The sequence below is a fragment of the Balearica regulorum genome, chromosome 14, assembly GCF_011004875.1.
Source record: "Balearica regulorum gibbericeps isolate bBalReg1 chromosome 14, bBalReg1.pri, whole genome shotgun sequence".
NCBI lineage: Eukaryota > Metazoa > Chordata > Aves > Gruiformes > Gruidae > Balearica > Balearica regulorum.
In genome coordinates, this window is record NC_046197.1 from 1885530 (window position 1) to 1955914 (window position 70385).

A 70385-nucleotide genomic window follows, 5' to 3' on the forward strand; every position below is an offset into this window, starting at 1 on the left:
TACACCTTCCTGTGGGATTTAATGGTTCCCCACTATCTTTTCCATGTGGGAGGACGTAGGTCAGGTCCTCAGATCACCTGACAATGTACTTTTCTAACGAGCATCACATCATTAATCCTGGCTTTCCAGCTTGTGGTCAGGTCTGTGGTGCTCCTTCAAGCTCTCCTGGTATTTCCCTGCCTTCCTCCAAGTGTGGGTGCCAGACGCAGTGCTCCAGCCGTGACCTATTCACTAGTGCTCCCCTTTCAGACACCCACAGCAGGGCACACCAAGTTCTTTTTGGGGTAACTGCTCACTCTGATCCCTAATTCCTCTTCCATGGTCAAATCTGCATCACCGGATGAGGCAGATACTCCCGGGGGGGGGCTTCAGATGAGCTCTCTCGGTCGCTGGTTAAAAGCCAGTGTTCACATCTCCACCCTGTATAGGCATGCCTAGAGTCATTGCTTTCCAAGATCTAGCCTGCAGGCTTAACATGCAAGCTTCATTTCCAGATATATTCCTGGTGTTTATCTGTATTCAAATGCACCCTGACCATTTAACCAGGTGATTCAGCATGAAACCGTCCTAGTTCCTTTCTGTCTCATCACTCTCGGTGTCATTTTCAAGCTTTACCAGCAAAGATTTCATATCTTCATCTACATCATTGATAAAAGTGCTTAATAGCAGTGGACGAAGAACGGGTCCCCGGGGGGAGGTAGGTAGAAATAGTGCTACTTACTGATATCTACCCATTAGCAACTACCTTTGAGATCTGCCAGGGAAGCAGTTTTAATCCATCTAATATGTGCCCTGTTAATTCCTTATAATGCAAGTTTTAATCAAAATGTCAGGTGGAAGTAAGTCAAATGCCTCGGAGAGATCCGAGTGTACTATATCAACACAATTGCCTTTCTCAACCAGACCGGTAATCCTGTCAGAAAAAGACAACAGGTTTGTGTGACAAACCCCGCCATCCGTGCCACCACGCTGGCTGCAGCTCCTGATTTTGGGGACAACACATCATCATTTGTTTCTTGACCCAGGGGTCCATGTGTGGACCGAAAACACACCAGAGACCAGCAAAACCCCCTGAGCAATACCTTCACCCCCTTTTCCTAGCTCATACCCATGTTTCCTCCTCGTTTGCAGTGATATTTTGGGGAAAAGGATGAGTTTTTGAGGCTGGATGAGGAGGTCTGTGGTCCTCAGCCCCAGGGGTCCATCCCAGGAGGAGCATCCAGCGTGGCCATGGTGGAGCTGGAGATGTGAGGTGGGCTGAGCATTGTGGGAGGACGAGAGCTCAGGGGCTTCCCCGGCTTGCAGGATCTTTCATCCTCCGTCACCACAAAGCCGGGCCAGATCTGCATTTGCAGCAGCCCACAGAAGCTGCCTCTGTTGTCTTATTTTTGTTATTTTTGAGAGGATATTTTAGCGCTGAGCACATTCCCTCCTGTTGCCATGGCAGCCGTGACAGGGGTTATATACCGTGAGAAAAATACCAAAATTAATGAGTGAGTGAAAGTGCAGCCGAGAGAAAAACAAGGTTAAAAAAAGAGTTAATACAGTAATAAAAACAATCTCCGAATAATTCGGCAGCAAGTGTCCCACAGGCAAGAGTGGTAGCGACCATCCGAGCCATTCTGCCCCTCCATCGATCCCGGCGCGGGGGTCGGCTACCCACATCCCGTGGCCAGCGCATCCCTCGGCTGTGCCGGCCGGCGCGGTGTGGTCCGAGGGATGCACCTCTCCCGCTGCATCCCGCTTACGCTCCGGATCAGGCTGAAACCGCCCAGCCCCTTCCCCCGCAAACCTGCAGCCCTTCATTACGTGGTAGGCATGCGGAGGAGAAGTTCTTTAATGTGCTCATTTCCTTGCATTCGGGTTTTGAGGATCTTTTTGTTTTTAATTGTAGAAACAAGCGAATTGTCAGAACATCTGTGTTATTAGCATTTGCTGCCCAAATCCGCGCTGCTGCTTCTCCTGTGGAGCCCAGAGCTGCTGATGAGAGAGAGAACAGAAGAGCCTTTGAACTCCTTGCAGCAGACGGCAGCCAGGTTGCTGCGTGTGTCTGTTGGGGAGGGGGTATTTATTCTCTTGTAAGGTTCATTTGCTCTCTGTGTTTCCCTTTCTTCTTGCTTTCCCAGAGATTTAGCTGGATGCTCTTCTCTCACAGGCTTTGTTCTTCTGACAAGGCCCCACCGGCATCACGAAGCACCTGTCTCTGCGTGACGCTGGAGCATCCCGGCACCAGGTACCCGCTGCACGGGGCAAGCCAGCGCCTCCAGCAGCATCTCCAGGGCAGCAGCACTGCCAGTACTGGGGACAGGTGGGTGGGGAGGATCTGGAGGGTCTCATGAAATAACTCTGCATCCAAAACTACAGTTTGGTGGTTTCCCGTTGCTTAGACTGGCCTTGCTTTCTGGGAAATGGCGAAGACAAGGTAAGGACTGGTGACTCATAGTATAACACCCAAGGAAGGGGAGGACAGGGAATGGCAATTCAGCAGTTCAGGCTTTCCTTGCTGTCAGAGGGCAAGGAGCGCTCTGGGAGGAGCCCAGCTGCTTTTACAGGGAGTAGGCAGTTGAAAAAGGAGAGACAGACAAATTGCTCCTGGGGTGCCAGGCCATCGGTGGCCTGGACACGGCATCTCACCAGCTCCCCTGGCCATCAGGTGCTGCTGGCGCTGCAGAGGACTCTGCCAGGCAGCTCCTCCGGGCTGCAGAGAGATGGCTCCGGACGACGGGACAGATTTTCCCCCCACGCTCTTAGAGCCTGGACCTGACTCTCAGAAACATGCCCGAGCTGCAGATGCAGGCGCCGGTTCCCCCCAGATAGGTGACATGTAGTAAAGCGTGTGCGTGCACAGCTTCCCCGGCAGCTCCCTGCGCAGCAAGGAGCACAGTGCGTGCCTGTTGACCTGTGCCTCTTGTGAAATGGAAGCCTTTGGTCACCAGCGATCTCTCACCGCTCACAGACTGCCTTGGATCCACAGGATCACTTGCTGGGTTCTTCCCTTTGCTAACGGCTCTCCAGCCCTCCAAGGAGGGCTGCCAGTGACTGATCAATTAAATCTCACATTGTGTCCAGGGAGTTTAATTCCCTTTCTCTGTCCAGATCCCCAGTTCACACTGTATCAGCAGGGTAAACCCTGATGAACCCCGCAGCTCCTCTCCCTGCCCTTCCACGGTGGGCTTTGACCTTCCCTGGGTTCTCACTTCACATCTTCTGCTAAATAGGCTTCATGAGAATTGACACCCAGAAGAAAAAAAAAAAACAACACACAGACATGCAGAAGCCGACATCTCTGCAGGAGCACAGATGTCCCTGCTGCAGGAAAATCTTGGAGGAGAGCAGGGTTTTCCACCCAGAGGGGATGACTCTCCAGCCCTTTCTCCTCCCTTGCAGGATAAAGCCCTGCCAGGGGCTGAGCTTGCTTCTTGTGAGGGAAAAGCAGGATGATTTGGGCTGAGCTGGAGCCAGGGCTCCTCCAAGCAGGCCAGCGCAACCTCTAGATGGTGCAGTCATCGCAGCCGAGCTGAGCATGTGTGCAGCAAAGGGAGCTGCGCAACAGGTTGGCGTAGCTCAGCGGGAAGCATTGCTCCCATCCTCACGCTGCGGCGAAGCAGAAAGGACTTTCCAGCATCCTGGCGAGAAATCTGCACTGCAACCGGCCGAGTGCTGCTTGCTGAGGGGGTCTGCAGCCCCGCAGGGTGCTCGGTCCTTGCAGGGTGCCGACAGCCACCCCAGCATCTCCATCTGAGAGCGCTGAGGCCTTTGGCAGGGCCAGGCTGCAGATCCAGCCCGTTGGCAGGGAGCACTGGCTCTCCTCGCAGGATCACAGTGGGGGCATCGAAGGAAGGGACACCCCTGGAGCAGGCTGTCCTCAGGCCCCCTGGGACTTGCGCTCACCCATCTGAGGTGCCACGGGGGCCATCAGGTGAGTGAGGACCCAGCTGAGGAAGCACAGCTTGCGAAGGCATCGCAAGGGCAGCCAGGAGCTTGCAGGTGCTTTTGAGAGCTCACAGGTGCTCTCTGCTCCCCAGTCCCAACACCCTGCAATAAAATCATGATTCACCAAGGTGTGATGGGAGGGGATGGTTGTTTTTTCAGGTCCCACTACCTCACCTGGGCCGGGCTGCAGGAGCCATTGCTTGAAGCAGGCCAGGAGCTCTCCTCAGCTGGGGGGATCCTAGGAGGGGTGGGCACAGCCCCCCCCCGGTGGGCTCGCTCCCACGGAGGGGCCCTCCCCTTAGCACAGCAGGGTGCACTGCCGGCCGAGCCCCCTTTCCCGGGGGTGTGAAGCACCGGGTGTAAAAATAAATGAATGAATTAATAAATGAATGAACAAGAGCACTGGGAGAGGAAGCAAAAGGGGAGATCCGTCCCACACGTGAGCGAAGGGGTCCCCGGGGTCAGGGGGTTCCGGGGGGCTGCGGGACCCCCCCCTTCTCCACCGCCACGGTGCTTAGCGCGGTCCCCGCAGCCGAGAGCCGGGCGGTGCGACGGGCGGGTGGCTGTGCCCGGCAGCCGATGCCCCGCTCGTCCCGGCCCGGCTGGGCTGGGGATCTGATAAGGAGCCGGAGCTCCACCTCCCCGTGGTGGCGGCGAGAGGCGGAGGCAGCGGGGGGGGGGGGGGGAAGGGGCCGTGCCTGCGCTGCGCTTCCCTTGCACATCCTCACACACACCGAGGGACGGAGGCGGGCACGGACGGAGCTGCCCACCGGGGCTGCCGCCAGCCCTGCCGCCGCCGCTCCGCCGGAGGAGCCGCAGCCCCGGCCCGGGGGAGGGGGGCGGTTCCCACGGGATATTTTTTTTTTTTACCCCCCCCCTTTTATTTTATTTTTTAAATTTTTTTTTTAATTTGATTTTCTTCCGTGGATAACGATCGGGAGGAGCCGGGGGGGTGGGGGGGAGCCCGGTCCCGGCGGGGAGGAGGCGATGCAGACGCCGCTGGATCAGCGCTCAAGGGGCCGGCACGGAGCGCAACGCCGTCCGCATCCAAGTAAGAGCTGCGGCAGCTCCGGGAGCCCCCACCCGCGGCGAGCTGCGGAGCGGTGCCGGACCGGTGCGGGATGCCCCGGGCGGGAACCCGCAGCTGTGCGGGAGCGCGGGGCCGGGCGGCGGCGGGAGCGGCGCTGGAGAGCATCCCGCTGCGCTCCGCGCCTCTCCGCGCCGGGGTGCGCGGGCGGCGGCACCGGGGCGCGGGATTCCGCGGGCAGCGGCGGCGGGCGGCTCCCGGTTGCCGGTCCCGGCCGGCGCTGCCACTTGTTGTGCGGCGCGGAGCTTGGCCAGCCCCGGCCCGGGCAGGGTGGGTGGCGTGGGCTGGCTGTGGGTGCGTGGCTGTATCGGGGAGTGCGCGTGGTTTTTGTTGTTGTTTTTTGGGGGTTTTGGTTTTTTTTTTTCTTCCCATCGGGGGTGGCTCTGGGTGTGTGTCCCCCTTCCACCCCTGGGTGTGTGCGCCCTGGGTGTGAGCGCGGCTCGGGGTGCGCTGGTGCGTGGGAACGAGAGAAGTTGCGGGTGAGCTGGGAGCCGGGGCGGGCGCTGGGTGCTGGGAGCGGGGGCTGTGCGTGTGTGTGTGTGTGTGTGTGTGTGAGAGAGAGGAGCGGGCTGAAGGGGTCTGGCAGGTGCGCACGCCTGTATTCGTGGCGGGGTGACTCTGCGTGTGTGTGCATGTGCCACCGCGGTGTGGGTTACAGGAGTGGTGTGCGTGTCGAGGAGCGGGCTGCGTGTGTGTGCGGGGAGCGGGGTGTGTGTTGGTGTGCGTTACAGAGGGGTGTGCGTGTGAGCGTGTCAGCGGGGCGTGCGTGCCTGCACCTTAGAAAATCCCCGTTTCCCTGCCTGTACGCGAGGCTGAGCGTGAAGCCGGTGCCGGGAGAGCGGCTCCCGTGCGTTTTCCACGGGTGTCTGCGTGTGTACGTGTACGTGTGCAGTGTGTGTGTGTGCGAGGCTGGCGGGAGGCGCCCCGTTCATCCCCCGGGGCTCGCCGGGGAGCGGCGGAGCGGGGCTCTCCGTGCCCGGAGCCGGCGCTGCCGGGCCGCTGCCGCCTGCGGGAGCCTCAGCCCGGGCAGCCCCGCCGGGGACCGAGGAGCCTCGGCCGCAGCGACCGGGGAACGGAGCCCGGCCTCCATCCTCCCTCCCAGCCGGCGGGGACGGGTGGGGGCCGGGAGCCGCGGTTCTTCCCGGCACCCTGCGAGGTAGGGGGTCCCCTAGCCCCCCTCCCCAAGCCCCCCCTCCCAGCCCCTCCGGGCTGCGGTCCTGGAGGAGAGCTGCTCTCGCCGCTGCTGGTTCTCCGCGGCCCTGCTGGGGTGGTTCAGGCCCGCGACATTTTTGCCTTCCCCCAGTATCCCCCCTCCAGGCCGGGATGGCAAGCAGGATGGTGGCGGGGGTGGGGGGCAGGAGCCCGGAGGGGCTGTGGGGACCCCCGGGGTGGGAGGATGGTGGCTGCCGCCCCAGGGAGGCTCTGACAGGTCTCTACCTCCTCGCTGGCTGCTAGAGTTGGAAAGGATGTGGAGGAGTCAGGAGGAGGGAGGGCCCCAGGCTTCGCCCTCTTTTCGTCACTGTGCATCTCCTAAGAGATGATTTGGGGGTAAAGCTGTTCACAAGCAAGTGGGGTTCCTCCTCGTGGGGTGCTCCAGCTCGGGGTGCTTGGGCCCAGCTTGTATAAATGCCGAGCAGCTGCAGTGGCAGCCAGAGACGAAGGAAACTGTGGGACGTGCCACAAAATGCCCGGGATTCAGCCCATCCGTGCCTTCGACGCAGAACTGAACATCAGTGGCCGTTTTTTGGACAATATGGTCCTTGATCTCAGCCCTTTGCACGGAGTGGAGCCGGTGCAGCCGTGATTAGCATTTGCTGCTTGCTCGGATGTTGCTCCAGCTCCGAGCGTCAGAGCAGAACTTGGGGGGGTGGGGTGGGGGGGATTAGTACTTGTGTGCTTAGTGCAGGGTTTGGATAGACTTGTAAGCATGGCTCCGAGCCACGCAATCAGCCGTTGGGAGCAGTAAGAGGGTGGACTTTGGTGCCCGTTCTCGGAGCGGTGCTGCCTTCTGTGGAACAGGGCCAAGGGGCTGTGGGAATCACAGGGAGCACAGGCTTGTTCAAGCAGTTGCTGAAATTCTCAGTGCTTTATAACCTCTCTCTCATTAGGGCTTGTTTTTTTGGTCTTTTTTTGGGGGGGGGTGGGGTGGCTGAATTCGGTAGGATTTTGCATGCCACTGTCCTCCGAGAGCTTCCCAGTCATGCATTAAGCAGCGTGACTAACGCCTCTCTCATGTGGTTCAGTCTCTCTCACACTCTCCCCGTAGGGAGAATTGTGTGTGCGGAGGAATAGTTGTTTTGGGAGGGGTTTTTATTTTTAAGTGCTCTGTGCTCTGCCAGCAGGTCGGAAAAAGGTGCCTGGCACTGGAGAAGAAAGTGTGGGATGCTCCTTAGATCCCATGGGAAAATAGCCCGATGCCTTGGACTGGCCCCTGGGAAGCCTCTGTCTCCTGCACAGACGTGCTTTTCCCTGGTGGTGGAGGCTTCCGCCTCCTCCTCCTCCTCACGCCCAGCTCTGCGCTGTGTCATTCGCACCCCTAGGTGCCAAGCAGGATTCCTTACCCCGGCCAACCCAAGGCCCCCCCAGGCCTCTGGCAGTCCCTTGCGGGGCGATGGTCCCACTCGGGTTCCCAGCCCCTCTATTCCTCCAGCCTCCCTGCTTCAGATGTTTCCTTCTCTTGTGGGAATGGGGCTTGGGTTCAGGCTCCGTTCCCTTTTTCGGAGCAGAAAGCATGGGTGCTAGGCACCCTTGGGTGACTCCCTTCCTCCTCCATGCTGGCACAGGGCTCCTGGTGTTTCCAGCTCCTGGGGCCTCCCTCCCGGCTCAGCCAGGGCCATGTGAGGCATCGCCTCGTGTTGGGACTTTCACCTTTGCCTATGATCTTCTACCTCACATCAAGGCTTAGTCAGAACAGCGCTACGTCATCGTCAGTCGTGGCCCAGCCTAGTGCAAACAGGCTTGTGCAAACAGTCCGGCAGCGGGCGCGGGTGCAACTCCTGGCCGGGGCATCCTCTGGGAGCACCTTCCCAACAGCCGGGGCTGCCCATCTTCCCCTTCTCCCCATCCTTGCCACACAGCCATTTCCAACGGGAGCACAGGGCAAAGGGGTGATGAAGCTCAGCGTGGGTTCGGACACCCCGTGAAGGCAGGTCGACGCCTTGCAGGGGGTCTGGTTTGAGCGCACATGCATGCTGCAGGGAGACACACGCATGACCCAGCCAGGGTGTGCACACATACATGGTGCAAGCGCCCCCCACGTGGGGTGACATCACACAAATGCACACCCGGTGGTGACAGGGGCATGCGCATATGCTCCCCCCGTGCAGGCACACGCGTTGCTTGGTGCACGCACACGTGCGCTTGGTGCAAGAATGCAAGCTCGTGTCTGGTGCGCAGGCTCTCCTGGTGCAGGCAGGGATGTGCTCCTCGCAGTGCGTGCACGTGTGGCACACCTGTAGACCTTCCCAGTGCACATGTGTGGACATGTGCGCTTTTTCCCTCAGACACACACACCCAAATGCTCATACTGCACACACGGATACGTACACACTCAGTGCAGACACACGTGTGTGCGCGTACGTGCACTGCTGGGCTTTGCCTGTATCGATGCAGAGATGCCTTGTGGTTTTGCTCAGCTTCTCGCCTGCTCCATACTCAGCCTTGTGCAGGGATGGAAGAAGGTTTTTTTTTTGGTTCTTCCCTTCCTCCCGGGGACATACATCTCGGAGGTACCTGCACACAGCACCAGTCTGGACAGTTATACATGCTCTAGCAAGATGCAAATATCTCTTCTCTGCATGAAGGATGCTCGCAGGACAAGGAAGAAGAGTCAAGCTAGGCTTCAGGACCATAGTTTCATCTCCAGAAACAGAGACGTATTTTTACCTGTGGAGGGAGAGCTCCTCTCTTCCGCATCACCGATGAAGCACTTTGTGGGGAAGTGGAGGGATGGAGGGATTGAGAGCTGCTGGCTTGGGCAGTGCAGGATGCTCCACTTGTTGAGGATCTGTACGATGGCGGGGTAACCAGGAATTAGGCACTTGCTGTGTGGCACCGTGGAGGGGAGATGGTGGAGGAGCACTCACCCATCCCACAGGCTGGGTGCAGAGTAAGGACAGAGCAAGCGATGGGAGTGGCGAGAGAGGGTTGCTGCTGTGGGGCCATGGCAGATGCCCCACACCTGCCTAAAATCAACACGGCTGTTCATTTTAGGGCACCCAGCCACTGGGCTTTCTGGGCGTCGGTGAGCTGGGCTGCACCCCTTCATGCTCACGGCTCAGCAGAAGATGCGTGGGTGCGCTTGGACCCTGGAGGAAGGTGTATCCCCAGAACGGAAAGCGGGGTACAGGAAAGCTGGTGGCCAGTCACAGCGCTGGGCAGAAGCTTGGTGACAGGGCATGCGGCTTGGCGCAGAAGGGGACGGTCTCTATGGGGCTGGTGGTGCGCCTGGCACTGCCTCTGCAGTGTGTGCATACTGGGAGGAGGTTTCCAGTGGCTGGGTGCCTGCGGTGCAGCGTGTGCAGTGTGTGTCTCTGCAATGCAGGGGGGCAGTACTTCTGTCACTGCCTCTGCAGCGGGTGGGGTGGACATTGGCACTGGGTGGGCAGCGAGCGTGGGGCTGTCCCTGCGGGGCAGGGTGGGCACCCAGTGCGTGCCTGCAGTGTCCCAGTCTGGAGTGGGAGGGAATGGGAAAGGAATAGTGTGTCTGCAGTGAGTGAAGGGAACAGTATTTGCTAGTGCAGGGTGTGGGGTTGCCTAGTGACTGTGCAGCAGAGGGTAGATGCTGTGCCTACCATTGCAGTGTGCTGGGGCTGTGCAGTGCCGCCGCTCCGTGGGAAGGCACGGCGTCTGCCCCGTGGGGTATGTCTGCACTGCTGCGCAGGGTGGGCAGTGCCCCTGTGTCCCTCTGATACAGGGGTGGGCAGTGCCCCTCTTTCTGCAAGGGGTGCCGGTGGAAGGATGGCAGTGCATGCAGTGCAGGATGGAAGATGCACAGGGCTCCTGCGTCCCTGCAGTGCCGGATGGGTGGTGCCTTCGCATCTCGCAGTGCGAGGCTGGCAGTGCTGCTGTGTCGGCAGTGCAGGGAGGGCAGTGCTGCTCTGGCCCTGCTGTGGCACTGCCCCGTGTCCCTGCAGTGACGGACGGGTGGCATTCCTGCAGTGCCCTGAATCCCTGCGGTGATAGACGGGAGGTAGCTCTGTATCCTGGCAGTGCTCCGTGTCCCTGCAGTGCTGGGTGGGTGGCAGCCCTGCATCCCTGCAGAGCAGGCAGAGACCCTGACCTGCTCTCGGTGCTCCTGTTTCTGCTGGGCTGGCAGATGGGTGCAGTGCCTCTGTGTCCTCGCCGTGCGTGGCAGGCAGTGCCCCTGCAGTGCGTGGCACACAATGCTCCTGTGTTTCTGTGGTGAGGAGCTGCCTCTGAGCCTGGCCGGCTCCCATCGGGTTGCTGGCAGCAGGCTGCGTGCAGTCCACCCTGTTAGTGTGCCTCGTTGGGTCTAATTACAGTTTGCGTGGTGACGAAGAGGGTGGACAGTGGCAGGAGTGGCTTCCTGCAAGTGACAGGAAGCCAGGGCTGAGGTTTCAATGACTGGGTTGCTCACTCAAGCAGGGCCTTGCAGGGACTTTGCAAGCCGGGACCGGTCCTGCTGGACACTTTGCTTGCGGAGGCTGCCAGGAGACCACGGCTGGGGCCAGCTCTGCCAGGCGAGCCCCTGAAGCCTTTTGCCTTCGGGGGGCTTCTTTGCGACCATGTGCAGTCCTGCATTGCACAGGGAGTGCACCCAAAAGGATACACCACGCAAGTGGGCTGGGGTGGAGCGGTCCCGGGGGCCTGGGGATGCCTAACCTCCAGTGTCTGTGTCTCCTTCCAGCTCCCCTGCAGCGCAGGATGAAACCGCTGGCATCCTGCCTGGGCCTGTGGCTCCTCTTCCAGCTCCCTGCCCTGGTCTCTGGGACGCGTGTGGTCTACAAAGTGCCGGAGGAACAACCCCCCAACACCCTCATAGGGAGCCTGGCCTCCGACTACGGCTTCCCGGATGTGGGGCACCTCTACAAGCTGGAAGTGGGGGCCCCGTACCTACGTGTGGACGGCAAGACTGGGGACATCTACACCACAGAGACCTCCATCGACCGGGAGAGCTTGCGTGAGTGCCAGCACCTCCTGCCCGGAGAGCCCTGCTTCCTGGAGTTCGAAGTGTCCATCACTGACCTGATCTTGAACAGCAGCCCACGCCTGCTCGAGGGGCAGATAGAGGTGCTCGATATCAATGACAATACCCCCAACTTTGCCTCACCCGTTCTCACCCTGGCCATCCCCGAAAACACCAACATCGGGGCACTCTTCCCCATCCCTCTGGCCATGGATCGGGACTCGGGCCCCAACGGCGTTGCCTCCTACGAGCTGACAGCTGGTCCAGAGGCGCAGGAGCTCTTTGGGCTGCAGGTGGCAGAGGATCAGGACGAGAAGCAGCCGCAGCTGATTGTCATGGGGAACCTGGACCGGGAGCAGTGGGACTCCTATGACCTGACCATCAAGGTGCAGGATGGAGGCAACCCACCGCGGGCGAGCAGCGCCCTGCTTCGCATCACCATCCTTGACATGAATGACAATGCACCCAAGTTCGAGAAGGCCCTTTACGAGGCGGAGCTCTCCGAAAACAGCCCTGTGGGGCACTCTGTCCTCCAGGTGAGTGCGGGGGCTTTCTTCTCCTCCCCAACTCCCCTTCTGCTTGGCTGCAGCAGGGACAACCCAGGGAGCATTTATACGGTCGCTTGCTCCGACCCTTGTTCTTCATGGGAGGAGGGAGCCTAGAAGGGTTGCAAGCCGTAGGAGCCCACAGTGTCACCTGGGGCCAGCGGGCAGGCCGGTCCCTGGGATGTTGCATCTGGTAGAGCAAGGTTGGGAAAGGATGGGCGGGGAGGTGCGTCTGGGGGCTGCAGGACAGGAGCGAGGGGCAGCGGCAGGGCTGGTGGGTGTGTGGGAGCAAGGCGTCGGGTTATGGGGAGGGCTGGGACCCGAGGTCCACGGGGAGCCTGGCTTCATGCCAGACCGGTCTCAATGCTGCCCACAGACAAGACATAGACCCTTTCATAAGTTGCATTCCCTTGGCTGCTCCATGGAAACTCAGGCTCGCACAGGAGATGGGGGGCAGGCAGCATCCCTGCTGCCCGTCTAGGGGGGCTGCCCGTGACTCCGGGGGTGCCTTGCTGTCTGCAAGGGCTGGGGGCTCTGCCTTGTCTCAGGCGATGGCACAAACTGGTCCAGGGAACCCAAGGGGGTGGATCTCGGTGGATTTGGCTTGGAGGGGGCATTGAGATGATAGTAGCCGACATCTGTTTATCTGCAGCTGCCATCTTAATAAGCGGAGTGCGTCCAGCTCTCATCTGCTTGCTAATTCTGATGTGAATTTTTTAAGAATTCATTTTTCACTGTTAAGAGAATGGAAGTTGGAAGCAGATAAGGGAGCTGCACGGCCGGGAAGAGAATGGGCTGAGACGCCGCTGCTGCCATTGCTCAGCTTTTATCTTTCAGGGGGAAAATGACTTCCGCCTTTTTTGTGAGTGGAGGTAAAAGGTGGAATTTACATTTAACAACTTTCGTTCTCCATCCAAATCTGCTGAGCAAGATAACGGCAGAGCAGCAAATGGTGCAGAGAAGAGGCTGCTCGGAGAGCCGATTAGGGAGGCAAATGTTAGACAAACCTCATCTTCTTTAGAAAGCAAATAATAGGCGTAGAGGCAGGTTTATGCGAATGCAGAGCTCCTGACGGGTGGGCAGGGATGGCTGGTGCCGTGCAGAGCTTAGGCAGCCCTGGTCCCTGCTTGGCTGCATCCCTGAATGCCGGGATGGAGTTGCTGCAGCCCTGCACATCCTTGCCTCGAGCCCCTCTTTGGGGAGGGTTTTGCGGAGTGGGCGCAGCCAGAGCTGTCTCTCCATGCTGCTGCCTAGGTCGTGGCAGCAAGGGTTCCTGGAGGATTCCCTGCGTGCAGGAGCTGGCCGGGAGGGGAGCGCTGCCGACCGGCCCAGCCGGTTTCGCCGGAAGAGCAAGGAAAAGGCTCTGTGCTGGAGGGCCGCTCCCAGCTGCTCTGCCGGTCCCAGACTCTTTACCCCATAGTCCTTGGCCCCAGAAGAGGAAATCCTGGTTTTTCCCCACCAGCTGTCCCCAAAGGAGGCGGCGGCGGGCAGCATGGTGGCTTGCCCTCCTGCTCATCATTTCTCCTTCCATCCCGCAGGTGAAAGCCAATGACTCGGACCAGGGTGCCAATGCCGAAATCGACTACTCCTTCCACCAAGCCTCAGACATGGTGCGCCGGCTGCTGCGCCTGGACCGTGCCACGGGGCTTATCACCGTGCAGGGGCCCATTGACCGCGAGGACGTCAACATCCTCAAGTTCTCCGTCATGGCCAAGGACAAGGGGGCCAACCCCAAGAGCGCCCGCACCCAGGTGGTCGTCACCATCAAGGACATGAACGACAACGCACCCTCCATAGAGATACGGGGCATTGGGCTCGTGACCCACCAGGATGGCATGGCGAACATCTCGGAGGACGTGCCAGTAGAGACAGCAGTGGCTCTGGTGCAGGTGTCCGACCGAGATGAGGGTGAAAATGCTGTGGTGACCTGCGTGGTGGCTGGTGACGTCCCATTCCAGCTGCGGCAGGCTAGTGAAACAGGGAGCGACAGCAAGAAGAAATACTTCTTGCAGACCACCACGCCGCTGGACTACGAGTCGGTGAAGGAGTACACAATTGAGATTGTGGCGGTGGACTCGGGGAACCCGCCCCTCTCCAGCACCAACTCTTTGAAGGTACAGGTGATGGACGTCAATGACAATGCGCCTGTCTTCAGCCAGAGCTTCACTGAGGTGGCCTTCCCCGAGAACAATGAGCCCGATGACCTGGTGATGGAGGTGAGCGCCAGCGATGCTGACAGTGGCTCCAACGCCAAGCTGGTTTACTCCTTGGTGACAGACCCCTCCTCCAAGGGCTCCTTCACCATTGACCCCGACTCTGGGGAGATCCGGGTGAAGGCGGTGCTGGACCGAGAGCAGCGGGAACGCTATGAGTTCTTGGTGGTGGCGGCAGACAAGGGCAGCCCCAGCCTCAAGGGCACAGCGTCTGTGGCCATCAATGTCATGGACAGGAATGACAACGACCCCAAGTTCATGCTGAGCGGCTACAACTTCTCAGTGATGGAGAACATGCCACCCCTCAGCCCTGTGGGCATGGTGACGGTGATCGATGCTGACAAAGGAGAAAATGCCCGCATCCAGCTGTCAGTGGAGCAAGACAACGGGGATTTTGTCATCCAGAATGGCACCGGCACCATCCTCTCCAGCATCTCTTTCGACCGGGAGCAACAGAGCACGTACACTTTCCGACTCAAGGCGGTGGACGGTGGGGATCCTCCTAGGTCTGCCTACGTGGGAGTGACCATCAACGTCTTGGATGAGAATGATAATGCCCCCCTTCATCACTTCACCCTCCAATGCCACCTACAAACACATCCTGCCCCACACCAGCCCTGGCCAGCAGGTGAGCAAGGTCAAGGCAGAGGACATTGACTCTGGTGTCAACGCAGAGCTCACCTACAGCATCACAGGAGGCAATCCCTTTGAGCTCTTCCAGATCTCCCCACACAGTGGAGACATCACCCTGGAGAAGGAAATCCTGCGCAAGCACCATGGCCTGCACCGCTTGGTAGTGCGTGTCAACGACAAGGGCAAGCCCTCACGGCACGGCACAGCGCTGGTGCACTTCTACGTCAACGAGACGCTGGCCAACCGCACACTGCTGGACACGCTGGTGGGGCACAGCCTGGACACACCACTCGACATAGACATCGCCGGAGACCCCGAATACGAGCGCAGCAAGCAGCGAAGCAATATCCTGTTTGGAGTCATCGCCGGCATCGTGGCCGTCACCCTGGTCATTGTGCTGGTCGTCCTGGTGCGCTACTGCCGGCAGCGGGAGGCCAAGAGTGGCTACCAGGCAGGCAAGAAGGAGACCAAGGACCTGTATGCACCCAAGCAGGCCAGCAAGAGTGGTAAGAGCAAGAGCAAGGTGAAGAAGAGCAAGTCTCCGAAGCCGCCCAAGCCCACAGAGGATGAGGAGGAGACAGGGCTGCAGAAATCGCTCAAGTTCAACCTCATGAATGACTCTGTCAGCGACAGCCCCCGAATCCACCTGCCCCTCAACTACCCACCGGGCAGCCCAGACCTGGGTCGCCACTACCGCTCCAACTCGCCGCTGCCCTCCATCCAGCTGCAGCCGCAGTCGCCCTCTGCCTCCAAGAAGCACCAAGTGGTGCAGGACCTGCCGGCCACCAACACCTTTGTTGGCACCGGGGACAACAACTCGACGGGCTCCGAGCAGTACTCGGACTACAGCTACCGCACCAATCCCCAGAAATACACCAACAAGCAGGTAGGAGAGCTCATCCTGAGGCCGGCAGCGGCCACCCCCCTGCACCGGGGAGCCATCTGGACAGAGGTGTGGGAGTGAGCGTGGACTGGCCCCCAGCCCTGCATGTGTGGCCTGGGGGGCTGGCGGAGGACTACCCCGGAGCCGAGCCACGGAGCCTGGTCGTGGGGCAGGGAGGGGATGGGGATGGTGGAGGAGAGGGGGAGGCCAAAAACTGTCAGAGCCCTTGTCAGACCGCCCGGGGCTGGGTCCTGGCGGCGCTGCCTGGGCGATGGTGATGCGAAGGGCACTGCATGTGTGTGCCTCTGCATGTGGAGCTCCGGGGAGGGAATCCCCCCTGCCCAGGTCCCCTTTGGGGGACCGGCTCTAAGAGCACTGAGGAGGGCAATGCCCACCCTCCCATCCATCCCTCTGCTTGGGCTGACTTGGGAGGAGAGACCGGTCCTGCTCCTGCCACAGCTCTGGGCAGCCATTTTCCAGCCCTGCCCCTGTCTGGGGAGCAGAGGAAGGCGCTAGCCTTGCTGTTGCCAGCCCGGCTATGCTGGTGCGGCTGAGCCTTTCACCATGCCTGCGTAAAGCTGCCTGAAAGGGAGTTTTGCACCGGCTGTGGCTGCCCAGGCAGGTGGGGCTGGGTGGAGGAGCAAAGCTTTCCCTTTTTCCCAGGCTCAGGCTCTGGCTTCCCCCAGGCTTGGGCCCTCTGCCATAGCCGGCACGGTGAAAACCGGGCTTCCCTTCGCGCGAGCATCGGGCCCGGAGCTACAGCTCTTTGGGAGCCGTGCTGCAGCTGCTGCTGCGGAGGAGCAGCCGTGATGCTTCCAGGCGGCACAGGTCCAGCCATGTGCTGGGGCTGGGTCTTGTGCTCGGGGCTGGAGGAGTGGGGCACCGGGGTCTCTGCTGCGTGCTGCGGTCGGGTCACTGCTCTTGGTCTAACCGGGGGTTTCTGCTGCGTGTGGGGCAGGGCGGAGGTAGGTCTTGGCTGCGGACTGGGAAGGGCTGCTCGCTGGTGTGCAATGGAGCTTGGTGCTGTCCCAGGAGGTCATGGGATGAGCCCGGAGCTTGCAGGACCCTCTTTCCTCGGGCTGTCTGGCCAGTTAGCTTGCACTACGTTTCTGCTTTGGCGCCTGTCGGGTCTATCCTTAACTGGCTAGGGAGGGAGAGGGGGGATGAGTGCCTGTGGCTTTGTCTTCTTCCTGGGGCCCTGTCAGTGAGGGCCACCCACTCCCCCACCGTGCTGTACCCTCTGTGCCCTGCGGAGACCCCTGCTCCCTTCTTTGTATCCCGGTGAGCGGCAGGCTGGGCTCCTGCCGTGGGGCTGAGCTCAGCTGCCCTGTTGGATATGACTTCAATAAAGTTTTCTATTTTTGACCGGTTGTGCCTTATTTTCCCTACTGCCCCTGAAGACGCTCTTGCTCCCAGCAATTTCCCAGGCATATTTTCCACATTCTCGGCCACCCGGAGCACCCAGGCCCCACAGCGCCCAGAGGTGATGCTCACATGGGCCAGCCATCTCCACAAACCCTCCGCCATGCCCCAGTGTGGTCAGTCCAGAGGCCTCATGGTACTGACCCCCCTCCCCAGATTGACGTCTCCCATTACCAGTCCCTGCCTGGCCCTCTAAGGAGACAGCTCCCCCCCCCCGCCCCGAACATGGTTCACAACACATGCACGTACATACACACACACACATGTGTACATGTGTGGACATGGAGGTAATCCAAGCCATGGACCAGCCAACTGAGCTATCTTCCACCCCAGCATCCCCCTGCATAGCTTCTCCTGGTTCATCCCCATGTCCTTCTGAGACCCACTTGTTTCCCAAAGCCAGCGCATGGAGGAGCAGATCCCTGCTGTGTGGTGCCTGGTTAGCATGACCCAAATCCTGCCAGTGAGGGCTGGAAGATGCCTGCCTCTCTCCTGCCGCAGTGCTGGAATGAGGATGCACGCGGTTGCAGATGGAGCTTTGGTGCGTCAGCAGCGCCGAGGGGAAGCACCCAAAACAAGGTGCTCCCCCCACCACGGGATGCGATGGGCACCCTTGCAGTGAAGGAGAGGTCCTCCCAGGCAGGCTTGCTGGCAGCAGTGGGGCTGCGGGAGGGTGATGGAGCCAGGCGGCCATGCTCCCCATAATGATGGCTCTGTCCTCCCCGTGGGCAGGTTGGGGGCCACGCTGCTGCCGTGGGGCTTGTTCAGGTTCTTGTCTCCAGCGGGCTGGAGAAAGAATGGATCCTGGTAGGCAGGAGCAGTGCAGAATCCCTTCCCCAGGCTCTGGATGGGACCGTCCTACACCGCCCTCCCTCCAGCCAAGCATCACATCTCAGAGCCCCCCTCCCCAGCCACCCCTTCCTCTTTCTCATGTTTTTTCTTTCAAACTGGGGCAGACAGCCCTGTGCCCATCACACCAGCTTCACCTCTTCCCCAGGGGCTCCAACCGGCCACACCAAGCTGCTGGAGAAGAGGAGCTCCGGCGCTGGGAGAGATTAGATCATCTGGGGAAACCAGTGGTTCTGGCTTCGGTGGTTTCAGCCCTGTGCCAGCCTTGGCTCTCACAGCCTCCTAGTTTGTTTTGCTAACAGCATAAGGTTTTATCTTGAACCGTCCAGGAAGTGTCTGGGCCTCCTAGGCAGGCAGGGCTGGGACCTGCGGGGAGATGCGGTGGCTGCAGAGCAGGAAAGGAGACACCAGCAACCACCTAAATAACTAGTCCCTGCGGGGCTGGGCAGGGCAGTCTGGGGGCTTGGCTCAGCGTTGCTATCTGCTTCCCCTTTGGGAACTTTCTGAGAGAAGTTTCCCTTTTTTCCTTGTCCTTGGCAGCTCTTTGATGAACCTGGGGTGAGAACGCAACCTCTCAGGCACTGACGTGGGGAGCGTCTCTTTCTTCTGCCCGTCTCCCAGGCTCCATCCTTTGGGGCTTTTTTTTGTACCGGGGTGGGCCATGCTACATTCTTTCCCAGCTGCACAAACCCAAGATTGCCCAGGGTCCTTACAGCCCCCCACTATCTGAGAAGCTGGCTGGAGCGGTGTTAACTTTGTTGTGCAACTGTGAGCTCAGCAGAGGTGCCTGCACCTGCCTGCAGGCTCTGGAGCACGGTGCAATATTAATTACTCTCTGCAGGGGGGGGAATAAGAGGAATATTGTAACTGTAATGGACAGAAATGAAATCGTCTTGGTTTAGAATTTAGCTTAGAGTCTCCATAAATTACAGGTTTAGGTGTTGGCAGATGTCTGGGAAAGTCTCCTACTATCCTGGTCAGTGGATTTTCTCAAGGTCGTTCACGTGGAATGAGCTGATAAATGGATCCAGCAACGAGCTGCAGATGGAGCTGAGGGTTCATGGGGGACCTGCCCTGTTTTTCCCCAGTTTCAGAATTACACTGTGCTGGGAGCAGTTCCCGGGCACTGCAAATCAGTTCCTGCCCTAGGGATCAGTTGCGCTTGGTTCAGATTTGGCTCTGGCATGCAGTGAGGGAGCATGTCCTGGGGGCTGCAGTGCAGGGGCTGAGCCCTAGGTGTGCTGGGAAGAGTGGCTGGGCTCTGCAAAACAACTATGAATGAAGCACCTTGTGAGCATCAATGGGATGCTTGTGGGAGCTGGGGCAGCACAAGAGGGGGTGAGGAGTGTGTCGTGCACCATGCTGGCTTCTGGGGAGTCGGTGAGGATGCCGAGCAAGGCAGGAATGTGAAGTGGCTCCTGGCAGGTCTATGCTGGAGGACTTGGGTTTGTGGCAGGGAGGGGTGCCTGTGCCTGGGAGAGCACCGTGGGGCATTTGGGACCTCAGAATTAAGAGCTTCAGCCACGGGAGATGAGCAACCCCGTGGTACAGCCTGGCCTGTACAGCCAGAGACAGCGTGGGTGTGCGCAGGCTGTGCTGCAGGGGAGGTGACAGCGGGGTGTAGTCAGCCTGTGCTCCGTGTGTGGGAGGCGACAACGGGGTGCTCACAGCCTGTACCCCAGGGAGGGGTGGCACGGAGGTGTGCGCAGTCTCCGTACAGGCTGTGTGGCAGGGGTAGGTGATGCGGGGGGACACAGCCTGTGTCTCCTCCGGGAGGAGGTGGCACAGGGAGGGGTACAACCCCTGTCCCCGGAGGAGATGACAGCGGGGTGCGTGCAGCCTGTACTGCAGCAGGAGGAGGCACGGGGGGTTACACAGCCGGTACCATGGGGAGAAGTGGCAAGGGTTATGCACAAGCTGTACTGTGTGGAGCGGTGGCAGCGGTGTGTACACAGCCTGTACGCGGCAGGAGGTGACAGTGGGGTGTACATAGTGTGCAGCCTGGGGCAGGTGACGACTCCTCCGTAAGCAGCGTGTCTATGAGGCAGCAGTGGCGCTTACTGTCCCTATCCCATCAAGGAGAGCATCAAGTCTCCTGCCTGACAGTCTCTGGTCCCACCAGCGCTTGGGACCTCGTCCTTTGCTCCCTTGAAGGCTTGCCCAGCCTGCGCTACCTGCCTGGGGCTCCTCACATTGGGCTGGGCTGCCTAGGTGGCTTGCAGCTTTGGCCAGTTCCCCTCTCCCCACCCTGCTGAGCTAGATGCTGCTCATTCCTCCCTGCCCTCCTCTTCCTCTTGCTTTTCGGACCTCCGGGCTCTCCCCTGATTGATGCTCTTGGAGCCAGTGTTGGTCTGTGGTGAACACGGACTTCCCTAGCTTGGATCTGGAGGACTTCTCGTTCTTTCCCCCCACCCTCCCCTCTCCATCCCTCTCTCCTGATCCCCTGCTTGTGACCTCCCTTTCCCTGTCGCTTTCCCCTCCCCATCAGTCTCTCCTGACGGGCTGTCTGCTGGCCCTGGTACAGAGGGATGCTGAGCCCTCTGCAGCACAGGGCTGAGTCCCTGGCTGGCTCCGACAGCCGAGCTGTGGATCCTCTGTGCGATGAAAGCACTGGCTGTGTGGGCAGCCGCCTGGTCCAAGCCGTGCTGATTGATATTCCCAGCACTGCTCTGCCCGCTCGGCCGGGCTCTCAGCTGCAGTGCTGTTCCCTGCACGCACAGACCAGCCTGGAGCGGGGCCCAGCCCTGCAGCCTGCTTAATCAGTCACCCAAATCCTGGGGCAAAACCCAATGCTGAGGTGGAGTGTGTTCCCGGGCACTTTGTGGTCCCTCCACCCAGAAAGCAGCCAGGAGGCTGTGGATGGGGTGATGGGCGGAGGGTGGGATGCAGCTGAAGGGGGTGGAGGGTGGGGTGCTCCTGGGTGAGGACAGAGCTGGATGTTCTGGGTTGGGATGGAGAGGAGGCTGGGGTAATGAGAGGGTACGTGATGTAGGGCAGGACGGGGTGGGATGTTGCAGGGGAGAGCGAGAGCTAAAGGATGTGTGGAGCAAAGGGGCACAGAGCTGCTCTGTCCCTGGGAACTGTGTCGGCTCAGGGTGGGGAATGCAGCCCCAGGAGGGTGGGGGCAGCAGCGACAAGGTGGATGCTGTGCGCTCGTGTCCCTGAGGCTGATGACCACCCAGTACCCCATGTGTGAATTGTGTGCAAGAGCCGTGCAGCTGTGCACGGGCTGACTTGTGTGGTGCTGTGCTGGGGTGGGTGGTAAAGAGCAGGAGCTCCCCCACATGATTTGTGGGGTCTTGGACATTCAACCCTGCCAAATGTGTCTCTTGCCAGCAGTTCTTTTGAAGGCTGCCCCTGGAGCTGAGCCCAAGCACCTTCCCCTCCCTCCGCTCTCCATCCCCACGCACACCTGTCGTGTGAGAGCACCTGCCCATGAAACCCCGGTCACAGCCCATCCCCATGGGAGAGCCGTGCTCCTACGTACTGCCCTGCAAGCCGGTCCGTCCAAGCTGCAGTTACACAACCCAAGCTCTGTTATTGCGAAAAACCAAGATGGTCAATGGAGATTATTCCAGAAGGGAGTCATCCCGCAGTCCCTGCTCCTTCAGTACCCTGGGAAACACACAGTCTGCTCGGCTGAGGCAGAGAAGGATTGCATATGGGTGAGGAAGATGCTGGCTGCAGGGGCACAGGCCACTTCTAGCACCTTGCCTCCCTCTTCTTGCCACCTCTGATGCTAGCTGCAGCACCCATCAGTCCAACTTGGATGAAACTCAGTCTTGGTTTCACCCCTGGGAGCCAAGGTCACCCGTAACTCAGATCCACTCAGCCTCTCACCAGTAGGTCCCCTGTTGACCTTCTCTTCTCTCTGACTTTCTGGACTTTTCCGGAGGTCTCAGCCTGCACCCCTGAGGACCTGCTTTCTACATCCTGGCAGTAGTATAGGTTTCTTTTCTTAGTGGGGTTCCCGACTCGATCCTGTGGTTGAGAGGACAAGAGGAAGAGGAGGTCAGACAAAAGAAAAGAGAAAAAACAACTCCCCAAGATGCCTTAAAAATATTTCCTAGTTGTTTTGCATCAATGTCTTCCCATGGTGTAAGCTGTTTACTGCCTCAGTCCTGCAGATGCTCACAGGAAAGAGTGGGTGGGAGAGTAGGTTTGTGGCCGTGACCTGCTAGGGGGGCAGGAGAAAGCCCTTATGTTATCTGATCATTTACATCCATTTTAGCATTCACAGCCATGCCTTGTGGATCCTGCTCAAAGATCCCTGAAGATGCCCCTGCCCTGGAAGGTAAACATCCTTCCGAGAACCTCTTCACTTGCACAATACCTGCCTCCTGATCTACTATCTAAACATGGCACGGCTGGGCAGCCGCCCATCTTGGCAGGTTTCATCAAAGCTGTCTTTAGAGCCCTCATTTTGGGAGGGCAGCGAATCACCACCTCTCCCTTGGAACTGATCCTGCTCTGTAGCGAAGTTGTTGGAGCAGAGTGCCCTGATTCAGCTCCTCCGAGATGTCTCTAAAGGCCTGAGCAACTGAAAGCCTGGAGCTATTTAGCTCCCTCGTGTCCTGGTTTTCACATGCTCCAAACTCCCCGATGCTCTTGAGCAGCTGCAAAGCTGCTGCCAGGGAGAGTCTGACAGATATCCCTCCCTGCTGTGGGGGAACTTCTTGTCTGAGCCCAGGACTGGGATCGTGCTCTAAATGTCTTGCTAATGTGATGTCTGATGTTCCTCTTACGCTAATCTGTTAATCTTTCTGCTTCTTCATCAAAAGCACTCAAGCCCAGTAGAAAGCAAAATCAGTATTTCAGAGGTTTGAAGAGCCCTGCGTTATTATTCAGGCTGGGCAAGACCTTTTGGGGTGTTGTGATTCAAGGCCCTGGGAGTGCCTGGAGGAGCTTGGGCTGTTTTTTTTCCCAAGGATTTCAAGTAGATCACAGTTTATTAGGGACTATCAGGATGTTTCTTGCCCAGAGAAGAGAGCTCAGAGACCTCCTCTAATGTTCAGCAATATTTTTCTTGAGCCACGATCTACAAGGTCTGGCCCAAGGACTTGACATCTTCCCTCACCTCATCCATACCAGAGGTCCCATGCCAGTAAGAACGGTCATGCCAGACCAGTGCCATCAAGATAAGTGACCTTAACAAGCCTTAAAACATTACTTCTCCTACCTGATTGATCTCTCCAAATGAAGGCTTGTCTTACCCATTATCATTATCCATCATTAGGTGCGGGTTGGTTGCAAACCACTAAAGTGAGAGCTCTGCTGATGCCTAGTGTGTTGGTGCACAGACTTATGGAATAGACACAATTCATTGACCAAGCAGGAAAAGCTTCTGCCCTTTGCCTATGTAAATAGAGGTGGTTAGAAAACAGGGTTGGCATCAGAGGAAAATTTTCAGTTTGAAAACAAATCAGCTAGAATTGACAACTTTTTTTTTCTATTTTGACTCAAGTCAAACAGATATTGATGCATAAATATATATATATTTTTTTTTCCTAATAATTTCTAAAGGCATGGTTCTGACTGAGCTTTTTGAATTCAGCTTTGTATTTCATACTTGGCTTGAATTCTGAAGTGAAACTTACCTTTGCAAGAGCATCATTTTTTCATTTTTACATGTCAGCAAAGATATCCCCCCTGCCCAACTTTGAAACAAGAAACTCACTTGAAAAATTATCTGATTTCAACAAATTGACATTTTTTTCCATGCAAAGTGTTCCGTTGAAGCATTCCTGGTTATCTCTCTCTTTTTTTTAGAGTCCTTAGTCTATGGCTTGGGACCCCCTGCTCTCCCCAGAGCTTTCAATACTATCTGTCAGCTCCACTGGGTGCAACTGGGAGCCAGATTAGCTCATTATTTTCCCAGCATTATTTTCCCACTCTACAGCTGTTGGATTCCCCAAGGGCTTTATTCAAGTGTTACTCCCAGTCCTGGAACCTTTTTCTCCCTGGAATCTTCAGATAGTTTTAATGTGATTATGAGACCTCCTTCTGCGTCCCGAGCAATTTCCACTCTATACCAACTATCTACAAAATGGCTCTATTATCAGCTTGAAGGTGATAGACATTTCAGGACACCACGGTCAGTCCAATTTAGACATTATTCCATAAAGATTATGACCCCTTTAGATTTTATGATTCACCCTTCAGATGATTTATTTCCGTATTTTCCTTTCCAGTCTTCATTTCAACCAAAGAAAAGCCAAATTGCACACCCCTGATGGGCTCAGAGCTCTGATAGGCTGAGAGGTTAGGCAATCTCTGTCCTGAGGCTGTCTAAATGGGTTTCTAATTGTGTTAGATCTTGCTATGAGTTAGATAAATTCGATCTGACCAGGCAGGTTGGCACCAGGCTTTGGCGGCTTCTTTGAGCATCATGCAAATTTCAGGAGGCTTCAGGGCACCTATGCGGAGTTAGCCCACATTTTACCCAGATTTATTCATTAAATAGTGCCTCGGGATCTGATGTCCATTTTAGGATGGCTGTTCTACTATCATTATTTCAGCAGGACTTGTAGCACCTCTCTGCAAGGTCAGCACTTGCTAATTGTCAGCAATGGAAGCCATGTGAACTTAGAAGAGTTGCTTTTCAGATAATACCTGGTTTTGGGAGGTGTGATTCACATGGATTGCTGTGCGTCTTTCCTCCAGTTGTGGATTCCTTCTGCAGCTTCATTTGTCAACAGTGAAAGAGCTAAAAGGTTGTTGGGAACAACTCTCACTTCAGATGCTGGGATGGGGATGGACACAAGGATTTATGGGCAGAGCACAGCCATCAAACAAGATCTGATGAACATCAGATGGACCAGAAATGTCAGCCACGTTGCTGATATGCCTTGTGCAACTGCAGTAGCTGTGATGGAGGTGATCCCAGCAAATTGTCAGAATGATAGATAGAAAACTGGGCCTTTACGTCTGCTAGCAGTCCTGCCCAGAATTGTCAGTGCTCTTTTGGAGGCCCCACCTTCAATGACAAAATTTTGGGAAGGCCTGAACAGTTTTTTTGAATGCAGGAGGGGTCTTACAGAAGTGCATAGACCTTTGCTTAGTGCTGGGTCCATCTGTCTCCCTCCCTTGCTTGTGCTGGTTGGAGCTCCAGACAGGCAGGTGTCCTGCCTGGTTGTTCCATCCCTCCCTTCTCTGGGGACCAGAGGGGCATGGGAGAGGGAAGCACAGTCCTTGAGGAGCAGGGAGCTACCATAGGTGCCAGGAGGCTGACACCGGCATTTCCCTTTGCTGCTCTGCCTGGTGCCCTGTAGCATTGTGAGTTCTTCACGTCATGCGTAGGTATGACAGCCCCAGGCGTGAGGGTGGGTGCAGGAGGAAGGGGGGATGCTCTTGGGGGGTTTCTTCTCCAAAAGTCAGTGCTGCTGGGGTAGCACAGAAAAGGATGGGAAGAGCTATCTGCTCTGACTCCATCCTCACCCCAAAACACCAGCAGAAGCACATGTCGTTGCTCAGACAAGCTGTAAAATGGTCGCCTGTTTATGGCCATGAGCTGAATCTGTGTCCTAACTCCTGGAACTAGAGTGTTACCCTGGATGGTTCTTGATAATTCAGGTCCAGCTTTCCTCAAGGCTTGCCCTGGTTTCCATGAGCATAACATTCCCCTTATCCTCCTGCTCCGAAGCCTGTGTGTAGCCGTGCTCCTCTCCAGACATGACACTAGCAAATAAAGCAGTTCCCACATGCAGCAAAGCCTCCATATGTGAAAAGTCATTTGGGGCATAGTCCCTTGACTTATCTTTTTTTTTTTTTTTTTTTTTTCAGTAACCAGGGATGTTGCATAGCTCCAGGTTGGTTCGTAAAAGAGAGGGGTTCATGAATTAATCCGAAGTTGACTAACTCATGCGCTACAATGGCTCCCTTGTCACTTATTTTTATATTCTGGGCATTGGGTCTGACATTGCCTTTCACTTTCAGCCCTGTGAGTTGCTGCATTGTGGGGGCTGTTGGGGAAGCAAACTCCTTTGGCAGCTGGCTGAAAGGCCGTTGAGGCTCCTGGCATGTGGGGAGGTGCAGGAGCAATTGGAGGCTGCCAGATAAGCCCGTTAGCCGCGGATCCTGCTTTCGGATCAGCAGTGAGGTAGTTAACACTTTTGATATTTCCACCACTCTGGCGTTAATCGGCGCTCGGGGGGGGGGGGGGGGGGGGGTGTGTGAGGGGGGGAAGCAGGGCTGTTCACCTCCGTGGGGGTTGTTGCACTGCACCATTCCTGTCGGCAGGAAAAGGGTGCCCGGGGGCAGATTTTAAGTTTTCTTTTGTGAACAGCTCAATTCAGACGGAACCCCATCTCCTCCCGCTCGGTCCGCGCCCGTCTGCGCCAGGGGTGATGCCGTGCGTTTGGGGGGAGCCGGTGCGACACCCCCAGCCCTGGTCCCTCGTAGCACTGCTGTTGTTTTGGCGGAATTTGCTTTCCCCGGGTTTTGCAAGGAAAATCAGCTTGGTGCAGGTCCCGGTGGGAGCTGGAGATGTTTGCGATGAGAGGCAGGAGGGAGCAGAGTGGGGCTCAGGAGGGAGGGGGGGGGTCCCCTTAGTCCCACTCCAGCATCCGTGGGTGGGGACCCTCATGGTAGAGGGCATCAGGACAGAGGAGCAGGGACTGGTGTTGGGGGTTTTTGGGGTGTGCAGGCTGGGGAATGCTGTCGGGGAGAGCCCAAGAAAATTTATCAAACCAAGTCCCTGCTACTGTCAAGATAAGCCCCAAAACTGGAACCGCGGGTGTGACCCCGGCTTCCCCATTGCAGAAAGGCTGTGGCAGGGGTGGAAGAGGCAGAGAGAAGCTGGTCCAGCCTGCCCATGTCTGCAGGAGGACACGCTGCACGTACTCTGTGCTGAGCTCGCAGAGGACACAGCGGAGCAGGATGCAGCGCGAATCTGTGAAATTGGAAAGGGGTAGAGCAAGGAGCAATTACTCATGTTTTCTCATAACCCTGCAGGTAGGAGAAGTTCAAGGAAAAATTACCAGGCAGCAGATGTAAAACCAAAGGGAAGTAGCTTTTCCATGTAGCACATGGGCAGAGAGTTCATTGCTGCAGGATGCCATGGAGGGTGGACTCACAAAGGTGTGAGAGCACTTCACAGAGCGTGGGGGTCATTAAATGTATGAGCTGCACACGATTCCTTGCTCAGGAAAAAAAATAAAAAAAAGAAACCAAAACCCTGAGCTGCTGCACAACAGAAACCCGCAGGATTTACCAGGGGATGAATCTTCATCAGAGCATCCACCATTGCTGGAGGCAGCCGCTGGTGCTGGTTCTTCCTGCGGAAAGTGGGGTACGGGGGCTCAATTTGCTCCTCAGCTGTATAGGCTGGCACAGGCAGGGCTCCCTGTCAGGAATATGAGAGCAAGCACTGGGGAGCCCTTGAAAGGAGTTTTTTCAAAGAGTCACAATTCCTCAGCTAAGACAAATAGACAGCTTTGCCTCAAATCCCATTCTAGTGCAGCGGCAAAGTGGAGAGAGAAGTTAGAAATAGAAAAACAATAAATACTGGGGGGGGGGGGGGGGGGAGGGGGGGAGGGAAAAGGGAAAAGGGAGGGAGTGTGTAGCAATTAGTAGAAATGAGTAGTTATGGAGTGTAGAAAATTGACAATGAGAGCCAAAAACATTGGGGGAAAATCAATTTTGACAAGCTAAACACAATAAGGAGTACTTTAAAAAATGTGCTAGGAAGAGGTGGAATCCAGTAATTGTAATTTCCAAACGGAGATTGCAAAATTGTTAATTATGTAGAAAAATGCAAAAGTATTCAATAAATAGTTTTAGCAATTTGGACTGAGATATAACAATGTAGGATGCTGTACCAATGCATCGGTAACCAGCAAAGACATTCAAAAAATCATCTACTTGAAATAGTGATATTTGAAATAATCAAGGAAAACAATTTGTGCCAAAGAGTCTTCAAAGGTCTGGAGCAGGACGTCTCTGATCCAGGGGTGTTCTTGGGGCTGGGGACCCCAGGATGAGCCAGGAGGAGTGGGAGGGCAGCGATGCCATGAGCCAGCTGGAGTAGTGATGGGGATGCTGTGGTGCACAGCACACTGTCCTCACCAGCCCCAGGGAACAACCGGATTAATAGCTGAGGCAGGAAACTCAATGATGGAAATAGCATTGACGTCAGTCAACGCAGTTTGATGGGAAGGGATACTGGGCAGTGTCATTACATGACAGGTCCAGCTCTTAAACCTTTCCTCAGGCATCTGCTCCTGGCCACTGTGAGGAACAGGATCTGCTCTAGGCACACCTGCGGGTCTGAAGCAGCAGAGCTGGTTTTATGGTGGTGTGAGATTACAGTGTGCAGCTCATCATCTTGGAGTTGATGGAGACGCCGAGTTGATAATGTGTTATGTGGTTGTTGTAGTTGTTACTATTATTATTATTATTAATTTGAATTAACACTACTCATTATCAGTAAAGCATTGTTAGATAGATGAAGATTTGGTTTATCAACAGCTTAGTGAAGAAAAGCAGTCGTTGGTTGGGAGTCCTCATGGAACGAGGTTCTCCTGGAGGAGCTCTTCTTCAGCAGCAACGCTGCGCCCGCTGCCATTCAACATTGTAATCAACGATCTGGAAGTAAATATAAAATCATTGCTGATAAAATTTGCAGCTGACACGGAGATTGGTGGAGTGGGAGATCATGATGAGGATAGAGCAGTCATGCAGAGCAATCCAGATTGCTTGGTAAACTGGGCCCATTTAAACAAAGTGCATCTTAACACAGCCAAATGCAAAGCTGTACATTGAGAAATAGGGAATGCTAGTTTATATCCTGGAAAGCAGTGACTTTAAAATGGATTTAAAGGTCACACTGCATGAGTAGCTCAGCATGAGCGCTCACGGCACTCCCGCCAAAGGGCTAATACAGTCCTCAGACGAAAAAACCTGAGAGGTAGGAGTAGAAGCAAGGTTCTGCAGAAAACCCTGGTGAGATGGCACCAGTCCTGCAGGCATCACCTCTGATGAGGAACGGGGAAAAACTAGGGTAAGTAAAGATGAGGGCCACAAGACTGATTTGCCAGCTTGCAGGTTAAGACTTAAGGAACTCGGTTTGTTTAACTTCTCAGAAAAGAAGATTGAGGTGTGCCTCGGTTCCACTGTACAAGCAACTTCTTGTGTAGAAAACACTGCATGCCAAAAGGCTCTTTAACCTAGCAGAGAAAGGTCAAACAAAACCCAATTTCTGCAAGTCCGTGCCAGACAAATGGATTCAGTGTCTTTCTGTGACTCCAGAACAAGGCTCTCTGGTGGAGAGCTTCAGCCAGACACAAGCTACTATTATTTTTGAAGTGCGTTGGTCACAGCATGGTGGGGACCGCGCAGAGTACGAGGGGGACATGAACCCCCGTCAGTGCGATGTTGCCGTGCAGGGTTGGAGGGGAGTGGGGTTGCGTGTGGGTTGCCTTTGCCCTGCAGGGAGGTGAAGAGCCCCTTTCAAGGGCTGCCAGGCAGGAAGTGACATTTAAAGGAGGTGTTTTTTAGGTAAAAGTGGTGCTATTTGGAAGGAGACCCCTCAGGGGAGGGATAATAGCTGTCACAGGCTGGGTTTCTAAGGCTGTTTGTTTATATTATTGCGGGCACCCCAAAGAGCCCTGGCTGTTTGTCTGGGGTTTTACAAGCTCAGAGTGAAAGCAGAAGCTTGGAGCTAGGGATGAGCCACAGTGGCAGAGGAAAGCAGTTTCATCAGGTGGTCGGGGTGCAGGAGAAAGCCATGGGACAGTGTTGCCTGGCATGGTGGGCAGTGACCTCCATGCAGTGAAGGCTTTTGTAGGCTTTACAGAGCTGCACAGCGTACAAAGTGGGCTGGGAGATGACCTCTGGAGGCCTGCATGCAATTCTGCTGTGGGCAGGACTGCCTTGACCTCAGTTCCTCCAGAGTGATACACGAAGACCTCCTGAGGGTGCTTGCCTATCCCTTCAGGACAGATTGCACCTTCTGCTTTGGCAATCTATCGCACTTGGCTAAACCTGTCATTGTATTTTTTTTCCATAGCAGCTAATCTAGGTCTTCCCTGCTGCAGGTGAAGGCCATTCCTTCTTGTCTATCCATGGTCAAAAGCAGCATCTTTCTCTTTGCAGAAGGCTTTTCTGAGCTTGAAGAGTGCTGCCTTTGCTACCCTTAGCCTTCTCCTCCCCAAACCAGTTTCCTCAGTCATCTTATGTTTTGTCATGACTTCCAAACAGCTGCTTGTTTCTGTTCCTCTCTGCTTCACTGGTGCACGTATTCTTGGTAGTGGTGCCCAGACTGGACACAGCTCTGCATCTGAAGTCCTGCTTGAGCCCAGCAGAGCAGACAGATCCCTGTGTGACCTAAAGACAAAGCGCCTGTTTACGCATCGCAATATAGATGCATTTTTTTGGTGAGAGATTGACACCGTTGACAGAGAGTCAACCCACGATCTGTTGTAACCCCCAATCCTTCAGCCAGCCTGCTGCTTCCGCGGTGATTATTTTTCCCAAGTGTGCAAATGTGACAGATATATTCCACATCTGTCATCCAAGCAGTTAATGAAAATACAGGCGAGCAATGGACTCGGGACACAAGCCGAAGAATTTCATTTGATACATCGTCCCAGCTGAAAGGCCTGTCTTCAGTAATTACTTTCTGAATACAACTTTCTAAATGCTTTGCATCCACCCTGCAGTGAATTGCACTATATTACCTAAGCAGAGAAGCACTATCCTGCACCTACACTATTTTCCTGCATTACTTATGAGAATATCGTCTAAAATAATGTCAAAAAGCTCCCTAAAGTCAAGATAGAACAATTGCTGCTCCTCCTCCATCCACAAGGCCTGATGTCTTTTCAAAGGAAGAAGTTCAATGGCTTGACATGTTTGTTTGTGACAAACCTACAGTGGCTGTTACTCATTTCCTTGTTATCTTGTAGGTACTTACAAAGAGTTCTTTTATCTGTTTCAGTATTTTTCCAGGAACTGAAATTAAGCTAACTGTTTTATAATTCTCCAGCTCTTCTTTTTTCTCATCTTTAAAGACAGGCGCTATTTTAGCTCACTTCCAGTCTTCTGGAAGCTCCCTGAATCTCTACAAATTCTTTAATAAAAGTATAAAAATAAAAAAGAAAGGAAAAAAAAGAAAGCCCTAACAGCTCTGAAGTTATCAGGTCTCTAAGCACCTAGGGTGAATTTAATCAGGTCCAACCAACCTAAAAGCAGCTAGCTCATCTAAATGCTCCCTGTGTGTTCCTTCCCTCGGTTAGTCTCAATTCCTTCCCCTTCCTCATTGGTGTGGGACACCTGATTGCCATTCCGTTGTAGTAAGGACATCAGCAAAAAAGGTATTCAACCAAAATGGTGTGTTGGTTCCTCTGTATTCTGATCGCCTTCAGATCCCCATCAAGTAGCTCCTTTCTTGGGCTCCTTCCTACATTTATGGGGGATTTTGTGTCTTTTTCTCTCTTGGTGTTTGTGTTTCATTCTCTGCACTCATCACCCTGCTCTTGCCCTATGAACTTGTGCTACTCTTTCCCCTCCTCGGTAATCATGACAAAGAAGGATTTTATGGAAGGATTTGGAGGAGGATAATGATGTAGCTTAATGGCTGTTTGCAGGGAGATCCTCCCAAGCATGAGACAAAGCTGGGGAAAGAAAGTGTGAAGTAGGGTCTTTGAAATGTTTAACAAGCAGACAAAAGAAGTGATGGTGACCCTTGATGGAGAAGTCTTAGGATGAGAGATGGTGTCAGGCCAGAGACTGGAAGGTGAGGGATGATGTCACCCTAGCTTAGTGCTGGGCAGTGATCCCATTAGAGAGGCTCTCGGGAGAGGTGGGCTCGGCCAGGTGGGCTGCATGCAGAGACCCCAGATGAAGGGGGGGGGGGGGGGCAAATGATTCAGGATGCTGTGCTAACGGGAAAGCTTTCAGGAGCCTGCCTGTCATGGGAGAGGAGATCTGCCCAGGGTTGTCTCTGGATGGAAAAGGAGGCTGGGGCATGAGTCATGGAGGGACCTACTGGGTCAGGGGAGTGCAGGGACCGTGCAAGGTGTGCTCGCTGTGTGGGGTGGTGTCTGATGGGGTGCTCTTGGCTGGTGTGGAGCCCGGTGCTGTGTCTATAGGGCTGGCTGTGGGGGGCTGGTGATGGACCCTACTGGTGTCGGGAGTGCTGGGCAGGAGCGTTCTGCCTCTGTTTAGGGGTCAGGTTTGATGACCCTCCTTTTGCCTTCATCTGCTGGGTGGGTGATGCAACAGCTTTTCTCTTCTCTCCCAGTTACCTCATCGCCGAGTGACGTTCTCTGCAGCCAGCCAGGCTCAGGACCTGCAGGATCCCTCCCAGCACAGCTACTACGACAGTGGGCTGGAGGAATCAGAGACCCCAAGCAGCAAATCATCGTCGGGGCCCCGCATCGGGCCGCTAGCCCTGCCTGAGGATCACTATGAACGCACCACGCCCGATGGCAGCATCGGGGAGATGGAGCACCCTGAGAACGGTAGGTGCTCGTGGCATGTGTGCCCCCTGCGCCTGAGGCTCTTCATCCTCAATGCTGCACCTCCCCTGGTGTGGGTGAGATGGGGCGAGGAGCTTGGTTGGGACAGGCTTGCCATGCTCAAGTCTGGCAGGGCTAGGAGGCTGGAGAAGAGATGGGGCTCAAAGCAAGAGAGCAGCAAGGACATGGTGGGGAGGGGAGAGGTGGATGAGGGGGAGGAGATCTAGGGGAGGCCAGGAGATGTGGGAGTGGGAAGACTTGAGGAGGCAGATGGGTTTGGCATGATGTAGAGAGGGGGCCTGACAGGACGGTCCGAGACGGCAGCGCAGGCAGCATGCAGAGGGGGTTGTAGCCCCAATGGTGAGCTTGCATGCTGCAGTCAGGTGATCCCATGGGTGCCTGCCCCCGTGGCAGGGCAGGGATGTAGGGGTGGTCGGGGCGTGATGCAGCTCTCCTTGCTGTGGTGGGTGTCGGACCCATGGGAGTTTCCCGGGGAGCAGAGGGGGAGAGCAGGTTCAGTGGCACGGACTGGGGTGAGAAGATACATAGGGTGGAGGGTCAGAGAGTGTGGTGGTAGCAAACCTGAGAGCGAAGTATCCTGCCTTCATTGGGCCCTTCAGGCCACCTCCTGCTCGGGTCCACCTTTACCTGAGAACCCCACCGGAGGTGTCTGCAATCGAACCGCGGGAGAGCTGGCTTTCCCCTGCCCTGGCCTGGCGCAGCTTCAACCCCAGTTCTGCTCCTTGTGCTGCCTCTGTGCTGCCTGCCTGACTACCCTCAACCAGCCCACTCCCCAAGCTATCTTCTCTGGCCAGCTTAAGTTGCTTCCTCGGACTTGGCTCTGGCTGCGCACATAACATCCACTTTCCTGTACCTGCTGCCTTCTGTGCTCTTGTACTAAGGGGAGGTCGCAGTGGAGCTGGCAAGTTCAAAGAAACCTCTGGGAGGGAAAAAGGGGAGGTGCAAAGGGTTCTTCTGAAGTCTCCTCCTATTTCTAGGAGCAACCTTGACTTTGGGACAGGTCTGTATGTGTTATGAAAATGGCTGAGAGTATGTTCAGCTGGTCTAGGGAGCTGCAAACCTGCTAGGTCCCCCTATTAAGGAACACAAGGGGTTCAGGGTAATTTGGGGTCTTGAAGGCCTAGTGGAACATCTCTCCCTTGTTCCCAGGTTAGTTCCTGGAGTAACACTGGAGTTCATTATACTAGGACCATTGAAGCAAAGCATGGTGGTGCCAGGTCTGGCAGGGTTCCCAAAACCATTTATTGCTCTTGCAATATGAGGCACCCTCCTGTCTAGGAGTGTCGTGCAGATCACTTTCTTCCCAAAAGTACCAGCCAGTCAACTGGAAGAGCAGTGTGGAGAGGTTCCTGGAGTCCTGGTGCAGGACGACAGTACTGGACTTCCCAAGTGCCCTCGAGTACCAGCCAGGTGCCTGCAAGAAAGGCTTGAAGGGCGTGTGGGCAAGGACATGCCACATGGTTGTGCTGAAGAATATAGCATGGCAGTGGTGATGATGGGGCTGGAAGAGGAAAATTTGAGCCCCTTAAGGTGACAGGTAACCCAGAGACGATGAGGGAGGAGCAGAGCTAAAACTAGAAAGAGGCAAGAGAGAGAGGAGGACTTGGAGGGTCTGCAGCAGGAGATGGAGGGCTGAGACAGCTGCCTGTAGTCCCTCGGATGTTCATTGTCTGCCCGATGGGGATGAGCAGACCTGAGGAAGGCTAGGGGACACTGCCTGGAGCAGAGACAGGGCACCCGGACATGGCTTCCTGCCTGCAGCATCACAAAACCCATCATCTCTATAAATTAGGCAGCTGCTTCCCTTTGCACAAGAGACCCTGTGTATGTTCACAGCCCAGGAGGACAGAAATCACCGCACATCTATCCACCAACAAATCCACGTGTGATACAGACATGTGCAGAGGCTCCCAGGGGATAACCGTAACCATGTTCTGCTCGCCATCCCCCAGCCTGTCCTGCCTTGGCTCTGTTCACGTGGCAGTGGTTGGAAATCAGGCTCCGGTGTCTCCAGCAGCTGTCCTGACCTGGATAAACCCAGTTCAGTGCAGAGGCCATGGCAGGCCAAGGCTCTGGGGAATCCACTGGCATTAACACTAGTTAGTCCTAGTGCTCTGCAGATAATCTGGCAAAGGCAGTTCAACAAACCTGAGGGGCTGGGGTCAGGGTCATGATCTGTTAAACAGACGATTAGGGGACCCTGGCACTGGGCCAGGTGATTTGGAGATGTCAAGTTACTGGTCACGTTAGATCAGTTCATCAGAGCTGCGTTTCCCATGGTCTACCTGCCCAAGACATGGCACATCAGACCTCTCTGGGGCAAACAAGACCCTCTGTCTTGTTTGTCCAGAGAAGAGTCACGTCTTGCTTCCTGCAAAGAGTCTCCCAGCAATGTGGCACCATCATGGACTTTTGTGTGACTGTCTCACCATGCCCTTGTCTTGGCTTCTGTAGCTGTTCAAGCAGCACGAGCCCCTCAAAGAGATCAGATTTTGGTTTTTTTTTTTCATGAAGCTGGTTAGACTCAGCCATTCCTGACCTTATATTAAACTGAAGAGACTAATTGGATCCCACACACTCTATCTCGCGGCACGAGCACAAGACTGACACGGCTGTGCATTTTCTAGGCTTTCATCTAGTTATAAATATCCAACATAACAGGGCTTCCATTGCTTTCTCCAGGAGATTATCCCTGCAGCCGAACCAATCTGATAAGCAAGTATGCAAGGCTATTTATAGCTTTTCAACTGGAAGACAGATCCATGCCTTTTCTTTGTAGATGGTTCTTCACTTGATTAACACACATATCAGTGTCCTCCTTTTTTGGACACCTTTTACTGTGCAGACTGCAGTAAAATGCTGTATTGCAGGGGCTGAGCCAGGTCCTTTTCAGGAGGAATTATGATGTTTCTGATGAAGACTTCTCCAGTATCTTGGCACTGATATGCCAGCTCCTCAGTCATCCCAGGCATTTGTCATCCCTGGTATTTTACCTAGCTGCCCACTGTTTCCTCCCCAACATTTTGCCATGCTGTTATCCACTTCTGTGGGGTACACTGAGCTGGGAACTGAGCTTAGTCTCCCACTTGGCCACCCGTTGCTTTTGCTAAAGACATCTGCTCCCCCTGTATCACAGATTTGCTTTAGTTGGAAGGAGCCTGGGAGTGATTCTGTGCTGCAGAGGATCTGCCCTGCCATAATGCCTGCAGAGCTTGGATTTTGAAAGTGCCAGTCTCTCCCCATTGACGATGGGGAGAATTTAGTAAGATTACAGGACCAAATACATGCAATTTAGGAAACACTACATGGAGGCTGTTTCACTCTCTCCCAGGTACCTGACGTGGTGATATATCAGATGAAATATTTCTGAATTTTATTCTTCAGCCCACAGAACAGGGGCAAACGTTTAATCTGTTTTATCCCCATTATTTAAAGTGGGGACCCCATGCCATTTTTAATGCATGCCATTACAACCCCGCACTGAATTTGTAATTAACAATCATCTCATGAGCTTTCGCAATGCACTTAGTGCAGTAGTATCTCTACTTCACAGATGTTAATGAGTTTATCCTCACAGCTCCCCTTCCAGGGAAGAAATTCCACCATAGGTGAGGAATGAAATAGAAAATTATAATCTGCGTTTCTGAGATGTCTGCTAGCTTTGGGTGACCCCCTGGATGAACTGGCAGCTCCTCCGTCTGCTCTTTTCAGAAGATGAGAGCTGCCGCAGGATCCCAGTGCTCCTGCGCCATGAGGCAGGTCTCCAGCTGCTCTTGGACGGCGAAGCCAAGGCTGCATCGGCTGCATCGGCTGCCTCCGGGCAGCTGCTGACGTATGAGGCGCGAGCAGCATGGCTTTGGGACTTTGTGGCAGAGCTAGATCTAAAACCCTCTCTCCTGGTTCATAGCCATAGGCTTTTCTGACCAGACCAGCCTTTTTCTCATGGTCTCCTACCTTCTCTGTACACCTCAGCACAGCTTGACCAAATGAATTGAGATACCATTTCCAGAGTTTGACGGCTGGACTCAATAAAACCCTTTCAGTCCAGATTTTTCTTTGTTTCGAGAAAGACTGGTAGATTGATGCACTGTAAAGCCAGAAGCAGCAGCTTATCTAACCCCTGCGTGACACAGGCCATAAAATTTCACCCTGTGATTTCTGAGTCTCACCATGGCTGAGCGGGAGCACTCCTTTGGAAAGATCTCATTTTGATAGCAGATTGCAAATGGTGGCAAGTGTACAAGACACCTGGTGAGCCCTTCCAGGGGTAGGTCCTCTCTGCCCCCAGTTTCACAAGCCTACACTTAAATTCTGCTTGAGCTGCTCTAGCTCCCACTTCTTTCCATTGAATCTTATGATATTAGAAGACACCTTGCTTCATGCGTACTTGTAGATCACATGCAAGCAAGTCAACATTTAAAGTTCTCTTTGATACACTCAAAAACTGAGTCAGGTCCTTTACTGTGAGCAGAGCCAAGGCAAGACATTTTGGCAGCTGGGTCTCTCTTCCTTTCCTCCCACCCTTTGCTGGGCTCCTCCCAGCCACTGCCATCTGCTCATGACGCCACCACAGACCTGCAGCCCCATTCCTGGGCAGCAGCAACATCTGGCACATCTTGGATGTATGTGCTGCTTTTTGGCAACCCTTGCAAAGGCAGCCTGGGGAGATTTTTTTTTTTTAGTCCTGCTCCCCTTTGCTACACTTCTGATTATAGTTCAAATCTTCCATTCCTTCATATAATTTTTTTCTCTGCATGATCGCCTGTTTGCCATCAACCTTTTAGTGGTGCGGCTGTGTCCAGATGATAGCCCGCAGGTCTCCAGCAGCACTCGATGGCATCCATAGCAGCACCAGGCACAGAGATAATGTGACTTCCAGTGTTTGTCCTTAGTCTCACGACAGGCATGTGTGCCCATCGCATGCAAACAGAGCTGCTTCTGGCTAGCACTGGGCTGTGTGTGCGCCCTGCAATATCACAGTACCTTGAGAAAGCAGGTGGCTCAGAACAGGATTCCCAAGCCAACGGTTCCTTCTCGCTGCTCATGGTGATGAGATGGATTTGCAGCACTGGGCAGCCACTACCTCCTGTCTTCTGCTTAGTGTCAGTCTGGTCATGATCTTCTTTTTAAGGTTCTCATTTCTATTGTTGTTAAATAGCCAGCAGATGGGGCAAAAAAAAAAAAAAAAATTACTTTCTGGTCTCCTTCTCTCTTGAGTGAAGTCTCTAGATCTTAAAACCTATTCTTTTTTTTTTTGCATTATCTTTAAATGTCCCTTTTGTCTTGCAAAAAATGTTCCAGGCACATGTTCAGTCTGTGGATTTTTTTTTTTTTTTTTCCAAACGTACCCTGCGGCATTTTTGCTTTGTTGCAGAGCGCTGAGGAATGCTTTTGACTGGGCTAGCTCTGTGCCGTTCCCAGTCAAACGCCGGTGAGCCCTGATAGGATGTCTGGTACACAGACCTCTTCTGTTACTGAAAGATCTCACACCTTGTACGAGAAAACTGAGGGTATGGCGTGGGATAGGATAAATGCTGCTGTCTGTGGAATAAAGAAAGGCAGTCTCTGGCTGGCACTGTGCACTGCTCTCCCCTTTGCTGACTGAGAACCATCAGGTCACACATCTGACCAGCTGAGGACACTTGGCTTGGGTCTGACTGCTCTAGCTGAGACACTGTGGGATTTTTTTTTAACTGATCTGCAGCCTTTTGGTTTTAACACGGACATCAGGGCTGGAATCACTTATTGTAGATGTTTTCTTATTACTATTAGTTTCCAAGCCCTGCTCTTGTTTGGGCTATGCATAATGAAGATCTCTCTGTGACCATCTTCTGCATCTCATCTACTACAAATTATGTCTGGGTTTCTCAGTGATCTTCAGCTCTACAGGCATCTGCATTTCTTCATAAGAAATTGCGAGCTTCTCTACTTTCTTCACTTAATGTTGGTTCATCCCCAAAGATAGCTTCTGATTTTCCTAATTGCTACTGAAGAGAGATGTGGGAAAAGATTTTTATCACGAGACACAACATCTGACAGATTGCAAATGGTCATGGATTACACCATCTTGGTTTCAACATGCCATTTCTGTCTGAGCTGTAATTTCAAACTTATTCTCACCCTATTTCTTCTTTTCCACATTTTCCAGCACCTGTGTCTGGGTAAGCGCTCTCTTTTATGAAAGAGCCGTTGAGGTCAGAGCAGTCGTGGCATGCCACATCAACCAGGTCACCTTCCTTAATCATACCGAGGATCCCTGGGTAAACAGGGTACAGCTGGGTTTTTTTCCCCCAGATCGAGTAATGAGTACATTGCTACTAGCTACAGAGAATGCCTTTAATCCTCTCAAAACCTTCTAAGAAGGATGCTACTTGCTTCCTTTGTTGTCCAAAATAGCTTTAATAATTTATTTGACAGTGTCTTTCTTGTCTCACAAGATTACGTGGTAGTGCATGTGTAAGATTGTCCTCAAGTTGTCCAAAGATCCTTGGCTGATCCTGGACATCTCTAGAGGAGTTATTTGAAGGAGCCAAATTTCCCTGTTGGATTCTGATGACTTTTTTCACCTTTTCTGTCCCTGAACTGTGGCTGCAGCTTATGAAAAATCTAGGCAAAATGGTAGTTCTAAGTTAATGCCCAAGAGACAAAAAGCTTCATATTTCAGTAGGAAGGTGCCTTCTCTCATAGAATATATAGGTCCCTGTGGCTCTATGTGTGCTTCCTGCATTTGAGATTGGATTTTTTGAGTTTTCTGCTATTTCTTGCGATCTTGGGCTGGGCTGTGACATCTTCCATTGCCCCTTGCTGTCTGTGGCAAGACGATGGAAATTAGTGAATGTCATCTCCCTTCTTTTATGTCCTTCACATTCTTTCTGCTCTGAACCTACTGGATGGAGAAAATCCTGTCATTTTTCTTAATCTTTATTCTTTCTTCCATTTGGAAGCCCTACCCAACACAATCCTCTCCCTGCACTACCATGAGTGCACATTTGCTGATTTACTGGGCAATACTGCAGACCCCAAGCTTGGAGAATACGCTGAGAGCTACCCCAAAACTCACCTTGCTTTTTGGAACCAGTCTTCCCTGTTCACTAGGCTTGGTCAGCTCCATGGCAAATTTTGATACTTTTCTTATAGGAACCAAATGCAAACAGGTGGGAGCATATAATGTTTGTCTAAGAACTATAAATGAGCTTATGCAGGGAACATGACTTCTGCTGTCCCAGGGAAAGGAGGATTTCCCAGTCTCCCAGACCAGGGAGACCAAGCAATGTGATGTACCTCCTCCAGTCCAGGGCAGGAACACTTTCCACCACCATTTCATCTCAGCACCCTGCCGTAGTTCTCACCTGGCAGGACACACACTCTTGCAGCGCTAGTGACATTAAAACAGGGAACTCTTCACCTTCACAAGGTGGCTGCAAGTTGAGGTATAGGTTGCTGCCACTCAGTCTGCACAGGACGGAGGTTTTTTGCTTTTGACTGGAAATAGCCATGCAAATGCTCATGCACAGCGATTCTTATCTGGACCATATCTAAACACCCCTTCTTTGGTATAAAGTGTATTTTACAAAGAGTAGTTTATGTCATTTGCAAACTATTCATGGGTTCAACTCAAGTTTGCTAAACTGTGTTACAGGAAGAAGCTTTCAGAATTAGAGCCATAACAGGAACAAGAGGGTGGGTCCCCTCTTCGTTTGTACCATGTTGCTCTCTAGAGAGGGCATTTCCTCAGAATAAGGGGTTGGATGAAGATCCTTCAGACTCTTCTTTTGTGTTTTCTATAACATTTTAAAATATGCATTTGAACAGGGCTTGAGACCCCTTGTCCTGCCTTTGGACAGGTTTTCTGGAGCAATTGCAGATGGTCCATGTGATATCCATGGGGAAGAGCCAGCAGCTGAGTTATGAGCATTTCTGTTGATGAACCTGCTAACCACAGCTAGCACCCCGTGTGTTTTGTTAGCAAGAGTGCCAAAATAGGCAGCTCCCCTCCTCTCTGTCTTGGTTTACTCATCCCTGTCCCTGTGCCACGTGCTCTGTTGTGCCAACACATCTCTTTGGCTGGCTGCGGGATCCGGGAGCTGATCAGGCTGAAGTTTTACTGGAATTTTTTTTCTCCCAGATTACTCTTCGGTCAGAGCAATTTTCTTAACTTGACTACTCTGTGGCTCCACAAAGAGCTGAACTTGCAGAAAGCAGGGATTTTGCAGACGGGCAGTGAGCAGGTGAGCAGCCAGGTGAGGTCGGCGTTCAGGTTTAGAATACGTCTAAACCAGAAAAGCGACCAAGTGTAAAAGCAATAGACAACTAGGATCCCTCAGCAGTCCCAGACTATTTGTTGTTTTCAAAGACCTGCTTCCTTAGAAAGCTCCTTTTGAAGTAATTTGACATGCCATTTCCAGCTCCTGTGTGATCTAACTCAGTTATTTCCCCTTTATCTGCCTCTGAATGCTCCTGAACGTCTCTATAAACCTTCCTGCTTGGCAGTACCTCTTCCCATGTAAAGGGACCAGCATTAGTGTGGGATTTAAACTTAATGCTAGAGAAGCTTATGAAGTCTGCCATTTGCGCTTCTTGAGGACTTCACACTGCCTTTTCTTTCTCATAAAAATAGCGTGTGCCTGAGTTTGAAGGATCGGTCAGGTGTAGATCCCTCAGGTGGAAAATCTCTCTCGTAGGCATGAGAGAGAGGATAAGGGATTCATTCCTGTCCCCAGTGAAATCAATGTGAGCTTTGCTATTGAGACAGGTCAAATGTCAGTCTCAGTTGTTCGCTCTTCCCTGGGATTTTATCCTTTGTGCTCTCACTATCAATGAATCTCTCTTCCTGTCTCCTTCCCACAAGCTCTCATCCATCCTGATTTGAAGTCACCTCCATTAAGTGGTTGTAACGCTAGCTCTTTGCTTTACTTGCAGAGAGGACACTCCATAAATCTAACATTAGTCATGGCATCTGGCGAGAGATACCAAGGATAGGCTGCTTTGACTCAGAGGTTACCTAACCGTATCAGCCCCTGTGTTTGCCTTTCCTTTCAGAGAGCTGAGGTTCCCCTGCAGGAACCAGGGCTCATTTCGTGTCAGCTGATGCAATCATGCAGTCTGCTCAGGGCCAGTGCTGACACAACAGTGGTGTAGAGAAGCCACTGGGCAGTGTGGTTGGACCTGGGCTCCCTTTCCAATACCTCAGCCCTCTATCCAGTCTGAGCAGGACAACAAGCTTTCAACAAGGAGAAATCACAGAATCACAGAATCCCAGAATGGCAGGGGTTGAAAGGGACCTCTGGAGACCATCTAGTCCAACCCCCCTGCTAAAGCAGGATCACCCAGAGCAGGTTGAACAGGATTGTGTCCAGGCAGGTTTTGAATATCTCCAGAGAAGGAGACTCCACAACCTCTCTGGGCAGCCTGTCCCAGTGCTCTGCTACCCTCAGAGTGAAGAAGTTTTTCCTCATGTTCAGGTGGAACTTCCTGTGGTCCAGTTTGTGCCCGTTGCCCCTTGACCTGTCACTGGGCACCACTGAACAGAGCCTGGCCCCTTCCTCTGGACACCCACCCTTCAGATATTTATGAGTGTTGATGAGATACCCTCTGAGTCTTCTCTTCTCCAGGCTAACCAGCCCCAGCTCTCTCAGCCTTTCCTCATACCAGAGATGCTCCAGCCCCTCATCATCCTCGCAGCCCTCCGCTGGACTCTCTCCAGTAGTTCCCTGTCTTTCTTGAACTGGGGAGCCCAGAACTGGACACAAAACTCCAGATGTGGCCTCACCAGGGCAGAGTAGAGGGGGAGGACAACCTCCCTCGACCTGCTGGCCATGCTTCTTTGTGGCTGGTGAGCTCCATTTTCCCCGGCAGGCACGCATAGACAGGTTTGAGGTGCATGCAGTGACAAATTGTCCATGTTCGTTGCTGCTGGAGATCACAGTGGGATGGAGAAGGGGCTGTGCCTTTGCACTGGGTACAGGGCTTGCCAGATAATCTCTGCGATGGGCTTTAGCTGTGCTCCTCATGGGAAAGGAGGGCTGCACCTCATTGATGGAAGAATGGGACTGACCAGGGTTTGATGGATACTGAATCCTACTTTGGTGCTCTTTCCATTGCCGTATCACTACATACAAAGGGGCAGAGCTTGTTCTTGGGCTTTGAGGCCAACTGCTCCAGCACAGCTCATGTCCACTGGGCTAAACTCTGTCAGTCAGGGTTGCTTCAACCTTCCTGCCCATTGGGAAGGGTTCCTCCACAATGTCCACCCCCAAACTGTGCCAAGGCTCTGTCTGTCAGAGAGCTGCTCTGCAGCAGGCGAAAGCAGGCTAACCTCAAAATGAGCTGGATGATGAGGACAGTGCTCGTGGCGGGCCTTGGAGATGCTTAGATTTACATTTGCAATCCTTACTCCAGCGTAAGACCGACATTTATTTAACTTTTAAAATCATTTAGGGTAAACCGGCAAAAATGCTGTGAGTCAGGAATAAATCAGCTCAGATGGCCCATGTGTGAGAGGACATGTGCCTCTGTGTTAGTCTATCTGTGATCATATACTTACTCAGATATAAAAGGTAAAAACATTCTTATGTGGATGGCCATAAACCTTCTGTACAAGAAACATTGGGAGAGGCTGGGGAAGGGATGCGGGAGAGAAGAACAGGATGCTGGAGTACATGGGCACAAGTTCTTAAAAACAGCAGTTCTCAATCAGTTATATGCCAGTGTCTGCTTTAAAATGACCTTGCTTGAAAGGGAAAAAAACCAAGGAGGCAGCAAGAGAAAGGAGGAGAGGGTTAGGATATGATCTTTGTTCAGGGATGTGTCAGAACAGCATGTTGTGTTGTTTTATGGCTGCTGAGGAAAGAGAAGATGGAGTAGGGAATGTAAAATGACAGAGACTGAGTAGATGTGATATTTGCCTGATGTATTTTGCTGGTAATTAGTATAATGCCAATTAGACATAAGTAATCTTTTTTTTTCTTCTTCAGCTGTATAAGTTATTGCTTGAAAATATGCCAGCTAAAACCAAGATATTAAACTTTGAGGGATATGGAGATCTCTGTTCCTTGAGGATCTCTACATGAAATTACCCAGACAACAGGGATCTTGACAAAAGCAAGACTTATTATATCTAGAAAGAAAATGAATAAAAGCAAAATAAATTGTGTATTCCATGTCTAGCGTCTTGCTGCTTATTAGCCACACAGGAAGGGGCACCCACAGAGATGCAGATAAATCAGTGAGAGAAAGCAAATATCTTGCCTTTCCTGAAGACAATACTGCTTTGACGGTATTGTTCACCCTATCAATTTCCCTCAGCAGCCTGATGCCGAACCCTTCCCGTGTTCAGGCAGTTCCCTGCTGCAGGTAAACCCTGCTGCCCACACGCATTTTATTTTTCTTTCTCCAAGCCCTGTTTTTTCTCTTTGCTAACCCACACCATAAGACACAGGACTCACCTTGTTTTGCCTCTTGGTCCCTCAGGACATAAACCTGCTTAATGATGATTAATGGCTTCCTTCGAAGGGTCAATTGCTGATCCTCGACCTCTCAAATCACAGATGCTTTTGAGATCTCTACCTGTCCAGTTCTGGGCTGCTCTTTCAAACAGGTACACTGCTGCTTTGCTCAATGCCGCACACATATTTTCTATTGCTATGGACTATGCATAAGGAGCAGGCCTGCTATTACCGTCTTCTCCCTTTTGAAAAATAATCTGTAAAAATTATGCCCTCGGACTGATTCTGGAAGTTTTCATACATCTCTGTTGGACCGTGAAATCAAAATCTTCTCGTGATCATCCTGCTGTTCTCTTGTGCTGTGCTTTGCGGGGGACAGAGCTGGCAAATCCCCTTTGCCAATCTGCCTCTAATGCAAGGCGATGATGTATCCCCGCTGTCCTGCCAGGATGTTAGGCAGCAGGTTTAATCCTCGCTCGTTCTTTAAAGCGTGTTTTATTCATTTTGCGCCTTTAGGACTGCCTCTGGCAGGTCTCCCTCGAGTGGTGCAAACTTTATTGCATCTAACCTCCAGCAGTCTGTAAACTGCAGCACCCAGGGGTAGCTGGAGGTTGATATTCCCTATCAGAAGCGATTATCCTCCTTTTCCCATTCTCCCAGAAGAGCGCCTTTCTGCCATCCTAATAACAAACATAGGGCAGGGCAGTATTCATCAAGACCTATGTTTTTTCCCTTGCTCTTCCCTAACAAACCATAACCAGCCTGCCCCATTCCTAAACCTCCCCATTTGCGTCAGTGCACTGATATCCTCCTGTTTGCTCAGAGCTGCACCTTTAGCAAGCTGCATTGGTGTTGATACCTCCTATTTTTACGTGAGGAGGTGACTTCTCCCTGGCTGTGACCATCCTTTCAATGCCTTAGTGGGGAATTGTGCCAGCAAGATGGCAAGTGGTTCAATTCAGAAATGTTAACCACCTGGGCTGATTACTTGGCATGTATTTTGGCTGCACCACAGGAGGATTTGACCAGCCCATACGCTGCTTCTGCCATGTGCCAGCCACAAAATCTCTCCCCATTTAGCTTCCAATGCAGATTTTCAGCCTCTGATCTGTGGGTGTTTGAGGCATCAATAATGTGCATTTTCAGCTGGGTTTATGGCATTTTCTCCGGGTTGTGCAGAGAAATGGGCTGGGTAGTTCAGAGGTTCAGGCTCTCCTGCGTGGGTTGCTCTTGATCTTCCAGCAATCAGCAGTCAGACACCCTCATTTGGTGTTGGGTCATTCCTCCAAATTTTCGTGACCGTACCCCTGGTCTAATGCTCATAAAACTGCTGTATGTTGGATTTCACGTGCATTTGGTTCTCTGTGACTGGGTATGGTATCCGGCTCTATGTGTGCATCCTCCATCAGCAGACAGGCATTTCCTCATCAGGGCAGCCCAAGAGCATCAGCGCTAGATTTAGTGCCCGTCCCCTGATCCTTCAAATATCCACCGCAAATTCTGGCAACGATCTGGCCTCTTCCTCCTCCGTGTCTGCATTATGGTTCAGGCAACCAGCATGTTTCTACAGTCAGAACAGCCTGTAAAAAAGCTGAAATGACAAGCGAGTGTGCTCATTTTACTCTTAAGCAGCCCAGGAAAGATCTGTGGAAAGAAAACAAAGTGTATGCATGCAAATCCATACTGTCATTTCCTCTCCCCTTTTCCTTGGGGTTTGGCTTGACTCTCTTCCAAGGGCTTTTCCTTCTCCCTTGCTCTGCTTCTCTCCGAGTGGTCTTGGTTTTCTTTGTTTCCAGATCCCCTTGTTGAGGCAAGCCCTTTTCATAAAGTTGTGATTTCTTTTGTCAGTTAAACACCTATGTGACTTCAAAGGCCTTGAACAGCGCTCTGCTGTGTGGCTACCGGCCCCCCTGCAAGAATAATTTCCCCCGATTCATTGTCCTGCTAGTGAAAGATTATTAAATTGTTGATGGAGTTTAACAATGGTTTTGTTCAAAGGCAGACATGCGTACACCAGTTCTTTTCTCCTTGACACAAGAGCTTTAATACAAGCGTACAATGAAAAGGCAGCCACCAAGGAGCAAATATAGAGAGCGCTCATAAAACCAGAGCAGTATTCCTAAGTCCCAGCGCACGTGAACTGGTGCACCTTGCAATGCACTCCTAGGCTGTGCATGTGCCTACTCGCTTGCTCCCATCCGACACAAGCCTGCAGGTGAGGTGAGAAAACTGGCCTTGCTGAAAACTAATTAAAAAAAAAAAAATTAAAATATCATGTGTTAATTCTTGCTCATATGATTAGGACACTAGGAGGACTGAGGAACTAGGAGGTGAGCAATGGTGGGAGAGGACCACCCTTTTCAGGAGCAGTGGAAGGACTGCGCAGTGTCGGCATAAGGCTGAAACAATTGCTCTACTCCCTCCGCTCGGAGCAAGGCAAGCACATGCATACATCTCCCAACCAGGCTGCGCCTTCAGAGCAGCTTTTGGAACCTGCAATGAGGATCATTATATAGACTGCGCAGCCTCAGGCTGCCTGACATTTTGTATTATACAGACTTATTTTCGATTGCTTATCACTTCAGCAGATTTCCAACACTAAAGCTTAAATTTTCCGTGCTGGGTTTCCCTCAGGTTGATTTCTTTTTCTTTTTTTCTTAAGTTTTAGCAGAGGTGTTCCAGCTGTTTTTTGAGAACAAGACATGCTGCCTCAGCCCTGCTAACAAACTGGTTATAAAAATTTCTTTTCAAAAACCATTAGCTTAACCATGCTTTGGAAGAGAGGTGTGGAATTTGGCTCAGAAGCTGTCAGCATCAGTTGGGGGTTGTTTGCCCCAAAATGGCTGAGTCTGTCATTGAGTCTACGCCAGCACGCATCCCTGTGTAGCTGCACCCACACACTGTTGCGTGGCCTTCGAACAACAGCATTTCTCAGGGCTTATGCATCCTTGCCCTCCCTCAGAGACCTGGTGCAGGAGCTTGCTGCAGTTGCTGTTGCTTGATGGACATCCCTCCTGTTGCATGAATGACATACCCTTTCCCCAGTACTCTGGGGGGCCCCAGTTTTCTTGGGGGTGCTGGGTACTGCATGGCAAGGGTTTTTCTTTGCCTATGGGAGGATTGAGTGTGGCTTGCTCTGCTGCTGGGGCATGTGGCACGCATGGGCTCTGGTGTCGGGGTGTATTTGAGCATGTCTTGCTGGGACAGCTGCTTTGGGGCAGGGTGGGGGGTTCAGGGTTCTGCTCCTGATGGAAGATGGAGCTAGCCTGTAGTGCCTCCAGCCCGACGGGCTGGCTCACTCCCAGTCTGACATTGCAGAGGTCCAAGAGCCGAGAGGACCCTGCATCCCCCCCGCTACTCAGCGCCATGGCTCGCAGACTGGCACTGGGGCTCAGTCCCTCGCTGTCCTCCTGGTTCCCGGGCTGCCAGCACAAAGGGACTGGTTTTTTATTTTCTTCTCCCTTTTATTGTCCTTCCTGGGGCATGTTCCCTGCCATTCTCCCGCTTCTTCCATAGTGAAGTGGCAGAGGCTGCCTCAAGCTCCAGCGCCTTCCCTGATTAGCTGCTGCCAGGAAGGGAAGCAGGGCTGCAGCTTTAATTAAATGATAAGGGCAGAGCCCCGGAAGTGGGGAGATAAGTGCAGCGGTGTCTGCCACCACACTTGCCCAGGCTCTTTCTAATTAGCTTTGAGAAGGTCTAGAAAGGAAGATTAACCCTTGGAGGGAGGCTGGCTGGAGCGGTGGGCTGCAGCAGACAGAGGGTGCATTCCCAGAGATGGGGTGCTGCAGTTCACCTGGAAGTGTGTGTGGGATGTGGGCTGGAGGGGACCCTGCTGTGTGCTCACCCCAAGCCCCCCGTGCTTGAGCAGCGGGGCTGGGTGAGAGACAATTAGACCCCTGCCTTTCACAGGCTTGGGCAGAAGGTAAAGCTCAAGGATTAGTAACTCAGGTTCCTTCTTTAAGAAGCATTTGCTGCTTTAACACATCCTATGCTTGGCAGCTGTGGGGTGTCCTGGGGCATTTGGGTTGCTGTGCTTACCCCCCCTCCCTACTGCTGCCCCAAGGCTTTCAGTGCAAGGAGATGAGTGTCCCCAGCCTCTGGAGCAGTGGCAGGAGTGCAGGGCACAGTCCTCCTGCAAGAGCCATGGCACAGGTGTCTAGTCCCCCCTAGAAGCCATGATATGTCTCAGTGATGCTTTGAAAGGTGGAGGAGGGAGGTGGGGTAAGAGCACCACTGTATGTCAGCAACCCATAATAATATGGACCGGGAGCTCCCCAGGACCTGGTGACACAAGAACCACAACCTCAGCTCTGGTGCTGTTCACCTGTGTGGAGCAGACCCCGGCTGCTGAGCACATTGCTCCAGAGAGCTGGGGAAAGACACCTCAGGTGTAGTCACCCTGTAGCTCGGCTGGAGGGTAGCCAGAGCTCTCACCGGGGTGGGTGGCACTGCTCCTGGCCCTGGTGGCCTGGGCCCTTCTGGTCACCCCCCGCCCCCCCCATCGGCTGGCACCACACCGGTACCCAAGACATGCTGGGAGGCTCTGGGCAATGCATCCATGTGTCCCCCGAGATCCCCTGGCTGGACAAGGGGACAGGTCAGCCCCACAGACCCGGGCTGGGACCCCCACCGGGAGGGTGTGGGAGGAATCCTGCGGATGGGAGACAAAGGCTCGGTGGGAATGTGGAAGGAGCAATCGTGTAGGTATTTGGGTAACAGGAATGCGCATACAAGGCATGCATGAGCTGACAGCCCCTGGGGATAGCAGGTGGTGCTCCTCTTCCTATTTACATAACCATCATTAGCCCTTGCAACAGAGGACGCAAAAGCCAGAAGAGCCTGGTGCTCTGACCTGCCCCTCCTCCTTGGGCAGGGGGGAAGAGTGGCTGCTCTGCTGCCCACGGCTTCTTGTCCGGACGTCTGTGCACTCCTGAAGGTACTACAGGAGATGTTACTCACTGGGCAGGATATTGCAGGAGTAAATAGTAAGATTAGGAAAATGGTTTGGTTATTGCACGGTTCATTTTGGTTATTGTGTCACTCCTTAACCTTTCTGGTGGTTATTTGTTGGATGTCTGTTGTCTGTAGTTGTCATGAGAAGTTCTTGGCTGGCCAGAGGACAGTGTTTGGATATTATAGGAACCAGGATTTCATTATGGAGCTAGACTTGTTACTACTTTTCATACAATATGGGTGAAGAGGATTGCCCAGTCATGTTCATTACCTGACTTTGTTTTCAGTTGCTTGAAGTTTTGGCAAACTTTAACTGCAAGGGCACAATTTTTCATAGTGGACATATGCCACTTACCAAATATTTTGAAAAATGGCAGTGAAATCTGTCCAGATATTTCACTTCCAAAAGAAGGTAGGAAAGAAAATTGCTATTTTTTTTTTCCCTCAATAATAAAGCAATCCCCCTATCCTGCAGCCCCATGATTTAGAGAAATAATTTTTTGTGATTTCTTGACCCTTCCATTGTACCTTCCCCACTTTCTGCAGCCTGTGTGGTAGTCTCACTGGCAAAACCTCCTTTTCCTGAAAAGCCTGATATACCTCCCAAGTGGTTCTGTCCTCTCCCCCAGAGACACAAAGGGACCCCAGGGAAAATATTTTCCACCAGAGCGTAATTCTGGTCTGCACCACGGAGCAGACTTTCATGAAGCGAATTAAGACTGTATGGACAATCCTAATTTTGGCATTTCCTAACCTTTGAACCCTGTAATCCTATTAAGGTAGTTCTTAACATAATTATTCAGTGATTTAATGTAATAATTCTGCTTTTTATAGTCCAGCAAAGGTTGACACCCCACTGTGCCAGGGTAGGAGATCATGTAAGTGGCACCACAAGCACAAAATATGTTATAGGGGGATTGAATTTGTTTTGCTGGGTATCAGAGGGATTGCAGTGAAGCTGGGGGGGCAGACGGTGCTTTTGGGAGTCCCATGAGTGCCATAGTCTGTCGTTGAGCACTGTGAGCCCTGCCTGGTCCCTGCAGGAACACGGTCAGTGTCCAGAGACATCCGTCTGGGTGTTCCTGCCACCGGTGCAGGGTATGGATCGCCTCCCGTTGCTGTGGAGATGTGACTGTGGGATGCCCGCGCTTCCCAGCCTGCCGCTGTCACACAGCCGCCTGTGGTTTGCAGCCCTAACGGCAGCGGGGAGGTGGTCCCTCAAGCTCCAGCTACAGCAAGCAAGGGAAGAACACGTCCCCTGGGAGCCTGGGCTCAGGCCCTCGCTGCCGACAAAGTGTTTTAGCACTGCGCTACCTGTGCTGGTGAGGTTGAGGCTGGTGGGTGCATCTGTCCACATTAATTACGAGCCGGTTCTGCTGTGATACCCTTGGTAGGATCTGGGAAGTCACTTGCTTCTGTACTGCAGTTAGTATGTGCCATTGTAATATACTCCAGAGGCCATGGTTTGATCCATACGTGCATCTGGGGGCTGACAGGCCATTAACTTTGGAGCAAGCTGTCTGTACTGGTGTTTAGATACTATTGTTTAGCATGAGGGGAGAGATGCTCAGTGCTGTAGGGTCTGGGGGAGATGGCTGTGCACATTATATCTCTTGACTTTGGTGCCTAGGAGAAATCCATCTGTGTGCTGGCATCAGTGCTGGCTCTGAGGATCTTTCTCAGTATTTATTGTAAGAGCGGGTGTTGCTTGTAATTGCCCCGAGAGCTGTAGGTGTGGCGTTGAACTACAGTAACCACCTTTATGGGCAGTGTCGGGTCGGTCTCAGATACCAGAAGCCATCTGTCTGTGTGCTGTAGTGACGGTGTTAAGTTTGGAAAGCCATCTGTCTGGGTGTTGTAGTGCTAGAATTGGTCCCCGAAGCCGTCTGTCTGGGTGTTGTAGTGCTAGGAATGGTCCTGCAAACCGTCTGCCTGGGTGTTGTGGGGATGGTGTTAGCTCAGCCTAGGAAAAATAGGGACTGACATGGACTGCAGTGAGCCCTCCACTTGTGCTTTCAGCTTCTGATATTTCTGTCTGTACTCATTGATCTCTGGAGCATCGCTGTGGAAATGGGCAGCAGTCCAGCAGCCTTCCCCAAGGCCTGGAAAGTGAAATTGGTGTTGTCCTTGTGCTGCTCTGGAGGTAGAGGCCTCTGGCCACGTCCAGCTGGGATGTGGGAATCAGAGACCAGGAAGGAGATGGACTGGGGAGCTGCCAAAAGTGAGCTTGCTGCTCTGGTCCCCTGTGTCCGGAGAGTGGGCATTCCCTGCTGGGGATAACGTGCTGGCCATGCCCACCTCATCTGGGGGCTTTGAAGGGCAACCTGTGTTTGGGCTTTGCAAAGGAGGTCACGGCTCCACAGCTACCTGCAGCAAAAGCCCTTGCAAGGGGAAGACGTGCTGGGAAGGAGCCACTGAGCTTCTGTACACCAAAGGAAGCCCATGCTGAGGTGGGCACGTGGGGATGGGCTCTCGAGCAACTCTTGGTGCTGATGTGGGGGGACTCCTCCAGGCTACTGTGTCGGGCATACCACTGTGGGGGAAAGGCACAGAGAGGGGTGAGTCAAGGGGTGGGATAGTACAAGGGACTCATCCCAGCATGGTCAGGTTGCAAAGGTGTGAAGAACAGAACAGCAATGGGGCTGCTGGTATAAGAAAACGGGATGTTGGGGCACACTATCTAAATAGCTGTACTGTTAGGGTGTAGTGAAGAGGGAACAGACCATGAAGCAGTGGTGCCTGGAGGAAGCAGCACCGCAGGGGAGTGGTATCTGGAGGGAACAGCGCTGTAAAACATGGTACCTGGAGGAAATGGCACCATTAGAGCAGCAGTGCCTGGAGGGAAGAGAGCAGCGGGGGGAGGCAATACCTGGAGGGAGCAGCAGCACAGAACATGGCACCTGGAGGACGTGGCACCATGGGGGACCAGTACCTGTAGGCAGCAGCTCCGTGGGGGAATGGTGCTTCCCAGGAACGGCGCGGCAGGGGAACGCTACCTGTAGAGAGCAACGCTGCGGGAGAGTGGTACCTTCGGTAACCGCGCCATGGGGGACAGTACCTGTAGGGAACAGCGCTGTAGGGGAACGATACCTGTAGGTAGTTGCGCTGTAGGGGAGTGGTACCTATAGAGAACAGTGGCATGGGAGAATGGTACCTGTCAGCAGAACCACGGTAGGGCAATGGTGCCTGTAGGGAACAGCACCGTAGGCAATGGTACCTGTAGGTGTGAGCACTCCAGGGAGTGGAACCTGGAGGGAGCGATGGTGCAGGAGAATGGCACCAAGCTACGGTGGAGTAGGGGAATGGTGCCTGCTCTCAGGAGCTGTGCTGTAGGAAGGGAGTCGTCCGGAAGAGCAGCACCAGGGAGGCTGTTCCCATTCCGTAGATGCTGTAGGGGCAGGCAGAGAGGACAGTGTTGCTGGGATATGATGTCATGGGAGGTCACTGCCATAAGGGATGTCCCAGGAGTGGTCTGCAGAGCCCTGAGGGCTTGGTGTAGGAGGAGATACGTCTCCAGGCATTTGCACTGGGGCAATAGAGGTGGCAAAGCTGCCTGTACTGGAAACACTACATCCTTCCCTGGCTGAAAGACAGCCATTTTGAAATAAATATTTTGTGCCCCAGCCCTCAGTCTGCAGCGTGGGGCGTGCTCCACCTGTTTACCCCCTGACTGAGGCTAGAAGAGGTACAGTGCTTTTGGTCTCTGAATAGGGGTAGCTGGTTGAAATTAGTGGCCCATGTTCTCTGTGCCACCAGGTAGACGAGTCTTTCTGATCTAACACTTCAGGAAAGCATCCTGCTTTGCCTCTGAGCTGCTCTCCCCACACTGTCATATTCCCCATTCCTCCGTACCATTGAACACCCCAGTCCCTCCTTGCATGCTGCGCTTCTCTCCTCCTCCTTCCCAGGCTTCTCTGCATCCTCTGCTGTGCTCTGCTGTGTCATGTCCCCACAGTCCCACCGTCTTCCCTCCCAGTGCTGCTCCACTACATCCCCTCACCCGCAAGATCTGGCCTCCTGTGCTGCATCATCCCTGCTCGCCCAGCGCTGCACACCACACATGCAGTGCTGATGTCTGATGCGAATGGAAGACAGGGAGAACCAAACCAGACTGCGATGTTGCAGATGGTGGCCAAAAAAAAGTGATTGAGGCTGGCTCGTAGCCTCTGAAGCTACCTGGCTTGCTGTGGGCGAGTGAACCTCTGCACATCTACTGCAGGAAGATGGAAGTGCCTGCTGAATGAAGCTGCCTGCTTTTGTCTCCTGTCTAACAGTACTCAAGTGCACTGTTGAATGCCCCCCTAAGAGCAATAATACTATTAGAGGAGCCCTTGCAAGTGGCTGCAACAGGATGTGTTCCTGCCTTGCATGGGGATATATAGAGAGAAATAATTAGCTGCGGCACCAATATGTGCCTCTTCCCGGAGGAGACAGCCTGGCACAGTCTCCTTCACAAAGATCAGAGGTGCCCTGGATGTCAGGAGATGAGAACAGCCATGCCAGCATCGAGAACAGAGCCGTGGCTCAAGAGACTTTCCCCTCCTCCAGCCAGAACAAGGGCCCAGGGTGCATCTCTGAATGCATCTCTGTCTAAAGCCCCAACCGTGCCCCCTTTTCATCTGAAAAGTTCAAAGGGATGCAACTTTTACTACCCCGGATTTACTCCTATACCACATGCCGAGGCAGAGCAGCCCTGAGGCACCTAACAAGAGGATGCCAGAGAAATGCAAAGCTGTAGAAAGTGGGGAGCCAGAAGACGGTGAGGACTGTGAATGCCCAAACAACCACACAACCCCCCTGGCTGCGAAGTCTTCTGGCATGGAAATGCTGACAACAGGATGGGCCAGCCCTCAGAAGGAGACCAGTGAGAGAGCAAAGCTCAGGAAAACACGGCAGCTGTGCTGACACAGTTTTTACTTGACATGGCCAGGATGCTGTGGAGGATTGAGATGCTGGAGAGGGCATAGCCATCTTCTTCATCACCTGGGAACTTTGCCAGGTTTCAGGGATTCAGAGGCACAAAACTGCATTCCTGGGACGGAGGAGGGATGCAAAATTCTGAGTACACTTCGTAAGGTGAAATGGGCACCTTGACACTGAGGCAAGGTTTGGGCTCTGCCTCCTCACCACACTGCGGGGCATCCAGAATCAGTATTTTGTGGGCAAAATTTCCATGAGTGTTTACCCCCAAAGAAAGATTGCCGCTTGTCTGCGGTGGCACATCCGAACCACCAGCATATGTTGAGAATTAGGCTGTAGGGTCGTGTTTGCTCTAAATCACAGCTATTCAAGAATTACACCCTGCCCCATTCCCGGGCTGTTAAAGCGGAGCGGGTTGTGCTCATGGCACATAATACACTCCTTTAGCGGCAGAGCTCTGATGCCAGCATCTCACTGCAAGTGAAGGGACAAGGCTGGAAAAAGACTTTAGTGCCAGAAACAGACAATGGGAAAACCAGAATAAAAAACCCTGAACACAGCGTTCCTGCTTGATCCTCTGATTTCTAAGCTGCCATTGGCACAAGGAAATCACTATAGCTTTGTTCACTGGAGAGGTAGCTTTTATTTCAGTCTTGCCAATACCCTCTGTAGACTCAGCAAAGCACCTTCTGCCAGAGCAAGAAGTGATGGCACTCATCCACTCCCCACCCTGGGAGCGGGCAGCACCAAGGCATTTCTGGAAGTAGAAATGATGATGAGCCGTCCCATTTGTCCTGTAGGAAAGTAGTTGAGAGAGAAAGAGATATTGCCTCTTGAACAGAAGTGAAACAGAACGTAACACGACCTCAAACTGACCAAGCTGGTGGCCACCAGGGCATCCTGCTGTCCTGAGAGGAAGACCTGGAGGATGACCTAGGCTCCAATTTCTGCTTTGACTTGCACAGAGTAGAGGTGAAAGCTGAGCTGCCTTGCCTCTGTTTTCGTATCTTGCTTTCTGTCTGTAGCTAGGAGGAAGAAATGAGGCAACTTTCCACATGCTCAGGAAATAGGACACTTGGTCTGTGGCCAGCTCTGAGAATGACCCCAAAGACATGCACTGGCAAGCTAAGCTCTCACACTGGTCTGTGCGGGCATCTTGTCCCCTGTGATGCTTGGGCTCCTGCTTTTGCACCCTGCAGCGTGAGCATGGCCACCACCTGTGCACGAGTTCATTTGAGTGTGCATGTTTGTGGTGCATGAGCACAGCAGCGCATATCCACCTGGGCTGTATCTGTGTGTGTGTGTGTGTGCACATCGCCGTGTGATGCATAGCCCCGGTGCCTTTGCACACAGGGGCTCAGGGTGCCATGAGCCAGGTGGCTGCAAGATTTGCCTCAGGTTCCCCTGTGAGTCCTGCAAGGGCCAGTGGGCTCCAGGGAGTCTAGGATAAGGCTGGAGAAACTAGTGAGAGATCGGCAGTGGTGGCCAAGCAGCCTCAAGGAGGCTGGAGCAGGGCCAGGAGAGGCCAAGGGACTCCTGGAGGCAGTGGGTACCAGAGGGATGCTGTGGGGCTCGGTGCAATGCAATGGGGAGGGCTGGCAGAGGCTGAAGGAGCCAGCAGGATCCTATGGGTGGGTATGGAGTCTGGGGGCTGTGCAATGATGTGACCCTCTCGTCCTTTTTCTGCTCCTCATTAGAGTCCCCTGAGCGGAGCAGGCTGTGAAGGGGGTCTGCGCTGAGGTATGTCCTTATGGCTTCTGCCAGGATATCACAGCTTACGTGTGCGCCAGGGGACGGGACACAGGAGGCGGCTCCCAGCATGGGGAGCAGCGTGGGTGCCAGAGCCTCCGTAGGAACCAGGGGGGAAAACTGGGGTGCCTCAGCACCCAGAGGAGCCGAGAATCTGGGAGTTGTTTTAGGGCAAGATATGCTCACACACTGGTTTGCTGCTAACTTTGCCCCTTCTTCCATGCCCATCTCTGTAGAGGGTCTCACTTATGACCCTTGTCAACTGTTCCCAGCATTGCATGGAGCCTTCTCCTGCAGAGACCTTCCTTGCATCCCAGGGCTGCCTGTGTGTGAAAGCTGTGCCAGGGTGACTTGGGGATGCCTGTGCCCAAGAGCCCCAAACTGATGGCAGGAAGGATGTGCTGACGAGGGCAGAGCCCTCAGCATGGTGTGAATGGCTCTGGTTTCTTCTTCCCATGACTGAGGGAGTGCCAGCAGGTCTGTCCTTTCTTGGGAGGAGGGGATTATGTGTACCAGTGTGTATCTGGTGGGAAGGGGCATGCTCAGAGCTGGTGAAAGCCCCATGTCTCAGGTCCCCAGAGCTCCTTAGTGTCTCAGTCCATCAGTCCGCAGGGCTGTTTGTCAGCAATGCAGTGGAGAGATGGAGAGGACTTCTGTGAACTAGAAGGGATGTCTGCAAGTCAGAGCAGTCTCAAGGTCATCAGCAGCCCCCCGTTTCATCCCAGCATCAGCACTAGGCTTGATCTGCCAACACATGCTTGTGATAATGGGCACTGATGTGTCCCAGGCAGTGGCAGGGGTGCTCTGTTGTGCCCCAAGTTGGGAGTAGATGGTAAGCAATGTCTTGGATAGCTCTTGGAGGAATACTCACCTCTGCATGGAAATGCCAAGTTTTGGCCTCTGAAGATTTGTGACAGGTACTCCCTGTGTTAAGGATGCATGATTGAGGCTCAAGAAAGCCTTGTAGTGTTTGGGGTAGAGGGTGGCTGGTATGTGAAGAGACCAGACCTTGAGCTGGTGTAGCTGGTGTTCGGAGTTTCCCAGCTATGCCAAGAGCAGGGAGCTATTGATGCCCTCAGATACCTGGCTCTCTCAGGGGCAGGTGTTTGGTGCACAGAGAGGCTTGGGCGCTGCCAGGGAAGGGACTCAGATATGTCCAGCCTCTCTGGGGGTAGACATGGGCTTGCCCATGTGTGCTTCGCTGTGCTCAGACCACTCAATGTCTGAGGACTTCTGTCTGGGATTGGGGCTCCTGCTGACGGGTGCTTGGGGAGGCTTGCAGGTGGCCTGGCATGCTGGATGGTGAGCAGGGAAGAGCTGCCCAAGGATGGTGCTCAGGCAATATGGCTGTACCTCAGGGCAGTGAAGAGCCTGACTGTGGTTAGGGCAGTTCCCCGTCTCTGCATGGCGAAGCTGTCAGTGGTGCCCAAAGGTGCTGGACCAAGGGAGTTCCTGGAGCCTGGCAGGGTCGAGGTGGTGCCCACAGTTCTGGGGTGGTGAGTCCAGTGGCAGCCTGTCTCCTGCTGTGCAAATCCAGGCTATGGACCCCCTCCTGTGCAATGCTCATCTCCAAAGGGGGTGTGCTCTGTGAGCTCCGTCTTGTGCTCTGCCTACTGTTTCTCTGCACACACCCGCTGCAGGAAGGATGTTTGTCCAAGGGGAGCTGGGGCTGTGAGCTTGGACAGGAGACATTGGCTGCTGGGAGTCTTGGGTTCCCCTTCCAGCTCTGCCTTCGCTCCCTGGGTGGCTATGGGTCTGGCTGTCCCCTCCCACCGTAGGAGGGTGAGGGTAGGACGGAGACATCCAGGCTCTGCTGCTCATCCCTGTGCTCCATCCTCACGTCCTGAGCCGGTGAGTAACGATGTTCTTGCTTGCTTCTCTGCAGATCTCCGGCCTCTGCCCGATGTAGCCATGACTGGGACCTGTACCCGGGAGTGCACAGAGTTCGGCCACTCCGATACCTGCTGGATGCCCGGCCAGTCCTCCCCTAGCCGCAGGCCCAAGAACGCCCTCAAACTCTCCACTTTTGTGCCTTACCAAGACAGAGGGAGTCAAGAGCAAGTCGGGAATGGCAGCCCCAGACTCTCAGAAGAGCGCAGCACCAAAATGGCCAACCTCCGCCTGCTCCCCACGTACAGTGCCTTCTCCAATAGTAGCCATGAGCCCTGCAAGGACTCTCCCATGGAGGAAATTCCTCTCACCCAGACCTCGGACTTCCAGCCAGCCACCACCCCCTCGTCCCAGACCACCAAGAGGGAGATATACCTGTGAGGCTGGGCGTGAGGGGCAGGGAGCAGATGCGCTTCTGAGGCCAGTGTCCAGAGGAACATTTTAAACTTCAATGCTTTATCGCTCCGGCAGCCGGTTCTCCAGGCAGTGGGCTCGGCGGACAGCAGGGCAGGGCAAGGCAGGGATGAGAGGAGCGCCTTTCTAACCCGTTGTTTCCTGGGGTCAGGGGTGGGTGGGAAGGATGAAAGCATCCAAAACCCGATTTCTGAGCACTTGCGGGTGCATGTCTCCGAACTGCTGCGTCGCTGGGGAGGGCTGGACAGGCTCCTGGTGTGGAGGGCACGGCTGGGGAGAAGGGCTTACGTACCAAAGGTCCACGCAGAGCTGGTGGAGTTCCTGGGCATAGGACGAGGGGTGTCCCCATGCATGGGGAGTGAGCTGCCTGTCTCTTTGCTGTAGACTCCTGTAAATACGAATCTTAGGAATGACATTCAAGTCCTGCCTGATCGAAACTTTTTATTGTCCTTGAAACAAAAGACATTTAAACAAAAACAGAAAAACACACACACACAAAAAAAAAAGGAGAAAAAAATTGAAAACAGAAACAAACCACAGGGAGCAAGTTCCAGCTTTGAATGGTTTGCTGCGTGGAAGAGCCCACGGGAGTGCAGCGTCCGGCCCACACTCATGTTCTATATTGTAAATAGAGATGTGACCAGTCCCTGAAACAGCAGCTGGGGAGCTGGAAGAGAGGGGCAGCATCCTAGCCGGACTGTAGGGACTTTGCTATTTTTCAGCCTGGATCTCTTTCTGAACGTTGTCACTGTGCCCACAAGCTGCAGGGTCCCTAGGGACTGCCCGGTGCCATAGGCGGGGTCTGCTTTTTTTTTTGGGGGGGTGGGGGGTGTTCCCTGGTGGTGGCCCTGTGCCTGGCAGGAGGAGGAGGGATGGGGAAGCCCCCAGTCAAGGGACCGGCTGGGTCCGGAGAAGCCCTCAGTCCGACTCTGCTGGCAGGGAGGTCGTCATTGGCTGTGGTGTCTCAGCCCATCGCCTTGTGCCTCCTCCGGGGCAGGGGATGCCCATGAGGCCGGCTGTGCCATGCCTTCGACTTCCGTCCCGTCCGCCTGTAAGCCACCATTGCCTTTGTGAGGAGGAGCTTTGTCTCAGGGTCACACCGGGGGCCTCCGAGCCCCTGCCCGCTGGACTCCCTGCCCTTAGGCCACAGCGCCACTCTCACGGGATCCAGCTTTCTCTTCCATTGTCAAAGGTCGACCAGTCTCCCCGGCGGGTCCCCGCTGCCCTGGCATCCTCGGCTCCCTTGCAGGGTACCCAACCAGGGCAACGCTGTGCACGTGGCTGGGAGAGGACCCCCTTGCCCCTCAAGGGACTCCCCGGAGGGGGGATGTGTGGGCACTCTCCTGAGCCTCTCTTCTCCCTTGGGAGCCAGGACACAGTCCTGTTTTGAGGGACCTCTGTGTACACCCCTGGCAGGAGGGGTCCAGGGGACTCACGCCTCATTCCTGGGTAGCCCTTCCCAGTCCTCCCCCGCCAGGATGCGGGGAGGGGCTGTGCTGCACCGTTGTTCTTCCCGTACTCGCGCACGCATCGATCGTCTTCATCTCTGGGATCTTCCTTAGGGAGCGAGGCCAGTGGTAACTGCAGGACGGTTCCCCCCATGGCTCATCTTCAGCCCACGTGGTCCATCACCGCGGGGCTCATGGATGGCTCTGCCGGGCTCAACCGGCACGGGGACACCGCAGGGACAGGGCACCCCAGCCGCCACGGGTCAGAGACTGCCCTGCCATAGCTGTAGTGCCTGTTGGGGTGCAGCGTGCCCGGAGCCCCCCCTGCCCAGCCTCCTTCCCCCCTCCAACATCCCTTTCTCTGAGCAGCTCCTCTCCCTTTGCTTCAGCGGTGGTGGCAAGATGCGCCCATCTCCCTGGTGTGGCTCTGGTTGACATGAGGGGATGTGGAGCAAGCCGAACCCGGGTGACAAGGGAAGGGTGGCAGAAGGCGCCTGCTCGCACCTGCTCCTTTGTGCCCCAGCCCTGCTCCTCGCCTTCCCCAGGCGCATCGTGCCACGCTGCATCGCCTGCTGCCCTGGCACCTTGGGGTGCCACCCGGAGGAGGCAGGACCCTCCTCCTGACCTCCTGCTGCTGCTCCCCACCAACAGGCCCGGGGGTCCCTCGAGGCGGGTGCGATGCTCCTGGCGGATGTCTGCCCGCCCTTCTGGGCATCCCTGCTCTACCCTTGCCCGTGGTGGCCGCCCGGCGGGGCCCATGTTCCCCTGGCCTGGCTGCCTGAGCAGGTCACGCTCCTGAACTTGTTTTTATTGTAGCTCTGTAGTTTCAGGGCCAAACTGGGCAGAATGTGCAATTTGGCCGCGCTGGCCAGGATCTTTGACTCCACTGCCAACTCGGCTGCTCACGCCTCCCCTCGGCTCAGGCAGCGGCAGTGTCCAGTGCCCCTTTTGGGGACCCCCTGGGAGAGCAGCGTAGCCACATCTGAGGGGTGCTTGTCCAAGACCAGCTTCTCCCCGGCTCCTCGCCTGCGGGTGGGCTCCCTACCTTCCGCTCGGGGTCACCAGAGGGACCCTGAAGCTCAAAGCCCTGTGGCTGGAGATGCCGTCTTGTCTCCTGGAGCACCTGGTGATGTTCTCAGTGCAAGCATGGTCCAAGTGGGGGGGGTGAGTGCAGAGGGGGTCCCCAAGGGGTAGGAGGGATGGGTGCTGGGGATGCATGCCATGGGGAGGGAGGGTGGGAGGGATTAGTTTCCTTGGGGTGCACAGAGGGATGGTGGGGCTGGGTCTTTGGAGGGGAGCACAGTGGGAACAGGACATGGGTGTCTGGGGGGTGGATTGGGGATGGGTGCCTATGGGGAGCATGGGGACAGTGAGGGTGGGTCTGTGGGGAAGAATAGGGGGGCCAGTGGGAGTGGTTCCTCAGTGGGGTGCCAAGGGGTGGGAGGCTATGTGGGGTGCAGCGGGGATGGGTCCTTGGGGAGCAGAGGGTTCTGAACATCGGTCCTGGGAGTGGGGGGTGCTGGGGATTTTGTCCTGGGGTGAAGTTGACAGTATCACTGGGGATCAGTCCTGGGGGAGGGCGAAGAAGAGGTGCTGTCGGAAAGAAGCTCATTTGCACAATTATAAGCCAGAAGGATAAAGCCTCTGTGCACGTGGGGAGGGCGAAGCTCCCTGCGGGCTCCAGCCTAGACAAGCACAGGGAAGAGGAGGGGGGTTTGACACCTCTGTGGAGGGGTTCACTGTATCTCACACTGCACTAGGACAAGCCAGGGGTAAAACCAAAGGTGGGAGCCAGGGAGCAGGCAGCCTGCGTGGGAAGGATCTAAGCGACCCCTTTGTAGCTCTTCAGTGTTGGTTCTATTTATACGAGATTTCATTTCCTTGCTTGTGATGCCTTGTTTTTTGTACAGTTTTATGTACATGCAGGTGTAGCTTTTCTAAAGGAGAAATCCTATGGCAGAGTAAAGTACCCAACTATTTTTCAGATGGTGACCTATGTCTAAGGCAATGCCTCTTGCTAAGGTTGTAATGCTCTCAATGTGTGATGCATTTCCCTGTGCGGGGAAGGCTTTGGGCCTTGGGCTTGGTTTTCCCCGGGCGCTGTGAGCACAATTGATTCCCTTGTAATTCTTTCTGTTCAGAGCAGTGAGCATGACACCGTCGTGATCCCCTTTCTGTTCTCTCCTGTTCTGTTTGTTTGCTGAGCTGTCAGATGACCAACTCCATTGTAATTAGCCCTTCCTAAAGCTTTACAATAAAAGTGTGAAAACCCGGGTGCCTGTGCCTGACGGATTCTTCCCATGTGTCACATCCTTGGGGGGTGGCTTGGGGCATCCTCAGGGAAGAAGGCACATGGAGGCCGTGAAAAGCCTTGGTGGCTGTGAGGAGATGCCTGCTCCTGCTGCCCTCCTCCAGGTGCATGGACCCCTGACGTGGCCACTCTTGTCTCTGATTTCCAGCTTAAGGATGTTTCTGCACAGGTACAAGTAAGATAACCCCACAAAGCAGTTTGCCACAGACTCATCTCTTTTATTTAAAACCAAAATGTTTCAGTGAAAAGACACCTTCAGCCCCAAGGCTGCCTGCACTTGTGCTAAGGTGGAAAACCCCACCAACCATCTCCAGACTCCCCCCCCACCTCCATCAGTGCTCCTTGGGGACCTGATGCCATTCCCCACCATTTCACCATTTCCTTTACCAAGCATGGTTGGTTTTTTTTTAGGTAGTTTAGACCCTTTGGAAACAGCTGGGCCACTTCAAACCAGGGCACATTTGTGGCTGCTTCCTACTGCAGCTGCAGGGAGCTTGTTCAGCTGTGGCTGTTGTGTTTTCCTGCTTGCCTTTGCACAGGACTGTGCTAGGCAAGATCAATAGCTGTACAGGGTAGTTTCTTAGCTCAGAGTAGAGATGGTTCCCTCATTAGTCGGGTTGCATATGGGTGCTACATGTCTTAGCTGTGTTGGGCTCACACACAGCATCACGCCTTTGCTGAGCTGCAGGCACTGGGCCTGCCGTGGTCTTAGCACCAGGCAAAGGCAAGACACACACCCAGCTTGGAAAACGTCAGCAAGTGTCCCTGCGGAGGAAGAGTTTCCAAGTAAAGATGTAGATCATCATCCCCTTGGTGGGGTTTTGTAGAGACTGCTTTTCTACCATCCTCTTTTTGCTGGGGTCTCCTCTGGGCCATGCGGAGAGGAACCGATGCCCCCCACTCCCAAGGGATCATGTCCTCATGGGTGAGGTGGTGGTGGGCTCTCAGCTGCCACTCTGTGCAGGCGCACACTAGCAGGGATGTGTATTCTGGGGTCCTGGGGAACCAAATGACCTTGTTGCCTGCTGATGCTCCATCCCAGGGAAAGAGAATCCAGATGTTGTGGATGGTGCCACGGCTGGCACAGGGGGGCAGGTAGCACCCATGCAGAGCTGTCAGCACCCGCCTGCCCCCAGGAAAACTGAGATCACCAGAGTGTCTTTTTAAGCAGAGACACAGCCCCAGGACCTCCCTGGCCTTTTGCCATGCCCTACAGTTGCTCCTCACGCTTCCTCCTCCTCATTTGGCCCAGGCTGTGAAGGCTTCCTGTGCCCCCCATTCGTGCCTCCTTCCCCTCCTCTGCTTGACCCTTCTCTGCCCACCCAGCATGCCCCATGTCAGTCTCTCCCCCACCTCCTCCTTGCCTCTCCTCCCCTACTCCACCATGCCCCCCCTGGCACCCACTGCCTTCCCCTCACTCCACCTCAGCGCAGCAAGCCTTCCTGGTCCTCTGGCACAGCCCTGAGCATCACATCCAGCCAGCTATGTGCTGCTCTGGAAACTGTTTGGTTTCCATGGCAACACACATCGATTACCAGGGTAGGAAGGGCCCTCAAGGATGCTGCTGGTGAGGATGCTGCAACTGCCCAGCATGGCTTGGAGTTTGGACGCAAGGCTCCCCGGTCAGTACTGACATCAGGATGCGTTTTGGTGCCCAGTGAGCCCTGCAGGTGGACATGGAAGGGGCATCTTCCAGCCAGGGATGGTCCCACCAGGCTGGGCCTCACAAGCAGCTGAAATGGAGTCGAGTGATGTGGCCTTGGTGTCCCTGCTGAGTCCACCGGTCCTTGGAGGTTTGCACAAGAATCATTCCTAGCCTAAGGTGCAGGAGATGGGAAGCTGCTCCTCCTGCCCGCTCCTTAGCAGCTTCCCTTGGGGTGGGGGTATCTGCAGAGGGTTTGACTGGCTGCCAGGTGGGGACGGCATGTGCAGGGAGATGGGCTGGGCAAGGAACTGCTTGCTGCACAGGCTTTGTTCCAACCTGGGTTTTTCTAGTACATTTGGTTTAATAGGGTCCTCAGCTTACAGCAGGAACTGGGAATGTGCCAGGCCAGGGACATCCATTTTGATGGAAAACTTAATTCTCGTGTCTCCTGAGGGCTTGACCTTGCTGCTTCAGCTGTCCAGCTGCCTGCACAGATCTAGCAGATTCATTTTCAGTGCTTGCACAGTAAAGTGGATGAGATTTGGGATCTCTTTCTGGCTCTGACCGGGAGTTACCAGGTGCACAGGCACTGTCTTCTTCATGGAGGCTGCCTCTCCTGAGGTTTTCTCCTCAGTAAAAAGCACCGTGAAGTTTAAAGCAGTGTTGTCAGTAACCACAGAAGATCTGTGCTTACTTGATTCCTTGTTTCAGTTCCTCGCTTCTAGAGTAATGGGCATTTCTGCAAACTAGGAACAGGAAACCAGGTGGATATCTCAGAACTGCCTGATTTATTTTCACTGAAGCTATAAAGAAATAAAATGATCCTGAGACGGTTCCTGGGCCAAGCAGAGCTGGTGGGAGGACAAAGTGAGCCAGCAGAGCCCTGCACAGAGCTGGCTGAAGTGGCCAGACAATGGGTTCCCATCAGGGTGACTTTCTCACTAGAGTGAGTGACGGGACGGCACAGCCTTTGCTGCCTACTTTTGCTGTGATGGTGGCCACAGATGATGGCATGGGAGCAGGGCGCTGGGCCACTGTTGTGCCAGCCTGATGCTTGGGGTAGAGGTTCAAAAAGAGCTGAAAGCAGTTTAAGAGCTGATACCACCTCTTCTGGTAGGGAATGTGTTTTATGCCATCACGCCCACAGGCAGCTGTGGAGCCACAAGAGCAGGGCTGGCCATGGAGAGGAAGTGATGGGTTTCAATAACCATACCCCACGGTGAGATTCCCTGAGGAACAGAGCCCACCATGTGGGAGGAGCAGGACCATGGTCCGGGGAAGCTGCAAAGCCCTCCTTCCCTGTCTGGCTCGACGCTGCGGGGATGTCACCCATGCCCCGCTCATCCCTCCCATGTTCTGCTGTTAATAGGATGAGCGGGGTTGCTTCTGCTCGTGGTGGCCATGGAGCCCAGCCCTGCATATGTTGCGGTGGCCTCTGGGGGAGATTGGATATTGTGCTACAGGAGAAGCCCCTGTAATCGCCCACAGGATGATTGGGATTTGCAAGCAGCTCAGGGGATGCAGGGGGGCCCAGCCCCAGGCAGTTTGCTGCGGTGTCTCTGGTTGTCTGGCAGTATGATGAAGGGGATTAGGAGATTTAGAGCAAGCCCAGCCCCCTCTCTGGGGGGCTCTCAAACTGAAGCCCCAGCACAATACGTAGCTCAGTTTATTCCCATAGGCAGACTGAGAGAGAGAAGGCTGGGGTGCTGCTAACAGCAGCTAATCTAAGAGCAGGAAATTTTCCCCCTCTGCTAGCAGGGAATTGGCATCATCCAAGGCAGAGGGCGATTCTATCAGCTTCCTCCATGGCCAGATGATCAGCCCCCAGCAGCTTTCACCCCACATTGCTGTTCCCATCCCTTTCTTGAGCTGATCCCAGCCCCTCTGCAGTGCTGCAAACACCCTTTATCCTGGCCTGAACCTCCGAGCGCCCATGCCAGGATGGCGCGGCACCTTGATTTAATCACACAAGGAGGCACAGTTGGTTGGACCGTCCTCTTCTTCCCCATCTGCTCATGGCAATTGTGGAGCTGAGCCTGGCTCTCACAAAGGCAGACACTCTCTCGACAAGGAAGCGCTCGTGGGGGCTTAGTGCAAACAGGCCTAATGGGATTAGTGCAAATGGGAGCCACGCTCTGTTCCAGCGGAGAGGGAAGCATGCCTGCCCTCCCTCCCTGAGCTCGCCTTTCCCTCCCCGCCTGTCCATCAACCCCAAGTGAGGTGTCAATCAACAGATATCTCAGCACCCATACTCCTCAGAAAAGGCAGCTTTCTAAGACTCACTATCCTGGGCTCCTCCAAATTAACAGATGTGATGCATTGGATATCTTAGCTGCCTGAGCCTCTCTTTCCACCCTGATCTCATTATGGACAGCCAGCTTCTGTTGCAGAACCCGACTGAGTCCCACTTTCACTTGTGAAACAGACCCAAATTGCAAAGCTACCAGATTTGACTCTGGAGAGAGAATTTTTTTCAAAAATATTTAAAAAGGAACTTTGCAATGTCAGGGTGGACCAAACCCTTCCTCAGGTCTCTCTTTGCAGCAGCCTTGTCACAGCTCCAGTGCTGCAGGGAGCCGGGGTGCTCTGGAGCCCCATGATGCTCTACTTGTCTTAATGGGCAGCGTAGGAAGGGTCTGGAGGGCCATCAACACCTACTGTTGATTAGTTAACGTTGCAGTAACACTGATGCTTCCACCATAAACCACTGTGGTGTTATGTGCAAACACAGACCAGAGATGTTTGCTTCTCTGGCATTGCCACACTGATGTGATTTATGACATGCTTATGCTGGGCTGTGGACAGACTACCAACCCATGCAACCACAACCTGAAGCAGATACCTTCTCCACCAGCTACCCTGCCTGGTAAGCTCAGCTGTCTGCAAGTGGGCAGCTGCACGTGTAGACTGAACCTGGGCATCAGGGGTTGTAGCTCTACAGCTCAGACGAGCCCTTGGGGATGGCACAAAGATGGCTGTCAGTTGGAGGGGGCTGTAATGAGCCAAAGTTGATAGTGGCTGTCACACAAGGCCATCGTGGACAGGGTGGTGTCCTGGCGGGGTGGTGCCAGCCACCCTCTCCTGGCTGCTGCAGTTTGGAAAGGATGGAGGGATGCTGCTGCAGAAACTGCTGCTGGGTCTCCCATCATGTAGGAGAAGGTGCCTGTGGGCAGCTGCATGGCAAGATCATGGAGGTGAGCTGCAGCAGCATCTCCATACCCATCGGAGACAAGCTTTGAGCCTCTTCACAGTCAGCAGGGGAAATTCATGGATGTCGTGCTGCTGTCTCCCAGCTTTGTCCTTAGCTTCTTTTCACTTTTCCTCCTGCCCTATGGAATAAGGAGGAAAGGACTGCACAGGCTGCTTTCCAGACTCAGAAAGGTAGCAGGGAGTGAGTGACTTCAATGGTTTTCCAAAGACCACACAGACCTGGGATAGTCCATTGCTGGTCCAGCAGATGAAAGGCTCTCCCAGGACTTTGTGTGGCCTTTGGGCAACATCTCTGGAATCAGCTGGAGCAGGTCAGGCCTCATTTTTCCCTATGAATATATGGATCTGATATGGAGAATCCACCAGGCAGGCTGCTCTGCCCACTCACAATTCGTTGCGTGCATGGTGATATCACAGCCCAGCCGCACATCCTTCACCCAGGCAGAATCAAACCACTCACAAAGCTGGGGAACCCCCCCCAAAGCTCAGTGCTTTCTACCCAAGCACAGTGGAGGTTTGCAAATGGAGGATGTCTGTCATTAGGAAATGGATAATAAATGTCATCTTGCCTTGCCAACACACTAAACACATCACCCTGAGAGTGCATCCCATGTGCTCCACTCCAAACAACCATTTCCACCTGCCTCTGCACGTGTATTGTCTTGCTGCAACAAAGATAGAAGCCAGCAGGAAAGCCTTGAAGAAAGCAAACGGCTGTGTGCCAGTGGTGCTTGGCCATAACTGCACCAAGCCTGGGCAGGACAGCGGGGAAGGTGCTGGGTACTGCTGGATGTGCAAAGCTTTGGGGCCAGGCTCGTGTGCAGGGAGGGATGACCAGAGGAAGCAACAAGGCAAAAGGGAGATGCAGAGCAGTGAGGAGAGTGGGCAGGTGTCAGAAGGGATGGAGTCTTCTTTCCCTGCCTTGCCTTACCTCAGACTAAAGCCTTCCCCCCCCACTCTCCATCCCATCCCACTCGTTACTCTGCTCCTGGTCCTGGCCAGCATTTCTGCTGGCTCCAGTTTTTCAGGAGGACCTTCTCCTCCAGCCCTGGCAGGTCAGACTCCTCCGTGCACACTCAGCGCACAGATTGAGCAGCTCCCACGCGCTGTGCTTGCTCACTGCAAGCAGACCCGTCACTCACGTGTGGGAGGCCCGGCGGCACCACACCCCCTGTGTTATTTATATCACAGCCCAGCAGCCACCTCCAAGCACAGTTGCGAGGGCACTGCATTCCTTTCCTGGGATAAGATGTGCTCATCCCAGCCCTTTCCAAGCTCGCTGGAAAGGATGGCATCTTTCCCAGGGCCTCTCTGGCTGCCAAAGTTAGGTCTGCCATGGCACAGCTCCCTCACCACGTGGACAAGCTCATTCAAAATGCTGACACCACGACCTGCACCCCAAAATGCTTTGCTGGGGTTAGGGTGGGTGAGGAACGACTGGCCATTTCCAAAGAGCAAAAAGCAGAGGAGGCTGTTTTCCCCTGTCTTGCGTAGCTCTCTGTAGCCTGAAACCTGCTGAATTATGCTCATGACTCAAATTTGCAGGAGATGAAGAGATGATAAAATCCTACTTGCTGTTCCAGTGCTCCGCCTCCAGCCCGATGTGATGCTGGCATATGCTCCAACAGCACAGCCACCAGCAACGGCTGAGTGCGGCAGCACACCGGCAGCAGTGCTTGAACCCTTCGCAGATGTTGCCCATCCGATACCCTTTAGGACACAGTGAGATCCCAAATGGATCACATACGTGAAACAAAATCAGCCACAGCTGAGCCTTCTGGGAGCTGGTTTTCCCCACTCCTGGCGAAGCTGAACACTTGCTCCGTGAGATCCTCGCCCTGCCTGGGAGCTACCAAGAAACACTAAATACCACAGTTCTCACACTAAAATTGTGGGCCAACTCGTCCGGCTTTCTCCCTCCCATCTTTCTTCATCCCTTGTGTTTGTCCTCGCGTCCTCTTCCTCCAGCGTAGCCCAGCACCAGTCCCTGAAGACCCCCGAAGCCTGCCATGTGCCTGGAGAGATGTCCTGGTCACCCTGGCAGTGTGTCCCCAGTCTTGGTGACCTAGAATCAGTCAACAGCCATAGCCTGGCCAGCCTGAGGTCTGCCCTTCCTCATCCCTGTCCTGTGGCACTGGACATTTCTCAGCCAGTCTGAAATCAGCCTCCCACCTCCCAAAGCCAAAACAAGAGACAACAGAGCTCCCACACGCTCTGCAGATGGACTCAGTTAATCAACTCCTGCCTTGTCCGGAGCTGGACACTCTGGGAATTTTCCAGGGCAGTGGTGGCAGAGGGGGGATTGATGCAGGTGAGGCATTGCTCCAGAAGCAATCCTCTGCTTACCCTCTCAGCTCTCGTTTAACCTAGCAGCCTGCAAGGCTTGGTGGAGACAGCAAAGGAGTGGGAGGTTGAGTCTACCCCGCCAGCAAACATGGCATGCAGCCCTTTTTGGGACTGCTTTCTGTAGCCTGGCACTGTGCATAGGGAGGGGTAGCCAGAGCAGCACTCTTCCTCTGGCGCATAGACTCCCTGGGGCAGGAAGGGTGTCTGAGCAAGGGCGGTGGTGGAAGGAAGCACAGGGAGGCTGGCTATGAGGAGGGAGGAGCAGAAAGGGCATGCCCATGCTCCTTCAGTGTCTCAAGTTGTAAAAGAAACAGAGAAGCGGTGCCAGGACCAGTCAGTGTATGTACCTGCTGTAAAGATGGGCAGAGAACAGGTGGCACGTGTAGATCTGCTGAAGGAAAACAGTGTTGAATGGGGCAGGACGGGCTTTGTGGGGTCCTGCATCCTGGGCTGTGCAGCTGTGTCAAGAAAAACGCCTTGAGAGCAAACCTTCCTCCTTCCCCTATCCTAGGATGAAGGGGTGCCCACAGCAGCCTGGGCACTGTGGGGCTACACAGCTCACTGCATACAGCACATACTGGGGGACGGTGTCCGGCACCAGTGTGTAGGCAGCACCTCTGGGGTGTGCATACCCACCACTGGTGTGCACCAAGAGCAGCGGCTGCCAATGGTGCCTGGGTTTGCACATGCATGTCATCCTCCTCCCTGCATGGCCAAGAGCACTCCCTGGGGCTAGCAACAGGGATTTGTGTGCACGCAGGTCTTTGCTGGCAGGGATGCTGTGCGCGTGACCGTATGTCCAAGGAGGAGCCGTGCATGTGGCCAGCGAAGGGGCATGTCCCCATGTGTCCTCCCTGGGCATGAGGACACACGCTGCCTGTGCTCACACACGCAGCCATGGGCAGGTGCGTGTGCTGCATTCGGCCAGGGGCGGTTATTATTCTTTATTAGTTTTCCTGTCCGTCTGTCATATTCTTTATCACTCTGTCTCAATCTTTCACTCGTCCTCCTTCTCTCCCTCAATCATCCTCGATTAGTTTTTCTGTCTGCCTCCCATTCCCATATTCTTCATCACGCACTCCCTCTCCCTCCCTTCCCCCCCCCCCCCAGTCTCCCCTCCACACAGCTTTCCTCCCTCCTGTCTCATCTCCCCCGCTGCTGTGGAAGCCTGTGAGCGTGGAGTGGTCAGGAAGCGTGGGGCTGTCGTGGCTCTTTTCCAGGAGCTGGTGGCTGCTCAGCTGCCGGCCCTCCGGACGCTCCCGCTCCACCTCCATGGCTGCCAGGCACTGGGGATTTTCCTTAGCTGCCAGGAGCAGCCTGGGGATGCTGAGTGTCTCTGCCCCCACCCCCCGCTGGTACGGATGCTGCTATGCTGCTGAATTGGTTGAAAATTAAGCCCCTGGCTCGAAGCAGCTCAGGAGCCAACATCTCCTTCGAGAGGGAGCAGATCCCCTTGGATGCTTGTGCCTTGCTCTACTTCCCCATGCCTCTGCTCCTCCTCCAGTCCATCACAGCATGCATTCTCCAGCAGGGAAAGCACTCGTCCTGCGCCTCATTCCCATTCCACTTCCAGGCTTGTAGTAGAAGTCCCTGAATAGGCTGGTGCGGTAGGACTCATCTGTGAGACTGAAGGCAGCTTGCCAGTTGCCAGAAGAGGCCCTGGCTGACAGCCCCAGGCCGATTCACAGCCTTTATTGCCTCTTATCCTGGCGTCTGTAGTGCTCCTGCCCAGGTACCTCTGCCTGCACAGACCTGCAGTCACCAACCACACATGGAGATCAGAGCAAGGGTGCGGCCGTGGGGTGGGATGGAGTTGCATGGACAGAGACTATGGAGACCAGAGAACAGAGCTGCTGGTGGAC

General features: G+C 54.1%; 1 protein-coding gene across 1 annotated transcript; it reads left to right on the plus strand.

Annotated features, from left to right (window-relative positions):
• The first annotated feature begins 4809 nt into the window (after positions 1-4809).
• PCDH1 (protocadherin 1) lies at positions 4810-57674 on the plus strand. Its single transcript, XM_075766202.1, is given in 6 exon segments — positions 4810-4984; positions 10890-11704; positions 13252-14484; positions 14486-15445; positions 31956-32175; positions 57145-57674. Coding segments are annotated over 6 exon segments (3678 nt in total). The 5' UTR covers positions 4810-4920; the 3' UTR covers positions 57531-57674.
• The last annotated feature ends 12711 nt before the right edge of the window (positions 57675-70385 follow it).